Below are 72,089 nucleotides of genomic sequence, written 5' to 3'. Positions count from 1 at the left end.
TAATATGAACTCTAGGTGAAAAAAAATACTTTTTGAAAGGGTACAACCCCAGTGAAAGCTGGGGTATACATTTTGACCATATTTTCTGACAGTGTACCATAGATATTCACATAAGTGTGAATCAGTACATTGTAAAAAGTAAAAGTTTGATCAATTAAAAAAATGTTACGTTTAAAAAAAAAAATTCTCACTAAGTGAAACATTTATATACTTTTAATAGTGTACTCGATTCTTAAACTTTAAAAGAAACTTTTTTTTTGAACAGTGTTAACCTTTGTTTGCTCAAAATTTGGGTTCCAGAGCTTTATGTTTTATATATTATATGTAGTGCTGGGCAAAGATTAATCACAATTGATCGCATAAAAAATAACAGCAATTTTTTTGCACAATACATGTGTGTACTGTGTGTAATTATTATGTATATTTTAACCACACACCCATACATATATTCATTTAAAAAAATATATCATTTTTTATTTTATTTATAAGTAATATATATATAATATATATATATATATATATATATATATATATATATATATATATATATATTACATATAAATAAAATAAAAAAAATTATATATAAATAAATATATGAATATATATATGATATATGAATTATTTATTATTTATTATATATTACATATAAATAAAATAAAAAAATGATATAATTACATACATATCATGTTACATACATGATATACACGCAGCACACACTCATATATTATGCCAACAATCTCTTTTATTTTGTATGCGATTAATCGCGATTAATCTTTGCCCAGCACTAATGGCATTCACAGTAAGGGTGTTTTTAAAAACTTGCCAATATTTCTCTATGGGTCTAAAAATATTTAATTTAGTTTTCTTTTTTTGGGGGGAAAACAAACACATAAACACAAAGTTATTTTCTCTACCACCAAAAGTATTAAATACATTTTAAGAATACTCGCATGATCACTGAAACATACCAGTGATCCTATACTGTAGCTCAGTTAGTAGACACATTGCGTTAAAAATGCAAAGGTCACGGGTTTTATCCCAGGGAACAAAAGATTTATAAATTGAACGTTACTTTGAATAAAAGTGTCTGCCAAATTCATAAATGTAAATGCAATAACAGAAAGGTGTATTGCAGTTTGTTATCTATGCTTTTGACACTGTCGACAACTTTTGTACATAAATCCAATAAACAAACGGGTGTAAAACGAAAGATGCATATTATAATATGCGTCTTTAAGCTGTCAAATCCCTCTCAAAACTATTTTTTAGTTGATGAACTTAACAAATCAGGTCAATCCTTCTGGTTCGATCGCTGGAACCCTGTTAGCAGTGTGTATCAATCAAATACAAACAAACAACCAGACACACAACCTCAAACAAGGATCTCACTGTCCACCCGAACAAAAATTGTGATTTTTACGTGTTGCTCCTAACATTTCCGTTTCTCCGGCATCCCCTCCTCCACCAACCCGGCGCTGAGTTTGTTAAGCTAATCTCCAGTTTAAAGTCGGCCCAGGCGAGCAGCCATAAGGCACCTTCACAGGGGCGCAGTCATAGAGGTACAGCAGGACAAAGACCTTCATGTTCCCCTGACTCTCTCTCAAGGGGGAGGCACTTAGAAAACAGCACAGCAGACCGGCTGTGGCAGACTGGAGCTTAGGGACACATTCAAAATGTTCACTTTAGTTGTAATGTTGGATTGATTTATTTTCCAGTCCTACTTTTGACTTTGTTTTATTACAGCAACAATGACTCGATAGGGTTTTAATGGGGAACGTTGAATAGTACAGTAAGAGATGTTTCACCGAGGTCCTCTACCTGTTGCCCAATGGTGCACGGTTGTTTTTCACTCCTAAATGAGAAACTAGTTCAAACTCGAGAGAGATGCAGGGTGAATAGAGAGAGATGAGAAAGTTTTTTTCTCTTCTTCTTTAGGCCTCACCCCTCCCACCCCACTGACCCCCTGGGGGGTGACTCCACCATCACCATGGCAACCAACGGGCACCATTGTCCCAGGACCCGCCTGCTCAGAACACTGACAAAAAGACTCTCGCAAACAGATGCACCATAACACCCGAAACCACTCGGCAAAGTTTCACATTTTTTTTAACTCTTACTGACTCTTACAGTTTTGATGCAGAATATTGCATATAAATCACCTATTATTTGACTAATGTCATTAACCTGACACAGTTTTTTCTTTTTATGTTTGCTTTTTTAAAAAAACAAACAAACAAACAAGATAAAATATTTAGCATTTACTATAGTAAACCCCACTAAGTTTTCACACCATGTTAATGTATACTATGTGTAATGTTTAAAATCACTATAGTAATTGAATTTTAGTACAGTTTATTATAGTAAGTAAAGCATACTACAGTATTTTTCGTGTAGGCCAATTGATCTCATCAAAATGAGTACATTTATTATGTACGAAGTACGAAGAAAGTTTCATTAAGAGACAATTTAAATTCCTCATGAGTCTAATGTGTTTGGTGAGCACTGTTGAAACAAGGAATCACAAAGGCTTTCCAGCAACTCCCAGCATACCCTGCTCGGGTCCCCAGTTACCATAGTGATTGACACGGAGTAGGAATGCTTCCCTGACAACCTCATTGAGAAAAGAAGAGGCAGAGATGTGAAGTTTCTCTCTCGCTTTCTCCGTGTCCTCTAAAATTGTTTGACAGAAACGCAAACTGAACAAGCATGAACCCCTTACGTTCATACACAGCATCTGCGGCATCGATAAACGATTACCGGACAGCCACCATATCCAAGCACTTTACTATTGAACAGCTTGCATGAATAAACTAATAATAACTGAATATAATCAGCAACCCTTTTGTCTAACCGAAACAACTGAACACGTACAGGTGACGGTTAGCAGACCGAATGACATGAACACTCACAGTTTTTGAGTCCAGCTCGTGCCGGGTCTGGGCCAAAACTTTGTCTACGCCGGCTTGGTCCATGAACGTGACAAATCCGAAACCCCTAGGCAAAAGAGAGATCAAAATTACAACACCTCCACCCATTCTGCGTATACTGACAATACAGCCATTAATAAGAGCCTTTGTAAAGGCTTTGTATGTTTGCTGTGGCTTCCCAGTCAGGTTGGTTGTTCCCTTACCTCGAGCGCTTTGTAACTGGATCCCTCATCACCATGCTCTCCTTCACCTCACCGAACTTACAGAAGTAGTCTTTCAAACCCTCTGAGAAAGGAGGACAATGATAATTATTCAGTATCGAGAAGCTTAAAGAGTGTAAAACCAGAGATTATTTCTCGATGACACCGATATTAAATGGATGACATCAACAACAAATAGATGATGTCAACAAAAGAGATGACCTAAGATGAAGAGTGAGATCATCACTTTTTTTTGTGGTATATAAAATACTTATTACAGGTCACAGTCCATATAGATCTATTATTTAAATACATACTAATCTAATGTTGAGTACAATTATACATTTTCCATGTATTACCTTTCCAGTTAAAGGCTAACATATGATAGAAAGTTTGTAAGGATTTGTAAAGATTATGAACCTAAATGGAAATGTGAATCTATAAAAATGTCAACAACATACTACCTGGCAGAATCATATGACAGGAAGACTATTAAAAGTCTTCATTTTGAACAATACATTGGCGTAATTCAAAACAACAATGTGCCCTACATACTAAGCACAACCTACATCCAGCATGACAGCAGTTGGTGAAACTTAGCTCCATTCACTTAACTAAACCTGTTGTATAGCCTTTGTATAAAGAATCAAGCCAAATTACACAGCAACCAACTGGACTTTTTCTATATGACTACTTGTTTTTGTTTTTATGAGAGGGTTTTAGAGAAACCATTTGATTGGGAAATATTTGCATTAAGTAAATGACAAGTTTGGAGCCTTTGGTTTATATTAATACACTTAATCCAACATGAAAAATACTGTATATTCACAGTAGTATACTATAGTGATTATTACTACAGACAGACCCTGTTAATGCATACTATAGTATTCTGTATAGTATACATATTAAATGAATAAACTGTAGTTAATACTGTAGTATACTTATTAACTGTGGTATAGTTCAAAACACTATAGTGAAGTAGTACATTTACTATTTTAAATACTGAAGTATGTACTTTTTCATGTGGGATTAGTAACGCTACTTATTTGAGGATCTTACTGAAACAGTGCTTATTCTTGACCTGACATTTGGAGAAACTACTGTAAAGTGTAACTCACCTTGAGTAGTTTGCCAACTCAGACCACCTATGAACATTTTGCTGTTGAAAACAAGACAAACGAGAGATCAACAAGTGCGTTTGCATATAAATAACAGACATTTAAGAGTCATCAGGATCTCCAGACATTCAGATAACGGCAGTGATTCTCAAAGGTGCGATGCACACCCACAAACACGCTGTAGGTACTTCTTTGTTAAGTTACTTTACGTTTGAATCGTCTGTTACGCTTTTATATACGAGTTCTGAGATGGGATGAAGAGAGTGAATGAGTTTTACCAGGGATCGTGCGGTGAGTCCGGTGAGGACAGGTTACTCTGACTGCCTTCCGACTCCATTGCGCGCCTGTGTGTCCCGTCCGAGTATGGTGTGAGAAAGGAGGCAGAAAGTGTGGAGAGGGGGATTGGCATGGGGTGAGTTTGAGCTCAAAGCCCAAAGACTCCACCTCTCTCTTGGTCCAGTCCCGGCGTGAAACACACGACCGCTTGAGAACTGACCGGGAGTCAGTCGATTGCCCTCTTCTTCCGTATCGTGACGATCAGATCGACACTGATTTATTGGGGTCACGTTAATAGTTTGATTTAGCAAATATCAGGATGTATTTATAAGTGATGGCGAGTGATATGAAACGAGTGCTTTATCAGTTATATTTTTCTCACCTGTTGATGAAACTGCGAATCACGTTCTTCCTTTTGTGAAACAGAAAGGTTCTTTGAATGTTAAAGGAGCCATTTCACAAGACTTTTTTAAGATGTAAAATAAATCTTTAGTATCCCCAGAGTGCGTATGTGAAGTTTAAGCTCAAAATACCCCACAGATAATTTATTATAGCATTTTAAAATTGGCATTTTGTAGGTGTGAGCAAAAATGAGCCGTTTTTGGGTGTGTCCTTTAAAATGCAAATGAGCTGATCTCTGTACTAAATGGCAGTGCCCTGGTTGGATAGTGCAGATTAAGGGGCGGTATTATCCCCTTCTGACTTCACAAGGGGAGCCAAATTTCAATGACCTATATATGTTTGCAGAGAATAATTTATAAAAAATAAGTTACCAGGTTGATTTTTATCAAAATTTCTATGTTGATAGAAGCACTAGGGACCCAATTGTAGCACTTAAACATGAAAAAAAGTGAGATTTTCATGATATGTCCCCCTTAAAGGTTACATCTTTATTTATAAGAGTGTATGAAACTCTTTTTTTAAGTTGTCCTTTATTCCAATGTTTCCCACTTTTTTTACTTCAAGCTCCCCCATTGTCCACTACCATATTTATATACGTACACATATGTACTCTGGGGACACCAATGATTTGTTTTACATCTTAAAAATGTCTTGTGAACTGTCCCCTTTAAAGGCCCACTCCCCACACTCAATAAAACATTTTACGGCTAAAATGCTGGGTTGTTTTAACCCATGTTTGGGTAAAATATGAGAAACCCAACCACTAGTTTAAATTAACCAAGAACATACACATCTGAAACAACCATGGTTTGAAACAACATAACTTTTTTTAGGTTAGAGCTTGGCATAACATGAAATATTTACATATTAAATATAACAAAGCAGTAAGAAATATTGTGATTTTAAGCTGTTTTAGTCTATTTTAAAGGGATAGTTCATCAAAAATGTAAATAATTTGCTCTTGCAGCTGTTTGCCAGTAACTTATTATAGATTTAAATTAATTTTATTTATTATCAAAAGTTTGTTCAATGAACATTAAACATTGTCTTTGTCTTTACAGAATAAAAACATAAAATAACAGCCTCATGCAATGCATTCTGGGAACCCGAAATCCTCATCAACCTTTTCTGTTTATTTCCTTCAGATATTGGTTCACAGAATGCTTTGCATGAGGCTGTTTTAATTTTATTTTTTAATGATAAAGACTTGTTATTGTTTAATGATTATTTAACTTTGAACAAACTTTTGTTAGTAAATAACATACATTTAAATCTACAGTAAGTTACTGTCAAGCTGGCAATAATACTGTAATTTCTACAGAAATTTTTAACCATGTACCCACTGACTTTCATAGTAGGAAAATACACAGGGAAGTCAATGGATATTGTCAACTGTGTGTTTACCATCATTTATCAAAATATATATTTTTCATGTGTCCAACAGAACTCATACAACATGAGGGTGAGTAAATGATTTTCATTTTTGGGTGAACTGTCCCTTTAACGCTAGTTTTGTCTTGTTTCATATAATTTCAATTCATCTTGAGGCCCCTTTGGAAGTTTGTCGTGTCGCCCAACACTGGTTTATTCTCACGTTTCTTAGTGAGAAACACATCAACACTGACTTGGTGTGCATGCAATGCGAGCAGCTGGCATTGGGGGAACACCTTAAAATCAATACAGATTTATCTGCTTGCGTAGCCTAATTTGACATGTTCGAGAGGTGGTAAAAAGGCCACTGCACATTGCCAAGTGGCCCTCTACAACAGGCCAGATCTTCTGGAGATTTATATGTCATAATAGGATTGTGGGTAAGCGGTGCTGGGCTGCCTGAATTTATGTGCCTGATTTGTCTGCTCCACTCATGCTGCAACTTCTATCCAATTCACACACTTAGGGACCTGGGGTAGACAAATGCAATTAGATGGAAATGTAAACATATGGCACTAACATAGTGAATTTAAGACAATAATCCTTGGTGCTTAGATACTGTTTTTTAGCTGGCCCTCTAATATGATGGGATCATTTCTGTACACAAATGTCTATGAGTGTAAGTTTGGCTCCTTCAATATTCTGCACTTTTTTGTATGCATTTATGGCTCATATTAAATGTAATACATTTACATAATTTAATGGGAGTACACCTAAATTCATTTAATTATTTAATCACCCTGATGTGGTTTTAAGTCTGTCGACCACAAAAGGAGATGTCTGTTACCACACACTTTAAATGTATGAAAAAGTGAAGTGTCAACATGTAAAAAAATATATATATAAAAAAAGATTTTTAAGTTTTTAGAAAGAAAGTGTAATTCAGAACAACATGAGGCTGAATAAATGATTACAAAAAAAAGATTGAAAAAACATTTGAGGTAAAACCACCCTTAGATGCAAATGACCATGACTTTTGTTAGAAGTAGAAATGCTTAAAAATACATAAAATTCTGTTATATTCCAGACCTATTTGGGTAACATACAAATGAAACAACATGTTTCAAGATTTTTTTCCTGGGTTAAAGTATATCTAAGGCTTAGTCAGCATGTTCACTGCTTATTGGCTGAGTCTTAAGTATTTAATTAGTGCCAGCCATAGCTAATCTCTCTGTGTCCCTGTTCAGTACACACACACACATCTACACTAACATGTGACTACATCACCGATCACTACCGGATTACCCAGCTTAACCACATTCTAGTGTACAGAGGACTTTATATGCTATCTACTGTAGACCTGAATTAAACATTGTGCTTTGTTCTTATTAAGCACGTGAAATACTTTATTACAGACTGGGTACTCATTCAGGCTGGGACGTACACTCCTCCACACTTTACAATTCAGTGTTACATCTTAATAGATATAAGGCACACATTTGGTGATGAAACTATAATTGAGAGGGCACTAGAGGGCAGCATTTGACAAACGTTATTGTATATCAGTAGCTGCTGTTGCAAGCTTGACAAAACATGTATTAGCTTTATAAGATAAAGTGGATAAAGTGTGGTAAGAGACAGTAGACAGAGAATAAGAGTTGGAATTATTTTATTAACAATTCAATTATTTACAGTTGAAGAGTGCAGATGATTTATTGGAAGTGATATCTCTCTAAAGGAAAATTTAGGACTTAAATAAACAACTACTAAATTATTTCCTTGTACATGGTAATTGTTTTCACCTTGCAAAACACCTATATTTGCACAAAAATAATTATAATAAACAATTTATTAAAACACTACTATAGTACTGACCTCGATAACATAAAAACGAAAAGCACGAAAAATAGATTAATAGAAAAATAGATTGTTTTGAACACATTAAAGACTTTTATTTTGACAACTTACCTGAAGCCCACTGTATTTTGATTTAGCGGCGGCGGGGTTGTCAGCTGTGTCGTTCCACGTGAGAAGATGTGAAGTACAGAAAAAAACACATCAAAATCAGTGGTAGGCAATCACTGCAGAATATAATAACTTTTACATTTAAATATTAATCCAAAGAAAGTGCACAAAGGTTCAGTAGCATAGACGCAATGCTGAAAAAGGCCAACGCAGACACATTTCAATTTAAAAGCAATTTATTGTCATGTTTGTACCCACAATGTTGCTGAGGTATGGATATTAACAAGGATATAAGTAATTTTTGTTATCTGTCATTGCTTGTACTCAAAGTTATGTATGTATTACAGTGGACAGAGACAAAGCTGGGCCTCCATGAAACCAGATAAGTTATCAGTCAACTACAGAGAATGTTGAGCACAATGGAGTCCATCAGATCACAGGATAATGTGTGCTGTCCTGCCAATACACAAAGTGATGAACAGAAGAGTGGAGAGCCACTACAACATCCTGCTGTGCATCATCTGTGTCACGTGTACAGTAAGTTTTTTTTACTAGAGCTGACAGTAGTAGGGAATATAATGATTAGTAGTACTGATAATTCATCAGATTCATTCAAAGATTTATTGAATATATACTTAAAATACTGTGTTTGTTAACATTTTATTATTATTATTTTAACATGTATTACATATACTAACTTTATAGACATAACAGTAGTTAATAGAAGTATACAATGTTAATATAATACATATAAGAATATAAATATCTATAAATATAATTATTTAATTTATTGTACATTCAAATTGGGGCAGCAAAGTGGCTTAGTTGGTCTGAAGTTCCCAGTTCAAACTTTCCTTAATGTGTGGAGTTTGCATGCTCTCTCTGTGTCCACGTGGGTTTACTCTGGGTACTCCGGTTTCCTCCCACAGTCCAAAAAACATGCAGGTTAGGTGAATTGGAAATGCCAAATTGCTCCCCAACGTGTGTATCGACTTGTGTGGATTAATCAGAGGTTTTCAACCTTTTTTAGGCAGGACCCCTTATTAAATAGAGAGGATAGCTGTGACCCCCCAGTATGTATCAAATTAAGAGTGGATTTACATACTTTATTATAAAAGTTGTTACATTGTAACTGAATTTATTTTATTGTGGGAATGTCAAGCTCTTTATTTTAATCGTTTTAATTTTATCATTAGCATGTTACCTTAAAGGGATAGTTCACCTAATAATGAAAATCTGTCATCATTTAATCACTCTCATGAATTTTTTTATCCATTTGAATAAAAAATAAGATATTTTGATCATAAGTGGTAAGCACACAGTTGACAGTACCCATTGACATCCACTATGAAAGTCTTCAACTGTGTTACTGCTTACTATCATTTATTAAAATATCTTCTTCAGTGTTTTACGGAATAAAGAAACGTATACAGGTTTACAACAACATGAGGGTGAGTAAATGATGACAGAAATTTCATTTTCTGAGCAAACTATCCCTTTAATGTATTGATATGCATAGTTTCATTTTTCCTAAAAAATTTTTTTTAATTCAAGCAGCTATATTTGTGGGACCCTGTCCCTGTCATACCACTACGGACCCCCAAGTGTCACCGGACCCAAGTTAAAGACCCATGGTGTAAGTAGATTAACCGCCATGAATATAGCTATAGATGCTGGAATGGTGCTAAGAATAAATAGGTACACTCAGACTGAAAAATAATTAATTTGACATTGCTCAGATCGCCTAATGATGCCGTTCACCTTGAGATGACAACTGAATTACGGTTCATATTTTTGTAAAACTTTATACGTGTAGTATAAATAGCTGTCTGTTATTATAATTTATAGATGATAACTTTCTGTTTTGAAATACAAGTAATCATTGCAAAAAAAATAGAGCAATAGTGTTTAACAATGTGTAAAAGACCGAAACTTGTTGGCTTTGTGTGATGTGGTATTTTCGCCACTAGGTGTCAGCGCAACTGACTTAAAACAGTTTTGATCAGTTTTGAAGAAAAAAAAACAGATGACTAACTTGTGAGTCTGAACAGTTTTTTGCAACTGGCCATTGATCACCTTGATTTTTTTTTAGTAATGTAGGCTATAGGGTTTTTTTAGGACCTAATGTGCTGAATATGAGTGTTGAGGATATTATGGCTGCGTCCAAATACCCACACTTGCGGTCTTTACACATCACCACTTGACCTCTTACTGTCAGAATCCTGCCGGATCCTGTTGGTATTTAGATCTAGTTTAGCATGGCAGGGTTCTGACAGTACATATGTTCTATGTGGGAAATGTGTGGTTGTAGTATTGGTTTATTCCGACCACGCATTTCCCGGGTCTCGTCACTTTTTCCCCGCTCCCTTACTCGTGATTATTTTCCAGGTGTATGTAATTTACTTTGTCCCTATTTATTGTCCTTGTGTTTGCTGTTCGTTGCACGTTCGTCTTGTCGCATCCTGTCGGTTTCTTGTGAGTAGTTAATAGTTCTAGTCTTGGTCAGTTTTATGTTTTTGAGAAGTTTATTGTTAGTGTTTTGTTCAGTGTCAATTTTGTGTTGTGATTCCCTGTCATGTTTTGCCCCCTCGTGGGTTTTGTTTTTTCTGTTTTTCCCCTATTGTCAATAAATTCCTTTTGTTGTTAAACGTCCGCATCTGGGTTCGTGTTCTGTGTCCCCTAATCCTGACAGAACGAACGTGCCATAAAAGAACCCAGCGGACATGTTCACCGGTACTCGCCTGGCGAGACGGGGAAAGGGTTGCCGCCCCGCATACGAGTCGGGTTACGAGTTTTTTGACCCGCTCGTATGCGGACCCGAGGTCAACACCAGGCGGAACCCGACCCGCTCCCCGCCTCTGTCCCTTCGAGGGAAGCGTGAGAGGAGGATCTCCTGGGAGTCTTCATCTGGGGGGTCCTCCTCCGACTTAAGAGCACCACCACATCCTCTATCTGCTCCGCGACCCCGAAGGAAGAACAGGAGGAAGGGGAGTCTGGTTCAGCCGCCAGAGCATCCAGAACCACAGACGCAGCCGCCAGAGCGCCCAGAGCCGCCGACGCAGCCGCCTGAGCGCCCAGAGCCGCCGACGCAGCCGCCTGAGCGCCCAGAGCCGCCGACGCAGCCGCCTGAGCGCCCAGAGCCGCCGACGCAGCCGCCTGAGCGCCCAGAGCCGCCGACGCAGCCGCCAGAGCGACCCCAGCCGTGTGCGCAGCCGGCGCAACCCCAGCCGTGTGCGCAGCCGGCGCAACCCCAGCCGTGTGCGCAGCCGGCGCAACCCCAGCCGTGTGCGCAGCCGGCGCAACCCCAGCCGTGGCCGCAGCCAGCGCAACCCCAGCCAGGTTTTTCCGCGTTTGGCCAGGACCACTCTTGGACTCAACCGAAGTCCACTCAGACTTTTCCCCCACCCTCCCACCCTGGACCACCCCCTATGAACTCTGTTGTTCCCCCACCCCCCCCTCCCTTGTTTATTATTTTTGTTATCCCACCCTAACCCGTTTGTAATTCTGTCTTGTTTGCCCTTAATGTTATTTGTTATCTTTTCTTGGATGTTCTCTGTCTGTCAGTCGGTCTTGTCCCATGTTTAGTGTTCCCCCTTCGAAGGCGTCTAGTAGCCGCCTTTTGGAGGGGGGCGTACTGTCAGAATCCTGCCGGATCCTGTTGGTATTTAGATCTAGTTTAGCATGGCAGGGTTCTGACAGTACATATGTTCTATGTGGGAAATGTGTGGTTGTAGTATTGGTTTATTCCGACCACGCATTTCCCGGGTCTCGTCACTTTTTCCCCGCTCCCTTACTCGTGATTATTTTCCAGGTGTATGTAATTTACTTTGTCCCTATTTATTGTCCTTGTGTTTGCTGTTCGTTGCACGTTCGTCTTGTCGCATCCTGTCGGTTTCTTGTGAGTAGTTAATAGTTCTAGTCTTGGTCAGTTTTATGTTTTTGAGAAGTTTATTGTTAGTGTTTTGTTCAGTGTCAATTTTGTGTTGTGATTCCCTGTCATGTTTTGCCCCCTCGTGGGTTTTGTTTTTTCTGTTTTTCCCCTATTGTCAATAAATTCCTTTTGTTGTTAAACGTCCGCATCTGGGTTCGTGTTCTGTGTCCCCTAATCCTGACACTTACATGATGTTATCCTGTATTTGGCTCAGATGTTCTAGTGGGCGTGAAGATCCCAATCGTGCATGTAGAATCATTCACCCGATGGGACACAATTAGTAAGTGTAAAAATGTAAATCCGGGTAGTCGCAGCAATTTGCACCAAACATATTTGTTTTTTATTTAGGGTACTTAATATATATATATATATATATATATATATATATTAAATTAAACAATAAATAATATAAAATGAAACCATTAACACTCTGAAATGATAAAAGCTATTATACACACTTCTGAAACTTTCAGAAGCAGAATTTTTTGCACCTGTAAAAAAACCTTCATTTGCATGTAGCTCTATTCAAGTTTATTGTTAATTCAGTAGTCCCTCCGTGATGGTCCACACTTTGATGACATCATGTAGTGCAGACCTTAGGGACCCTTGACGCGAGGTCACCAGGGTGCACCGGAGTCTTATTTTCAGACTTGAGCGTCACGCCGGAAATAGGAAGAGAAGTTGTCAATCAGTGTGAACTCCTCCCATCCGTCATCTGATTGGTCTGATTGCTCTTTCGCAAGGACTTCTGGGTTGGTAAAAGTGCGTGAAGCCTTCTTCGCCGAAGACTGCATCAAGGATGCAAAGGTTGTGCTGATGAGCACACTTCAGAGCGTAAAAAGAACAGATGGGACACCAGTGATGGGAGTAAAGCTTTACAAAGTAACGCGTTACTGTAATTCCACTACTTTTAGCTGTAACGAGCATGTAACGAAGTATTTTTTTAAATCAAGTAGCGCAGTTAGGAATACTGAAATTTACATGAGTTTGTTCCTCGCGTGACTCTATTTTGTAAAAAATTTACACTTGCAGACAAGACATTTCTGATCTAACGTCACAGGACCGTGGTGGGCGGCGCAATGAATCATTAAACTTCATCATGGCTGAAAGTGCATATAGAATGAACATGAATCTAAACGGGACAACATTTGTTTTAAAAATGTGTGCAAGTCATACGTCCATCCGGTCTCATGTTTGAAAATTATCTTTACCAAGCGTTCCCAGTATGACATCAACTTGCATTTGTAGTCCACAAAAGTAATAAATCTGAGAAATGTTTATATGTTCTCAATCCGCGATTGTTGTATCCAGTAAAATATTCACACTGCGCTGTACAACAGTGTTAAAGCGCCATAGTATGTGCAGACCGGGTGTGCCTCAGAAGCCTTGAAAAGTGAAGCCTCTGGCTCTTTGATTGCCCCCTGGTGGCTGGCTGCAGTACAAGTCATAAACCCCGCCCTCTCCATTCAAACGAATGGGACTCTTCTTTAAATAAATTTTTTTTTTACATTTTCAATAAAAGTTTCCCAAAGATGGTTTTGGTCCTTTCAAGTAGTTGTTATCACGCTGATATATGTTCAAGTGTTCATTATTGTGGTAAGTTTAATTTTAGCTTGTAATTTGATGTTATAGAAACGGGGCGTGTCGTTATGTTTGGCGTGGTTGAATTGGTGGAAGTTTGATACCGCGGCTCCGCCTCTGGCTCCATGGACGATTCCTTCTGCGAATGCCTTGGCACCAAACTGACGTTTTTACATAACATGGCGGCGACCGTGGTCGGACATTTTTGACTTCAATTCATTACAATGGAGGAAGGCAACATCGCGGCGTCCATCTTTTTTTACAGTCTATGGTCATGATTCTATTAGAAAAAAGGCTTGTTCGACTTGATGTGGCACCGCAAGAATCGACAGCCGGATGACGTCAAAGTACAGCGAGAGCAATTCGCAAAATCCAGAGATGTATAATAAGAGAGTTACGACACTCACATAGACGTCCGTTGTAAGAATGGAATGCGGAAGTAGCAGCGTGTCATGTAGTGACCCATAGTTCCAAACGCAGCACTGAAGCCCATTCATTTCAATGACACCTGCTGGTAAATCGATTAAATTACGGTTTCTCTTTACATTGTCAATTACCTCAGAATACTTCCAACTGCTGTTCAGACAAGCAACGGCCAGCTGCCTGTAATAAGTTCATCGTTTATATATCAATAAAAACACTCATACTGAACAAGTGAAAGGTATTTAGATTGATTTCAAGTAAAAACTTATTATATTTTTGTCATAGCATAACTAAATAACTTTTATGGGTCACAGACCTAAGTTTTTTTATTGAATTTATCGAAAACTTACCTGAAAACTACAGACTTCGGCAAAGTCAGCTGCATGAATCAGAAGTTCAGAACCGCACATTTTTCCTTGTTCATGGCAAGGCGAGACTGGAGTGGCTTCTAGGGTTAAGGAATATATCGCCATCTGTTGGTTTGGCATGCTCTTGACAGCGCTTCATACCGGGGTTTTGCGTGTTCGAGTTGACGTGAAATTGTTTTTTTTTTACGAAGGAGGGGTCCAACTCTGTTTCTAAAACATCAGTACGTGTGAAATAAGCCAACAATCCCTTATTTTACCTCACTTTCCCGAGTTACTTGGGTATTAACGGGGGCTGGCAACCAGTGTATGTGCACTACTGCCACCTCCTGCTTCGGAATATGGAATAGAGCTTTGCATCCTATTTAGCAGCTGTGTCCTCATTAAAAGCAAAGAAAGCGCTGCTATTTGATCTACTTTTCTATTATGTTAAAACATTTACTTAGCGAATTCCATTTTTCTTATTATCATATTGGGTGAATAATTGGGCACGCACCAAAGAGAAGCGCGGCATCAACCTCCGGTATAGTTGTCCGACCCAAAGCCGACGTAACAGACAAGTTTAATGCGCGGGACATACCGTTGACTGACTGAAGATTTGAGGCTTGTTCGAATTTATGCTGCGCCGCAAGAACCGACAGCCAGATGACGTCAAAGTACCGCGAGAATGATGCAAGAAATCGGCGTTTTAAAGATGATGCGCGTTTGGTAAGTGGCGTCAATTGAACTATTTGGCGTTCCATACGTGTGCTGTCTGTCTGGGTCTTTAATTGTGAAAATTGTGTCAACACATTCCTGAAACGACAAATTTACGTGACACGAGTGATGTTTATTCTGTTATTGAGACATGTGAACTACTTTTTTAGTGTAACAGACATTGTAACACATTTATCTTTATTGTGGATTATAAAAGAGTGTTCATCTTTTCGACATCACGTGGCCCTGCGCATATCAATCAGTGTTTGACGTCAAAGTACCGCGAGATCCATTGAAAATATGAGTCATGATTTTAAATAATGAATTTGACAAGAGAAAAAGGGAACTGTATTTGTATAAAATGTCGTGAATAGTAAATAAAATCTGAAACTAATAATTTCATGCATTTATTTAGCCTATAGGCTACAGTATAGTAGGCCAGTATAGATTAATTCACTAGACATTATTTCTGCTATTTAGAATTAACAGTCACTTTTACTGAATTGTAACAACGATGTCATCCGAGTTCCATGACATTTCTCCATACATCCACTAGGTGACACACTTTTATTACAAAGTTACAGTTGCATGTTATTTCTGTCCATAAGGGTCTCCTGGGAGATACTCAGAGAGTTTCTGAGAGCCTGGCAACAGGTCCTCACAGCCCAATCTTTTACAAACCCCATCTTTTACGAACACACATTGAAAGACCAAATAGGCCTGTTGTCAGACTTATTTTTGTGTGGTTTACACAAATAAGACTTGTATCACACTGCCCTGCAGCTCAATTTGAGTAGCAAAAAGTAATTTTATCTTTTAATTTCATCATGTAATTTTTTATACTTGCTATAATGAAAATAAGATCCTCTTACCTCAAAACTATCCACATTACTGATATTATTTCAATCCAGTTTTTAAGATAAATGGATATATTTTTCTTTATTTGGCTTTCAGGTTTCAACAACTGAAATAAACTTGAATTGTAAGTATAATATTGACTGCCATGCCTATGATATTAATAAAACAGAAACAAAAACAAAACCATATAGCACACATAAATCATAGTGCCTTTGCCAAAGCCAGTTGACCACACATTTCTGAAGAATAATGTTTTTCGTTGTTGATATAAATATACACTTAAAAAAATGGACTTAGTGGGTCTTTGAATTTACACAAAATAAACATGTATGCAACACAAAATATTTATATTCCTTGTGTAAACATCATTTAATCGAGTAGGATTAAAATATTTTGTTTGAATGTTGAATGAACACATTGTCCTCACGTTGATTAAAATTGATTGAATAGGCTTTCTGCCCAGCTGCACTACTTCCTGAACTTCAGCCAGCTCCTTGTTTCCTGTCTTCCATTATTGGACAAACTGATTAATCCAGGTGTGTCTGATTATTGTTGTTGTGACTACTGAGGTCAGGCACACCTGGATTAATCAGTTTGTTTGTGACTACTGAGGTCAGGCACACCTGGATTAATCAGTTTGTTTGTGACTACTGAGGTCAGGCACACCTGGATTAATCAGTTTGTCCAATAATTGCAGACAGGAAACAAGGAGCTGGCTGAGGTTCAGGAAGTAGTGCAGCTGGGCATAAAGCCTATTGAATAATAAAAGCAATAAATAATTGAGTTTGCACACAAAAACGGCCACTCCTGAGCAGAAGGTGGCAGTAAAGCTCAATGAGAAGGACGTCAGTTGCCATAAAAGGAGAATAAATATAATTTGTTTTGGGTGCCAAAAAATTAAGATGCAGCATAGCAGTCAGCCAGAAGAACTTTCTCAGAACTTTCCCACATTATTAAGTAAGTTCAAATATTTATTTATGTTTGCTTGATAGGAGACACATCTTCACTAGATTACTGTTTTTTACAATATGTAGCCATTACAAGGATTTATCGAGTTTTTGTGGTAAAAAATTGTCATACTGGCAACTGGTGGAGTAAGTTAAGGTTACAGTCAGTCAGGCTCATAAAGAAAAACACAGGGTTTATAAAAACGTCACCTGTTGTACGTTATTTCACGTTTGCCAGTTTTATCCGAGTTGAAACTGTTAGCTTTGGGTTAAACGTGGTCATTAATAATGGCACTTTTACTCAGCTGTTCTATTAAGTTACAGTGGAAACGTGTCAGGACAGATAAAACGCTAACCAAAAGTTATTCTGTCCAAGTAACGTTATTTATGTAAGTTAAGTGATTTACCAGATGATATCAATTGAATACATTAATAATGACATTGCGGATTAAACAAACTGTCTGCTTATTCAGATTAACAGACACGCTTTAGTTATTCGTGACTGCGATACCACGAGCAATGTGTGGGTGCATTTAGTTTCAGTTTCGGTTTCACTCGCTCCGTGTCCGACAAAACAATCCACTCGCTCTGTGTCCGTCCAGCAAAACAATCCACATACTCCATTTTCTGATTAAATATCTTCCTTTAATCTTGTTTATCATTGATATCAAACATAAGAAATATACAAACAATATATGAACTTAAAACTGAACTCTTACAGATGCGGTAAAGAAAACTGGGACTCCAATGTATTCTACAGAGCGCACTACCCGCAAGTTTCAGAGTCTCCAAATTCTTAAAGAGACAGCACACAATTTTAACGCATTATATATTTTCAATGTAAACATACAGAATATTTGTCTAAATGGTCTAAATGATATACATAAAGTAAGCTTACATATTAAGATAATTTCTGACAAAAATATTCAATGGCTGAATCTAAAGCAAAATAAGCTCCTACAGTATGTGATTTTTTAGAGTCTTACGTGTAAAATAGCCATCCATATAATAAAATGTACTAAAATAATCCAGTACATAACCAAACTAACAAAAGAGTGATACCCACTGTGGCCCAAAGCCTATCATTTAATCGTTGGTTTACTGTTCAGTACTTTTCATATTTACATTTTAAAAGCAGACATAAAAGTTAAAAGTTACTTTCCCTAGTACTTTCCCTAGCTGTAACGATTAATCGTGCAAATGCACGTTTTCTCAATCAATGAATTTTAATGAAATACGGTGAAATCCCGCCACATCCCAAAGCCAGGGGGCACTCTCGTGCAGGAACTGCCTTTGTGGCACAGAAGAAGTAGGATTACAAACGCTATTCCAGGAAATGTCTGCATGAATATTTTTATCGCCGTTCTTCAGATTGTTTCAGGTATTTTCATGATAATAAAGAATATTTTGAATGATTTTGTTTAACGAGTGTTGCTTTTTTAAATGCACGTTATAAACGACTCCGACTCATAATGATTTTAGATTGATAAGGACTTCCTACTGACCAAATCCGGTAGTACATGCACAAGCTGTGCATGAAACAAATCGAATCGATTTCAGACAGGCATTTTTAATGGGACAAACGATTAATCGTTACAGCCCTATTCCCTTGTAACTAATTACTTTTGAAATACAGTAACTGGTAGAGTAATTCAATAACTTTTAAAAGAAGTAACTAGTAACTGTAACTAATTACTAATTTTCAGTAACTTGACCAACACTGTGGGACACCCTATGGACTCGTAGACTAAGCAAGCATGTGCAATGTAAAGCAACGAGACCGAAAATTCAAAAGCCCTTAACAATAAAGACATTGCAATTTTAAACTACAGTAAATATTGCAATCTCAAAAATAAATAGAGTTTTCTTGGAGTATGTGACCAAAGTGCCTCATGGCTGGAAAACTAAATGTGTTTTTTCGTTTATAAAGACTTGAGGCATATCTACAAACAGGGCAGAGATCAGGGATACGACGCTAATACGACATATTCTGGCATTCACTGCCCCGCCATCAACTACAGTACAGGTATGTGGTTGGTCTGAGCAATCCCTGTTAGTGTAGTGGAGTCAGGTGATTATCATGACATCGTACAAAACCTATTTGTTTTCTTTAGGGAGAGTATAAAGAGAAACTGCTAGAGGGATACAGGTGCATCTGGCCAGTATACTCTGAAGCAGCTGTAGACTATGCATAGGTCTTTAACAGGTTTGAAACCAGTTGACAGTTATGTTTTTATGGCAAATATTTATGGTTGTGTACGTTGCATTGTAATCACTTTGTGTTAAGACAAACAGCTATCCATCAAAATGAAGGCATGGAAAGTTTTATAAACTGTATTAATATTAAATATATTGCTATTGTTTTTTTCAGAATGTCTTTTTTGACTTTGATTTTTTTTTGCTTGCTAGTTGTTTCACCAGTCTTAATGAAAGCTGATCCAGGCATTGCAGTAAGTTTTTTTTAACATCAATAAAAAACACATACTGAAAAACTTCATTTATTTAATCAAAATAAATAAATAAGAAATATACAACACATACATGTATTCAAATGCAAATCTTACATCCCAAAACCACCCATCACCATCAAAAATATGATTATCCACCCATCCTCAGTTTTTAATTTCACCAAATTAAGACTCATGGAAGCTCTAAGGATGATAACATAAAAGGCAGCTGTTTGAAAAATATTGCATGATGAAACACTGGTCTAATCAGTCTTTTTTAGAGATGTCTTCTTTTTGAGCGTTTATGTTAAGAGCAGCCACACTATGTGCCATACTAAATGAATCAGATTTTGTTGGTACAGTGTTGTTGGTAAAGTTAAGCTAGATATAGTCAAGTTTTTACTCATACACAAGGGTCCACGTACAGTGCCCGTGATGCAAATTTCCTCATCAGAATAGTAGGCACGCACTGTACCTGCACTGCTAACCACACATAATTTGTATGTGTAGGTCACACATGCGCATACAGGAAAATGTAGTATGTAGCCGAGAAGATGCATTGCATTGACAGTACACATACGAGTCATATAAACAAGGCTGTGCGTTCGACTGTGCACATATGTTCACGTACAGGTAAAAACAGACTATACTCCCTGCTTAAGTGCTCTAAATGAACTTATCACTGTTTCAACACTAGGATCTGCTTGTTTTGTACTTTATGTGTTTGTACCAAAAGGGCAACCTTCCGATCTCTCCTGATGAAGCCAATAGAGAAGTGATTTAAACTGCAATTCATCGACTGGCCACAAGAGACAGGCTCCAAAAGAGAGTCAGTTCCCATAGACCCCCATGTTAAAATGCCCATCTTTAGAGCAGAAAAAAATATGTTTACAGCCTTGGTCTGTGTAGCTAATTCTGCCCTTCATGACAAATGTGAGGGGCGTGAATATTTTGTAACTCATCCGTTTAAATTATATTAAGCCTGAAAGTTCAGCATAATAAAGGGCGTGGCCACTTGAGTGACGGTTGAACAGCCACTGCTGTTATTAGAGTTGAGCTAGGCGGGCGTGGTTTCAGCAACCTGCCACTTCAGCTTCATCCACGTCCCGCCTCTTTACCCATTTTCGGATATCCATGAGTGATGCGGAATGACTCGCGGCCAAGATGGCGACGGCAGACACCGCCTACTATTGGCTTTAAAAACGATCTTCAGAAACCAATGGGTGACGTCACGGACACTACGTCCATCTTTTTTTTTACAGTCTATGGTTTGTACTCTCTTTGTGTGGGCATTATTGCTGATAAGTAATTTGTAGTTTTAAAGTAATATTTAATTAAAATTCAGAACTACCACTTGTATGGAGTATAAGAGAGTATTACTATTGTCACGCTAAAAGCAAATGTAATATAATGTTATATGCAACTTTTCATCTCTACCATTTTTAAGGGAAAGTAAGGTCCACTTCTGGCTGGGACATGTTTACCGTTAAGACACAATGCAAGTTACGTCAATAATTATGATGCTACAAGTTTGCAAAAATGAAAATGATTTTAAACAACAAAATTGTGTCTGTTCTTCATAGATATGTAGTAAGAAGTCCACTTACTAATGTAACTTGATTTCCTGTTTTTTTTTTTACAATTAATCTAAATTGTTGTTCGTATAGAATTTGTAGATAAGTGATGGCTTTTAATTGTTTTGCATACTAAACTAGCTTCATTCATATTAACTTAATTGGATGTTACCATGAAACTGTAATCCATATAATTCTTCTAACAATGCTTTGACAAAACTATCACAAATGACCGGAGGTCTGTTATTTTACTGTCTTAACCACTTTTAAACTTTAACAGGTTGCTGAAGATAGTTTAGTTGCTTAGATAATGTAGTACGTGGCCAGTTGCATAAACAAAGCCGTAAGGTTAAGACTGCTTTTTAAGAAAGAGTCTGACTTACTGGCAATTAGTAAGGGCTATCTTACTTTTTGGATTTAAATTAGACCAGTCTACCTTTTTAGGTAACAGTTATGATCAGTCTTGAATAAAAAAATACATGACTAAACGTTAAGACCTAGAAGTTTATGCAACCAGCCACTGGTAACTTATTTGCTGAAGTCCTCATTCTTATATAAGGATGTATGAAATTAATATGTATGAATATTTAATGACTAGACTGTGCATAGTGGCGTATGCAGTGTGAATGCATGTGGATTGGTTTGTGAACAGTGCTTTTTCTTTACATCATGAGCTACTGTATATATCCCCCTACACACATTTTGTATAAGCCTGTCTGCCAAGACATTGGTGACAAGCGTTCATATTATAAAAGAGAATGAGTGCAAAAATAGCAATTACAGCATATAAAACATTCACAACTCTTTGTTGCCCTCTATAGTGAGACTGTATAATTGCTTAAGGTTTAGGCAGGAAATGCAAATAGTTTGGATGTGTAAGGGAGGTAAAGCCTTTGGTTGGGTCTGCACAGATTAACAGGAACCTGCTTAGAAGCACACATGAGTAACATCAGATTTTCAATGATGTGAGTTATTAAAGAAGAAAAGGTTTCAGTGGTTTGTACAAGTGATATTTGACTCTTGATGATCCTTCCCTTCTTCCATTTTGTCAAAATCTGCACTCTTGCTTTGAAGATCCAAAGTACATAAATTCTGCTTTGCCATGACCCATTTTGCCATTGTTCTAGTACATTTACGTTTGTTGGACCATAAAGGTGATAAAGGATGCTAAACAATGACCTCATATTGCCGTTGCTACAATCTTCTCAAAGTTCAGGTCAGGGCTGTCCATGTCCATTTCTGTCCTGTTGTCCATTTCAGCCGTCAGCTCCTTCAAGATCTTCTCCAGGTCTTTGTTTTTTCTGTACATCTGCAGATAATTGTACTGCAGCTGCTTTTGGTATCTGATTACTTTATCTTTTTCTTTATTCCATGTTTGTCTCTCCTGCTGGAAGCTATTCATCATCTTATGTTTCTTTTGTTTCTCCTCTTTCAATTCCCCCCTGAGCCGTTCCACCTCCTTTTGTAGAGTATCAATGTCCGATGTGCCACCGTTCTGATTCAGCATTTTACCAGCTCCCGTTCCCTCCTGGGTCCTAATTTTGCCTTGACCAAGGGCAAAGGCCTCCATCCTGGCTTGGCTTAACCTCAGTTGCAGCTGTTGCTCCTCCACTTTGGCTCTCATGGTCATTAGCTGCTGTTGCTCCTCTTTGGCCACGGCAAGGTCCTGCTTCATTCCCTTGATGTCTGTTTCCAGGTTGTTCACCTTTTCACGGAGAAGGTCAGCTTCATTCTTCTTTCTTTGAAACTCGTTTCTGCATACCTTTAAAAAACGAGTTTTATATCAAGATTAATTTTACTGCATAGCATGCTTGGATTTTAATGCTTGGAGGAATAGTTCACCCAAATATAAAATGTACTCATAATTAAGTCACTCTTCAGATATCTGTATGATAAAGTTAAATCTAAATGGATTAAGATCATTTTTGATGGCATACCTCAATCTCAGCACATCGTTGGCGAAGAGCTTCCTCGTGGTCCTTGTTTTTCTGCTCCAGTTCTTCCATTTTGTTTTTGAAGTCCCTGAGAGAAGCTTTAAGGCTGACGATCTCATTCAGTTTGTTGCCGACTTCAGCCTGGGAGTCTCTGAGCTGCTGCTTTAGCAATGAAATCTCACCTGACTTCTGGCACACCTAAAAAATAACATGAAATCACATGTGTTTCTTTAACCATGATCATCCCTTTCATTAATTCTGTTTTTCAACTGTGCATTTTGCCGATGCCGTTCCCCACCAGGGCTATCCATACCCTATGTGGATGCACCAAACTGTCTACATTTTTGTCACCATACCAAATTACAGTCGAAATGACTTACCTCCCACTGTGTCTCTTCTAGCGTGGGTGCTAGATGTTTTTTCTGGGTCTCATATGTACGTAGACGGCTTTCCGCCGTGACTCTGTCATGGTTAAGATGGTCCACCTCTTCCTGTAGACGTTCCTTATCCTGCTGTAGCTGGATCACCTGCAGCTGCAATAACTGCTGGGATTTCAAAGCCCTTTGTGACACCTGCAGGTAACATAAACTAACATTAGGCTCGGCGTAGATACAATTAAGTGTCTCAAAGGTGCAATGTGGGAATTTAGCGGCATTTAGTGGTAAGACTGTGAATATCCAAATTTCGAAACGCATTGAGAAGCTACTGTAGCCACAGGACAAAAATCGTCTGGGACAACGTAGTAACAAAATGCGTTCTATAGAACAGCTACTGTAGACATCGCGAAATGCACAATGAAAATATAGTTATGTATATAAAGTATTGCATTTCTGTCAAGAGATCTTTCTAAAAGTCCCACATTGCACCTTTCAAAGTTGTTTTTTCATCGGTACATGTGTTCCTTTGGAAACTCATGACCTTTTGCATTGCTAACTACCAGTTGAACTACAAGTCCACTATGAGGACTTTATTTACATATTGGCCACATTATACGGTAATCAAATACTTTTACTTTAAATCTGCTTAATCCCGGCCTCATGTCATTCAGAAATACCAGTTCCATCCATTAGGAGTCGATACTAATTTACAAGAAAACATGTCAGACGCACTTAGAGGGTTTTGCATCTGAGCTCATCATATATGTTTCTATTAGTAAATAGTAGCTTACTTGACGGAGCTTCATGGAACAGCGTTGCTTCAGCCCCTCCATCTCCTCGGCGCAGTAGCGTTGCTTCTCCTCAAACAGCTGACATGTGTCTGACTCTTTCTCTTCTAGGCTTGTCTGTAAGTCCGCCAGCTCGCTTTCACGATCCAGAAGTTTCCGCTCCAGCTGCTGTATCAGTGATTCATCCGTGGAAATTGGTGATCGGATGCATCCGCCCGAAGATGTCGGTTCCGGGACCGTAAATCTGTGTTCCATAAGCCCCTCTTGGCTTCCAGAGAAATTGAGCCTTGGTTCGATGGATGAGAGTGTCAACCCCGCAGCAGTTATTTCCCTGTTCAGACCCATTCCAGCCACAGCGTTTTCACTTAGGACTCCAATGGATCTCGTATTAGCCCTATTGGATTCAGTACTTTTGTTTGTGTCACTGTTCCCATTGAGCCAACAGTTTCCACTGATCATATTAGTCCCACTACACATCCAACTGGAGTTTCCATTTACACCTGCTACACAACTCTGTGAGTTCTGAACAGTATCCACCTCATTGACCGGGCCTCCATGGCGCACCGTGTGGCCCGTTGAAGTGCTTAGGTTGTCCATCTGACTGCTGCCACTGGTGCTGTGGGTGGGAAGACTCGACATCGAGTTCCTTCCAGAGTCCGAGTAAGTTCCAAAATTTGTCTCCTGCTTTGGGTCTTGAAGATCTTTGAGTCTGTCTGTGGGACTAATTCTCCTGCCCAGGATAGTACTTAGGCTGTTATGGGTCTCCACAGAGGAACTGCTGTTGCGAGGAAGGACCGGTATGAAGGCAGTGGGACGGATCAAATCCTTCTCGATGCTCTATATGAGATGAGATAAAGAAAGAAAGAAAGAAGAATGTTTTTGTGATTTGAGGCTCAAGCTTATGTTTATGACATAACATTGTCCATCTTAAAATCTATTGATCAAAGCTTTCAAAGTAAATGCATGCTTTTGTGAATGATCGCTCCACGTACAAACTTCTATACGAAGTCTTACTTTCTCATTCCTGTCCTATTTTTCCCAATCATTTCAGCCGACATGTACCAGCACTTTTATACCCTGTTGGTTTAGCATTTAGTATCTGGGTCTCCTTTTCTATAAGGATCCTTCTCAAATGAGGCTGTTGAGGGGGGAGTGGCTTGTATGCAAGTGCCACGCTGCCACTGGACCGATTCTCTAGAGAGATTAAAGCATTCTTACCTCGCCAATCTGGAGGTATAATTAAATGGAGCAGACACTGCTAAGCTCTTAGTGAAAGTGTCAAGGGCTGCCGGGGATTACTTTAAAATCTACTATACTTGACTGCTGTCTGAATTTCGGTGATAATGGTGCATTTTTTTGTGTTTAATCTGAAAAATGTTTTGTGTTTAATGATTTATTGCTTTATAGGGTGTATACCACAGCCACTAATATGCAGGGCTACCGTAGATGCTGAAAAGATCTTTAAGGCGTAGTTCACACAAATATGAAAAATCCCAAATTTTCACACAAATATGAAAAACCCAAATATGAAAATTTCTCATAATTTACTCACACGCCACTCCAGATATATATGACTTTTTTTCTTCAGTTGAACACAAACAAAATTTTTTTTATTTAAAAAATGTCATATTATCTTTATAAGGAGCCAACATGGTGCTTCTAAGATATGGTGCCACACTGATTAATTTGAAGCTCATTGGTTCTTTGATGTGTAGAGATGAAACACACCCTCTGAAACACACCTAGACAACTAGTCACAACACATGCTAGAACCAATGAGATTTAAAATTATCAACATGCCATACTTGAATTTACTGTGTTGATCTGTATGTTTCCATTGAAATGTTAAGTATTGTTTGCAAAATTATCTTAAAATATTGTTTTCTCTCACAATTTTTTTCACTTCATAAGACATCCATCCATCATTAAATTAAACAAAATGACTCCAGTGGGTTAATACACCGATCAGCCATAACATTATGACCACCTGCTTAATATTGTGTAGGTCCCACTTTTGCCACCAAATCAGCCCTGACCCATCGAGGCATGACTCAACTAGACCTGTCTATCAGAACCAGCATTCACTTTTTTAGAAAATTTCAGCTGCAGTAGCTCGTATGTAAGGCCAGCCTAGGACCACTTTCGATAGGTACTGACCAGACTTGGAACACCCCACAAGAACTGCAGTTTTGGAACCATCACAATTTGGCCTTTGTCAAAGTCACTCAGATCCTTATGCTTGCTCATGGGCGGCCAAGGCACATTGATGCACGATGGTCTGATTAAAAAAGACGAGCTACTGTAGCTGAAATTGCTGAAAAAGCTGAAAAATGTTGGTTCTGAGAAATGTCTAGTGGAGTCCATGCCTCAACGGGTTTGGGCTGTTTTGGTGGCAAGAGGGGGATCAACACAATATTAGGCAGGTGGTCATAATGTTATGGCTGATCGGTTTCTATGTATGTCATATATAAAGCTCTTCCATGTTGAGCCTCATATAAGAAAAGAACACAAGGCATTTTAATATAAAGTTATTTGTTTTCAAATGAATAAAGGAAGTCATGCACCTCTGGGAAGGCATCAGGCTGAACCAGTTATGAGAGAATTTGTCATATTTGGGTGAACTAATCCTTTAATCTTGAACTTTATTTTACTTTTTGTATACACTCTCAGAAAAAAGGTACAAGAAGGTACAAAAGTTTTCACTGGGGCGGTACCTCTTCATAAACTACACTTTTGTACCCAAGAGCTGCACATTGGTACTTCAAAGGTTACATTGGTACCTCAAAGTTACATGTCACCACCAAAATTGTAAATATTAGTACCTTTTCAATAGGTTCTTATTAAGGTACGTTTTTCCGAAAGTGTAGGAAAAAAAATAATTCTTTAAATGTTCTGCCTGTCTCTGATACCATTACCTTTTCTAGTTTCCCAGACACTGGCACTAATTCTGGTGGCCCTCTGTTCCTGTCCACCTCAGCTGATGTTTCTTGACTCTCCTCAGCTGGGTTTATGTTACGGACACCAGCTCGGGGTTTGTTGCTGACCTTGATGTAAAAGAAGTCGTCGTTTTTGCCTGAATGATAGTTGGCTTTTGAGTTGTTGTTGGTGCTGCAATGGTCCTGAGAGAAGCCATACTTCAGAATGCCATCTAAGCTACGGCCCGCTTTCTTAGAATGAAGCCCTTTTCTGAGTTTGTGTTCAGAGGCTTTGCAGTGTTTGCTGTGAAGGCTATGGCCTGATATCAGACTGCTGACACTACCCATCTTGGGACATCTGGAGAAAGCAGGTGGCGGTCGTGGTGGCGGCAGGTGTCTTATTACAGATTTTTAATGATGGAGGAAGCTCTGATGGACTCATAGCCTTGTGTGGAGGTCCCTCCTATTCCCATTGGGGAAACCTGGTGAAACATGGATTTTAAAGAATGGAGTGAGAGGTGTCCTATTGGCATTAGAAGAATAGTGAACTGACAAGGTCTGTGTGGAATTTGGCTTGATGTTTACTTTACCTAACGTTCAGGAGGTTAGCAAACATTACTACAAAAAATAGGAACTTGATAACTGTCTTGTTGGCTCTTGGCCCAGGTGGGAGATGCAAGGTGAAGACTCTATTGAGCGCCGGCTTTACACATGTACCAAGAACGCCCTCCTCTTTGTCAAACAATGAAAATTCATTTGCAAACGTTAATGAAATGTGGCTAGGTCAAATGTCTATTCATAGTACTGGGTCAGTAGGTCACCTACCAGTTTGCAAAACCTGCAAATTGCTTTTTTCTCACCAGGATTTCTTAATAATAGCTTTATTTCTAAAAATAAACCCCCACTAAATAAGATCGCTCATGGTGTTTATGATTCCCTACACTGAACAAAATATTTTACGGAGAGGAAAGCTGTCAGTCAACGGAATGGCAGTTCAAAAGAGCCAAAGGTCTTTTATGATTCATATGTGCCTTAAGCATATACACATCCATAATCAACACATCATGCCTTCCATCTGTCTGTTTGAACAGATAAAGCAGATAGCAAAGGGTCTTGCGAACAAAAGACCTGCCGTGATGGTCACACGTGGCTTTGTGCAACTGGCCTAATTATAATGGGTTATTATAAAGGCTTATTAACTAGAAAGAACATGGCAAATATACCAGCTGTTTAATTATTAATATCACATAATCAACTCATAAAAAGTAATATTTAATAAAACATTACTAACCTCTGGGTGTTTAAATATGAACTAATTTCATGCAACTCTTTGTACCCATGCAACTCTTGGCAGTAGGATGATTTTCCAAAATTGTTGATGTTTTATTCTGCATACTTAAATATTCTGCACTACTATTTATCCAAACACATTATCAGAAAACCCAATGGCTATAGTAGACAGTCCTGTGGCAATCCCATCCAATGAAAAGCCAGTCTTTGTTTAACTGAGGCACTCATATTTTCTCATCAAGGCGTGCCAACCAATGATGTAATGCTTACACATTTTTTAGGCTTTAAATGAATGTCTGCGCTTGCCATTATAATAAATGTGCATGTTCTGTCACGCGTAATATACGCAGCTAAAAATTCAATGAAGCGCGATTTAACAAAACTCCCATTAATCATTAGAACACAGAGGGTGTATTTGACTTGCCTTTGCACTTTTCATTATTCATGCTGAACGATATGCAATGTATGCATTTCATATTATTGTGCATTGGTTATTCATACACTTTTCAATTGCACTGAGCTTTTGACACATGCACAGACATCACTTCCAACCATGTGCAGCAGGTAAACAATCCCACTTCTTGGACACCACGTATGGCTGCAAAAACCCCAAATCACTTCTTTTCACTCAAGATTTTCTTACAAAAATATATAAAAGAGGATCGAATGAGACTTACGCTCTAAGCAAATAAATCCACCGACACAGTGTCCTGAATGAAATCCCTTTCGCATGCTCTCCACAGCGATGCACGTGCGAGTCAGTATGTGCTTGTCCTTGAGTAACCCAAGCATTGAATACTACAGACTGCTGTTAGACAGAGACTACCATGCAAAGGGGGCGGGTCTTATTGCCATTCAGCTCCCCAGAGTTTTTCTCCATGTCTTTTTTTTGAATAACTGACATGTAAATGTTGCTTGGAGACGGGACCCCACGGTCCCATGGGACAAGGAGGGGGCAGAGACCATTACACCTCTTTACATAAGACGTGTGCCACTAAAGAGATTAACTCGCTTCTGTTCACAATGGGCTGCGTAGACCCCTCCATTACACACACACTTTCTCTTCCCCCTCTCTCTTATACACCCACACACACATAATATATATAATTCTAATGCAATACACAGATCACATAAACAAAAGTTCAAATTCTCATATTTCTGTTCAATCTTACACTTGCAAATACACATTTATATTTTTATATGTTTTAGTAGGGACATGCCATTCACATCTGTTGTTTTTATACTGAGCTCATTATATCTCCAATCCCCTAACTCTGACTCTCACTTTTAGTGCATTTAATAAACCCTTCTTTTTATAGGGGCCATTAGCTCGTCCCCAAAATGTGATTTCGGGTTTTACTATCACTTTGGGGACGTTTGATGCCCAAATCTTACACACACAAATACACACTCCTATAGCTGACTCTGCCGTCCCCAATCCAAATTGCCCTGCACCCACTCTGAACAAACACCCCTACAGGAGAAGACAGAAGAGCTTGACACGCTCGCTCCGCCCGTGTCTTTGTCCACTGAAGTGTGCCTGCTTTGTGCGAGGTTCACTGAGCTCCGGCCTTTATTTAAGCTGAGTGCTGCATTTACACCATAAAATAAATGACTTGCTAACAACCTCTCAAAAGAAAGCACGTTAACATAATGTGCAGAAAGTTTCTTTTTGTTTTACAGCTGTTTTACGTACGTTCACAAAATCAATATTAAAATGACAAGGCAATTCAATATTCGCCTCCTAAATAGCAGTTATATACATGGCTTATATGGCTTTTCTAATATTTTAATTTAGGTCTAGAGAAACACAAGTACCACTTCAGCTTGAGCTGAGGATTACTTTAAGAACACTTAAATACTTTTAATATAGATTTAAGTATACATTTTGTTTTCAATGTTTTTATATAACATTAATATTATTTTTGTAACTTTAAAAAAATAAAACAGAAATGAATGTTTTTTTTAATTCTCAACTACTGTCTGCATTTTTGTAAAAAATTTAATTTGTCAATCATTTTTACATAATAACTTTTTTTTGTCTATTTTTTAGCTAATTTTAAGCAGAAATTGGCATACGGCAAGCATTGACCCCATTGAAATTTCAATTTTTACACTTTTAAGCACATTTTTTTAAAGGGTAGTTTACCACCTCTGTATAAAATCTACATGTTGGAGTAAACTCAAAATGTCATAAAAACCATTACGCAGCTACTGCTTTTTATCCAGCTTACTGCATCTGTGTTCCGCACGATCAACCAAAGCGCAAATTCAGCACCATCGGGACCCGAACAAAGAGAGTAGACTTTCAAATAATCAATCTGGCTGTGAAACCCTATCCCAGCCCTTAGGATGCACCCTTTGTCCAAAATACCAAGGTTGAAGTTGCTGTGATTTTCTAGTAAATGAGATTTGAACATCCTGATGGGTTATATTTATAACCCATAGCTTAGTTCATGATGTCATATCTCCTCCAAGTATTAATTTCATCGCATCCCAAAAAAAGTATTGTTTTGGGGGTGAACTTTGATTTAGCAGGACGACAGCAGGCGGCACGGTATTGATTCTTTATATTCTCATTGTAAGTGCTTAGTGGATGGATCAATGTAATCAATATGCAAAAACAAGCAGTGGCCCGGCACAATGGAGTGGGACATTTGCAAGTGTGCGAGGAATCAAAGGTCGCCCAGTCTACGGCTGTGTCCCCATGGGACAGAGGACATAGACAGCATTGAATATCTGTCCTTAAATTATATATGTGGATTTAAGTGGTGTAGGAGTTCCCAGAGGAGATCCTGTTTAATATTGTTCCTTGCCATGAAACTGATGGGACGTCAGTTTAATAATGAGATATGCTTGTGTGCATAAAATCAGGCAGTTTTGCGCAGGACACTTTTTTGATTTATGTCAACTTTAGCTGGATAGAGATCAGAGTTGAGATCAGACAAAGCTGATGCCATGTGGCAGTCGACTGTTTTGCACTATTAGGAAAGTTCTTGAGCGATAGGGTAATATGAGATCTGTTTCAAAACTGTAAGCTGTGTACTTTTAACAAAGGAAGCATTCTAGCAGTCATTATACCTCATAAATGACAACCCAGTCTCACCCCATGGCGTCAATATTTGACGCCACTTGACCATGCGTCAACAGTTGACGCGGAGGGTATACCTTTCGCGTCATTTTTTGACGAACTGGGGACTTCAATACTATTAAGTCCGTTGCATTCTCTTTCCTATTTTCTTACCATTTTCGCGTCGGTTTAGGGTTAGATTTACATAACGACATCCCTACCCAAATCTAACCCTAACCCCAACGCCAGGTGACAACTGTTTAATTTCGCGTACCTAATAGTATTGAAGTCCCCAGTTCGTCAAAAAATGACGCGAAAGGTATACCCTCCGCGTCAACTGTTGACGCATGGTCAAGTGGCGTCAAATATTGACGCCATGGGATGAGGATGTGTTGTAAATGACAGACTTGGAACGCTCTACATAGTCTGGTTTTATTCTCACAGAATGTTCTTTAAATATGAAAAAAGGACGTATTTATGAAGAATAGGTTTCTTTTAATTTGTTTATTTGTATTTTTTGGTCATTGGACAATGTGGCAGTGCATTCTGGGATTGCATCATCTATGAACGATATACACAATACTACCTCATCTTGGCAAAATCTTCAAGAAAAGCAGGAATTAAAATGATTAACTTTTGAGAAAAGCTTTTGCTTTGCTTATAGGTTTCAAAACAGAGCATTTTGTTTTAGGACAGTGAATTTTTTTATATTAAGTGGGGCTGAGGTTTTTAAATCTTTCCCTGCCATTGACGAGTTATCTCGTCAATTGAAGGGACACAAGGCAGCATTTTTATGTTAAAAAATCACCTTCGTAAGTCGGTATATGGTTAAATGACTCATTACCGGACGAATGAAGACTCACTTGCCCGCCCCTACGTCTTTAGAATACCCCACTTGCAAGTTCGCTGTATCCGACCCGGCGTCCTTCAGTTTCGCAAAGTCTCAGATATCGCGAGAAGCAGGATCACTTTACGGCAAACAACACAGAGGCAGGCGAGCGAAACACGGCTAGCGATTGTTGCAAATGGCCGGGGTTAGGGTTGGGGGCGAAAACCCTTGACGAAAGATTTCAAGAAAAGAAAAAGAGCTTCAGACCTAATATATATATATATATATATTAGAGTGACCATACGTGCCATTCTTCCCGGACGCATCCTGGCCAGGATTTTGGGTGCGTCTTCCGGAAGTCATATTTGTCGACCGCATAAGTCATAGAGGATTAATATGTATTATTATTACAGAAAAGCAACTGTTACATTTTAAGGTAAGAATGAAACTACGATTGCATGGCTTATGTTTTTAACTGAATGGCGTATGCGGTTAACAAATACGACTTCCGGAAGATGCACCGAAATCCTGGCCAGGACGCGTCCGGGAAGACTAGATAGATAGATAGATAGATAGATAGATAGATAGATGTAGAAGGATAATATTTGTCTAAAGTTATATTAGCAAGGTCTATAAGTTCATCTGGTTGGATAACGTTTTCCCTTTGCTTGTCTATATATATTTATAATTGTATTATTCTCATCCCCACTCTCCCAAAAAATAAAACTCGAAAGCAGTAGTTTGCCTCGTTCATATCGGTCGTTCACGGTAAAAATGCTATTATGCATGACAACACAATAAAAATAAAAAAAATCAGTTGGAAAGGAAATATTACTTACCTAACTTAGACATAACTGGATTGGAAATAAGCTGATAAACTGGGTTGCGAGGGGGGAGGGACAACAGTTTGTTTTTACGACAGTGTGTTTGAAAGCATTTACTTCCAGAGCTCGTAGAGAAATAATACTCAGACTTGCCTGGTGTCCCTTTAACTCTTTCACCGCCATTGACGAGATATCTCGTCAATTAAGAGAAAACGCTTCCCCGCCAATGACGAGATTTTCAGTCTTTCCGCAATACCGCTATTATCCACCAGGTGGCAACTTATACAACCCGGAAGTAGCGCCTCACGTGAAAGAGAAAGAACTCCTTGTATGTTTTAAAGATCGCTCTGCATCTGATCTCTATCAAAAGTCCTTTGCAAAAATGGAATTATCTCAGCTTTTTGCTCAAAATTAGGTGTTTTTGAAGAAACCTACCCATGTTTGAGTGGTGATTACAAGAGAACTAATAAAGGTAGGATGAAACTTTTTTTTGTTTGAATGCAGAGGGTCACTTCTTTCATCTGATATATTGTTTGTTTATATATTTAAAGAAGAACATTTTCTGGAAGGCATTAAACTTTTGTGAAAATCATGAAAAATGCTGGCGCTGGCTGGCAACTTTTTTTAAAAATGCTGGCGGGGAAAGAGTTAAGAGAAAACATTTGCATAAAACGTGTTCCTCATGAGGTTTTATGTTAATCTGCAATACCACGATTATCCACTAGATGACACACTTACCCAATTTATAAAAAACTGAAGCAAAAAGTTATTTACAAATTTTAAACTCTGCGTATGTTTTGATAGTCGTTCTGAATCTGATCTCTAACAAAATTCCACAGATTTTTCCACATTTTTTTTACCCATTTTAGAGTTTATAAGCAAAGAAAAAAATACAGATAGCATGAAACCTTTTTTTTCCCGTTTTGTTTGTTTGTTTTTGTTTGTTTGTTAGTTTATTGTGTGTTTGAAAGCATAGGGTCTGTTCTTGCATTTGAGATATTGTTATGTTTATATATATATATATAGGCCTATATTTTAAAATTTCCTGGAAGGAATTTGCTGGCGGGCAACTTTAAAAAAATGGCTGGCGGAGAATGAGTTAATAACCAAATTATTTATTGATGTTGGTAACAGCTTATTGAAACAGACTCCTTTGTTAAAAGCTCCTACAAAACATGATACCATTTTAAAGTAAATCAGGTCAATTAAATTAATCTGAGTGTTTTATTTCCATCTCTATGCTTTTTCCCACCAGAATAATTCATCAACTTTATTGTTTATGAACTACTTTTAATGTTAGTATAATAACTAACCCTCTGCCCTCACATCTTTTGAGCTTATTTTTAAGATTCTGGCCTTTGTAACTCCCCCACTTGATGCTCTTGAGATGGAGTCACCATTGTGATCGGGTATAGCAGTAGGGCACGTGATTTACAGTTGGATGGGGAATAGATAATGCAGACTTCAGAGGCCAGGGTTTTGGCGCTTTATGCCCTTCACTGCTGTTTCATTGTTCATAGAGACAGATGAGAACGATATGACCTAATCATACAGTCAATGAGCTGAGCTCCGTAGGGGCCGTGACAGAGGGGCCACGTGCGTATATGGGAGGGGCCCGCAGCTAATAGACGCTTGGATGTTATCGAGGTGGAAAGTCGAGCTGCTTTAATTGACCATGAAAGACCTTTGTTATAGACAGTGGGTGTCTTTTCAGTTTCTGTATGTGTTCTACTTACTTGTCACCCTATGCGGGACATAGACGCTCTACGTGAAGTGTGGCTAAGCAGACGCTGTCCGACGCATGGCCAATCCATTACTGCATGCGTGCACTGAGACCCAGTTAGGACTGTTGTACTGTAGGAGATTTACTGCTGTCTAAACAAAGCATACAGTACTGAACTTCACCACACCTGGAAGTGCCAGATGGCACCCACAAACTTGCATCTGCACTATTTATTTCGGCATTGAAATCTGCTATGATGCTGTATGATGTTTCTTTAAAAATAATCTGAAAAACTGCAGTATATACACTTTTTTGCTGATATCACAGTTAAAGAATCTGCAGACTTGTATAAGTTTACATAAACACATTTTATTGTATAACTATTTTAAAAGAATATGTTATATAAAAAGAGCTCAGATGCAAAAAAAAAAAAAGGTGTGTCTGACCTGTTTTCTTGTAAATGAGCATTTTTATCAGGCTCTTATGTTTAGGTTCAGTAATTCACTTTAAAGGTCACGTTCTTCCTAATCCCATTTTTTAAACCCTAGTTATTGTGTAATGTTGCTATAATAGCATAAATAATACCTGTAAAATGATAAAGCTCAAAGTTCGCTGCCAGGCGATATATTTTCTTAACAGAATTCCCCTTTCAAAGCCTACAGCAAACGGCCGGTTTGGACTACAGCCCTCTACTTCCTGCTTTAATGACGTCAGTAGAACAATTTTTTGACTGAACTCCGCCCACAGGAATACATCAGTCGCCAGCTAAGCTAACAATAAGCTAAGCTGCTGTTGAAACACAACACACTAAACAAACTACACAATCAGAACGCAATACGCATTTCTGAAAGAGGCACTTCATAGAACAGTGAAAACAGCGTTATACAGATAAATTATACAGTAAATTATGTGAAAAATACTGCATTTTTTACACATAAAACATGAACACATGTTATATTTACGCACTGTAACCACAATCAAAGTTTCAAAAACACAGAAACAATGGGACCTTTAATGACAATGAAAAGGTTATTAGGTTATGTCAGTAATTGAAATGCTCTTTCTCTGCAAAACCCTATAAGTTCATACAAAAAATCTCTACTTCTAAAATAGTTTCCAGTCATTTCAACAAAGATAATCAATTAAATTGAACAAAGATTTTTTTTGAAGGGTCAAATTATTATTTTGTGTTTACTGAATGAAATAAGCATAATCATTTAGCTAACAAATATTATTTTGTTGACTGGACTTTACTGGATTAGACTGTCCAACTGGTTTACCCAACTTGCATGAGTAATCTGAACAAACAATAAAAAAACAATGGTCTGAATGGTACCCAGCATGCATTGCGACATGTTAACTTGTTTGGTTAATATTTATTTAAAAGATGACTGTTTTAAGGTTTGCTGGCTTTATTTATGTTGTTAATGGTATATGTTGTATTTAGAGTTATTTTGAAAGAATGATGTTCGTTCATTGTTACCATAATTGAGAACTTTGTGTTCAGTGTAGAGGGCGGCACAGTGGGTTAGCGCATCATTGTTGCCTCTCAACAAAAAGGTCTCTGGTTCAAGCAAGGGCTAAGTCAGACAAAGACTTTGTTCAGGAGACCTTTCTGTGTACACTCCCACAGTTCAAAACATGCAGGTTAGTGGAATTGGATATACTAAATTGCCCTTTATCCAACTTGTGTGTGGATAACTTTATGGATAGATGCTGGAATGGTGTTCATACTGTTGTAATCTTAGTTGAGAGGACTTAAAGGGATAGTTCAGCCAAAAATGATATTAAACCCATGATTTACTCACCCTTAAGCTGTCCGAGATGACATTTTCAGTTATTTTAGAAAATATTTTAGATCTTTCAGTTAATCAAATGTAAAGTTACGGGGTTTTGTTACTTTCGGTAACGCCACCATCTTAGTCACGTCCGCATTCAAGATGAGGGCGTACACAGTTTATGGAGGGTTCTGTGCTGCTGCTCTGTGCCCCCGCCCTCCGAATTTGTCATACGTCACTAAGAAAAGTGCGTACACTACGCTGATACTCTCTCCTGAATACAGAGTAGTCTAAGATGGCGGCGTTACTTATTTTCGTTTATAAAGTTTTAAACATGGATATTTCTTAGGGATGTGCATTTATGTCATTTTTTCATTTCGATTAATCCATAGGTCTGAAGAACGAGTACTCGATTAACTGGGGGGCGGGGCAATCAAAGGGGCGGGGTGTACACGTCATGTTGAAAATTGAAATATTTTATTAAAAACACTCAAATAAAACTAAATTTTGAAGAAACTATGACAGAACAATAAACACATACTAGATTTTTAATTAATTAAATGTTTTTAACAGAAACCTCTAACGGGAAAAGCTGCGTGATGAAGTGAAACAAAAAGGTTAATAAACACAAACCGCTTTCTATATGACGCACTCTGCATAATATTAAGCCTTTATACAACATAAATGTACAACGTGCATATATCTTCATAAAATGCAAGTTATCTAAAAAAAAAAAGAAGAGTTAACTCCCTTTGTGGATGTGCATCATAAACAGCGCACTTTTAAACACGTCCAGTTAAAGCCGGGCTTCATGACATTAAGCAGCTTTAAGTCTTTTGCTATCATTTTAGCGATTAGCTGTGTCGTGTCGTCCTCTTACCTCAGTCAAGATGTAATGTTAATGTTCGTATGGCTCTCTGGTATCTCTTTTGATGTTTAAATATGAGATGATAATCCATTGAACTTTTGACGGCGCTGTACATTTTGCACCTAACTGACTGTATTTCCGAAAATCACGCATCCTTTTAAAACATAGTGCCTCAGTGATGTGAGTTGTGGCTGGCTTCACGGAATTGGCGGGCTGCCGCGTATTGCGTGGATCGGCGGGTTGCTGCGGCGCGGTCGCGCGAATTATCTGTTTGTTTTTGAATCACGCATGGTAATGTTACTGATGTCATACGCCGGTCTGCGTAGCTCTACACGACGTCAAACACGCATCTCCAGACCCAGTCTTTACTACACAGGCACTTAATGCGAACCAGACATCCAAATGTAAATAAAACCCACGATCATCCTTTTCGTGATCGATCATCGATGCCACGTTCGAGTACTCGAGCAATCGAGTACTCATGCCCATCGCTAATATTTCTACAACAATGCGGCACAGATTACCCTCAGAAGGCCTTTGTTTACATCCTGGAGCCGTTTGGATTTAATTTGTGAAGGATGGATGCAATTTTTTTGGACTTGAAGGAAGTGGACCCCGTAACTTTACATTTAATTAACTGAAAGATCTAAAACATTTTCTAAAATAACTAAAAATGTGTTTGTCTGAAAAACTATGGATATATGCATCCTGGACAGCTTGAGGGTGAGTAAATCGTGGGTTTAATATCATTTTTGGCCGAACTATCCCTTTAAGTCAGTACTTGAGTACGGGAGACCGGGGTTGGTTGTCACAATTTTTACTCATGCATGAATTGCTCTTCTTCAAAAAAATCTTTCAGCCGTAATTCCTACATGAAATGAAAACGTGGGGTCTTGGCTTTAAATGTGAATACTTTTTACTTTTAGAATGTATTGTAACAGGAAGTAATTAACCATCAAAGACACTCTGACACAATGTAACAACCCATCACAGGGTTGGTTTTCACAGGGTATGTGGTTGGTTGTCCCTATAGAGCAGGAGTGGGGAACCCTGGGTCCTGGAGGGCCACTGTCCTGCACGGTTTAGTTCCAACCCTAACCAAACACACCTGAATTTAATTTTCAAGTAATACTGAAGACTTGAGTTAGATTTTTCAGGTGTGTTTAATTAGGGTTGGAACTAAACCCTGCAGGACAGTGGCCCTCCAGGACCAGGGTTCCCCACCCCTGCTATAGAGGTTCAATAGGATTTCAGTGATAAATTGGGATCTAAAAAAATTATGCTTAACTTTTTTAGTTTTTTAAGCTAGAAACTGCAAATAAGATTTAATATGAATACCACCTCTATGATAGTTGTCATCAATGCCCCTATGTTTAAACAATGGGATTAAAGTGGGTGATCAGTTACTTGAATTGTCTACTGTGTTAAGAAATAAAATGAAATATTTTTTAGTGCTAAAACCTCTTTATTATCGTTTCATTATGTAAGTTGCCTAACAGCAAACAAAAACAAACATACAGACAAACAGTTTTAAAAGGTCTACATGTCCAATACTCACATGTGACAACCAACCCCGCAAGCTGTGAGACAACCATTCCCAACTGACTTCTTGACAAACAAGCAAAAGACAGCTAGCTGCAATGGCTTTAACTTGATAGCTAAAAGATGACTCAAAATATAGCTACTACTTTTGGCTTTTTAATGAGTGTTTTGTTTTTGAATAACTAATATCCTACAAGCACTCAACACAAAAACAACACCAACATGAAAATTTACTCTGACTCCTGAAAAAAAATTGTCAATGTTTTGTGTCTGCTCAGCAAAGTTACAAGTGCATATGAGTAAGCTATCAAAGGCTAACAGATTGATATAAAAATTGTACCACAGCACCATGTAGTGTGTCTTGAATAAGCATGTGACAACCAACCCGTGAGACAACCAGCCGCGGTCTCCCCTAAACTCAGAAATTTGCTTATGGCAAGTTGGCATTACTCAGTAAATTCAGTTAGGTGAACTACATCACCCAAGAGTTGAGTAATTAGTTTTCTTATTTGTTTGATAAACATAAATATTTATGTTGTGACTACTTGTGATGTTAACGCAATTTTTTTAAGTTGGTGGACCTTGGTCTTGTTACAGTAGTTGAGTTTACTGAACAATGCGCTTGCGATAAGTTGCCTTAAAATTTTAAGTTTACTCAACGTTTTTTTGCATATCTTATTACACTTCTAAAGAGTAGTCCTGTCCACATTTTCTGTAGCTGGTTTGAATATAATGAATAAACTGCAAGTCAGTCTGAATGTCTCATGGGATAATGTTGTTTCACAACCACACAATTTTTGTTTATCATAAGATCTTTACATCACTAACTAGACAACTCCAAGTAGTCTGTATGAGTGCATAGGATAATCACCTGAACTGATTATAACCTAATCAACCAGAATGAATTTGACACAAATGTATGTGACTATCTATGTATGCACTGTAACAGCTTGGCTGTACTCCTGAGCTGCAGAGGGTTGCAGGCAGTCTTTCTACTTTTTCAAACTAAAGTACAAATGTGGGTGTCTCTTAACCTTCTCTCAAAAGCGTTCATCCGTATAGGGGTCTGTTTTTTGTACTGATCTCCATCTGTTATATTTCATTTTTTAACTCTCTCATCTGAAGATGCTGCCTCTGTAAGCTGCTCAGAGCAATTATTTGTGCATTGTTTATTAACGGACTTTGGCTTAATTTTCCTCCTGACTCTTTCTGAAGCGAAAATTTCACAATTTTAGTCTGTGTGTGTGCGACTGTTTGTGTCATCAGGCAGTGGAGGTATAATGAAGTCTTATAGATCCATTCATCATCTAGTCAGGGTGTCTTAATTGGTGGTATATTGTGTGCAGCTGCTTAGGGTCTGCAGGGGGAAGTCTTGTTAGCCGTTTCTATCTTTCCTTGTCGGCCAGCAGATGTGATCTTATCATTCCTAAATCAAGGAAAACTGAACGTAATGACCATCTGGATCTAAGCCTGTCACTATATCCTAAAGGAGGGTTTCCCCCTGTTCATTTTCTCCCATTAGCCAGCAAATTGTGTGTAATCAGTAACTGGTTTTAAAGACAACAGGACTGTTTGCCATAGTTCTCCATTAATGTATCCCATGATGCACCAGTTAAAGGGATAGTTGACCCAAAAATGAAAATTTATTCACCTTCATGTATTTCTAGACCTTTATGAATTTATTTTTTTCTATTGATCACAAAAGAAAAAAGATAAATGATGGTAACCACACAGCTGCCGTAACCATTGACTTCCATAGTAGGAAAACAAATACTATGGAAGAATTTTGATAAATGATAATAAAGATATTTTGATAAAATGGTAAGCACAGAGTTGACTGTTCCTACACTGTCAGAAATAAAGGTACAAAACTAGGGCTGGGGCTGTACCCTTAGTCAGTGGTTCTCAAACTGGGGGCCACGAGATGGTGCCAGGGGGCCCCAGTTTTATGACATTTTATAAAATACATACATTTATCAGGAATTCTGTGTAATTAAACCTAAAAAAAATCACTACTTTGTATAATTTAATATGTTTTTTTATTAAAATGTTGAGTTTTAGAACTTTTTTTGTCATTAATTTTCTTTTGGGGGGGGCACAGAGGAATGCACCGGACACAAGGGGGGCCGCATGCTGAAAAAGTTTGAGAACCACGGCCCTAAGTTTCCGTTTGGTACTTTTACATGAATAAAAAACAGAATACAATTTTGGGTAGATTACCGTACCTTTAGGACCTACATTGTCAGAAAAAAGTCAAAATATGTACCCTAGCTGTCAGTGGGGCAGCACCCTTTAAAAAGGTAATTGTATGGACCATTAGGTACAGATATGTAAACATTTAGTATCAATATGTACCTTAGAAATACTTATATGTATTTTTGAGGTACTAATAAGCTCTCTTTGGTCCCAGTACCTCTGAGGTGCTAAAATAAAATCCAAAGGTGCAAAGCTGTACTTTTTGAAAGGGTACAGCCCCAGTGACAGAAAAGGTACAGTTTTGTACCTTTATTTCTGACAGTGTATTGAATTCCTACTATGGAAGTCAATGGTTTCCACCAGCTGTGTGCTTACCATTATTTCTCAAAATATCTTTTTGTGTTCATTAGAAAAATGAAATTCATACAGGTCTAAAATAACATAAGGGTGGGTATTATGACAGAATATTCATTTTTTTGGGTGAACTATCCCTGACTGCAGTTACGTCTCATTTGGAAGGCTGCCTCCTCCAGAGTTTGTGTTTGTGGTTTGCATACGCCATCAAGATCGTCTCATTTAAAAAACATTATAAAATTAACATTTATTCATCATAGGGTGTAAGCACTGTAATTTCTTTCTTTAAAATGTGAGGGTTTCTTTTCTAAAATAAGACAACCTCGATGATGTATGCATCTGACAGATGCAACCTTCGCAGGACACATTTTTGGCATAATTTTGGCAACTTCTACAAAGTTGGTTTCAGTCATCAATGACTGTGGACTAACCTCACAACTTAAAAGTTACATTTACGGTACAGAAAGTCCATTGGGAATGAATACTTTCATTCTAAAATGCCGATGCATTCAACTTACAGCTATAAATCACCATGGAAACAATAAATGACTAAATTTCAGGCCATTACTAATGGTTTTAAATTCCGGGCATTACTTTCTTCACTTTACACCCTAGAAGTGCACTTATCTCACACAGGATGGGCAGAATTGAGATCTGAGTTCCTAAGTAGTTAAAGTGCAGGAAAGGTACAGTAGTTTACAGAAACATTTAAAGCAGGATATTTGTATAAGTTTTTGAATCAGACTTGTGCACAAGAGAGTGACACACATACATTGGCATCTTATTGGTCACATTTTTCAAACTTAAGCTCTCAGTCAAAATGAGCTCACATATTGGGCGTCACATCATAAGGAGTAAATGCACTCTTCAAATAGGGGGGAAGGCATTACGGTGATGTACAGTAGTGAATAATTCAAAAGGAAGGACATCTCCACCTCCACCATCAATCAGAGTCTACTCCAACACCCTCTCACTACTTTCTGATCTACTGTTTTATGCACGGGGACCACTTAGACCGCTTAAGGGAGGAAAGGCACAAGGGAGAAATATATAACAGCCAGGATCCATTCACCTGCTTTCACTGGGAAGCTTTTGTGAAAAATCTCACACTCCTCCCTTTAGTTTTGATAACTTCACGCCTAATAATTTGAGACTTAACAGATTTTTTTATCCCATGGTGTTTGCAATTTCACCACCACAAAAATTTTATTATTGTTTAGGGCTGTAACAATTAATCACTAAGATTAATTCAACAGATTGTTTTGGGCTTGGATAAATGTGTGTTTTCTCAATGAATGAATGTTAAAGCTCGCGTTCTGTCTGTGATTTTGAAGCTTTGATTTTGTTTATAGTTTGCAATATAACATGTATTCATGTTTCACGTATAAAAAAATGTGGTATTTTTTACACAATTTACTTATCTGTATAGCGCTGTTTTCACTGTCCTAAAAACTGATGTCTTCCTTCTTCTTTGAAGTCCCTCCTTCAGAAATACGTATCGAGTTCTGATTGTGTAGTTTGTTTAGTGTGTTGTGATTAGATGGCAGCTTAGCTTAGTAGAGCCATTTGAGCCAAAGCTGGTGACTGAAGTATTCATGAGGGCAGAGTTTAGTCAACGAACCGTTTTACTGACGTCATTAAAGCAGGAAATAGAGGGTTGTAGTCCAAACCGGCCGTTCGCTGTAGGCTTTGAGAGAGGAATTCTATTGAAGAAAATATATCGCCTGGCAGTGAACTTTGAACTTTATCATTTTACAGGTACTATTTATGCTATTATAGCAACATTACACACTAACTAGGATTTAAAAAATGGGATCAGGAAGAACGTGACCTTTAATGAATTACGGCACATCCAAAAGCCAGAGGGCGCTCTCGTGCAGAAACTCCAATTGTGCCACAGAAGAAGTATTACAAACACTATTCCAGGAAATGTCTATAAAAATATTTATATTGCCGTTCTTCAAATTGTTTCAGGTATTTTCATGATAATAAAGAATATTTGTAATGATTTAGTTTAACAAGTTTTGGTTTTTAGAATGCATCAGACATGGGGACTTGTGACTTGGTGACTTGGACTTGAGTCGACTTGAGTCGCTATTTTTGTGACTTGTAACTTGACTTGACAAAAAATAAAATACTTAAGCTTGACTCGGACTTGGAAGTTAAAGACTCGGGACTTGACTTGATTTGAGACACGATGACTTGAATGACATGAGTGTTAATCACATCATGTTTTCAGTTCGAAAATAAAATATATAAATGATTTAAAAAAATAAAGTTGACCCAGCTGGAGCGCAGGCTGAGAAACTTCGTTTCATGACTGAATCATGAATGACTTCGTGATTCAGTCGTTGTCATGACTGAATCACGACACTATCATCAGTCATGCCCTCTCGTACCTTACGCACGCCCACTTAGATCAGATATCAACATGTCAGCCGGAGGGGTAGCGGGGGTCATCGCTTTCAGCTTCAACAAGATGGCAAAAGACGAACAGTGCATTGCAAGACATGCAACTTTAAAATCACGGGCAGCCAGACGACAACCTCCAATTTCTTCCATCATTTGAAGAGCCATTCTGCCCAGTAAGGGCTTGTCAATTTGTTAATATCAGGTTAGTTGGTAGTTAGCTTATGTTATAATAGCTAAAGTAGCCATTAACCCTCATCATGTCGTTTTGGGGACAAATGTGGGCAAATAATTTTGATTTATTTTTTAAAAATACTTCCCTTGAGCGGTACGAGACTTGGCTACTGTTTCTAAGTTTGCCACCTGAACACACACACACACAGAGAAAATGACTGGATTCTACAATGTTAGGGCCGGTTCACATATCACATCTTTTGCGCACTCAAGTTAGTTTTTTCCAAATGTAGGCGCGCGAACGGAAGAGATTACAATTTTGTTTGATTCCATGATGTATTTTACTGAACATGAGTATTTCTTTATATCTTTATATTCTATATATCTTTATTAAGATCAGATTCTGCAGGTAAAATTACAATAATAAGGTGACTTGACTTGGACTTGACTTGACCTACTACAGGACTTGACTTGACTTGACTTGACATAGCCTGTGACTCGACTTGACTTGACTTGCCCAAGAAAAAAAATACTTGGGACTTACTTGAGACTTGAAGGTTCAGACTTGAGACTTACTTGAGACTTGCACATGTGTGACTTGGTCCCATCTCTGGAATGCATGTTATAAACGACTCAGACTCATAATGATTTTAGATTGATAAGGACTTCCTACTGACCAAAACGCCATAGTACCCACATAGGCTGCGCATAAAACAAAGAATCGCAGCCTTGCGATTCAGAATCGATTTCAGACTGGTCTTTTAAACGGGACACGCGATTTATTTTTAAAATATATATTTACGATAAATATCTTCATGGAACATGATGTTTACTTAATTTCCTAATGTTTTTGGTATTAAAACAATCAATAATTTATGTATTTTTGGCTATTAATATACCTGTGCTACTTATGACTGGTTTTGTGGTACATTTAAGAAAAATGTTTATACTGTATTTTAGCCTCTCATCAATGATATTGCAATAATAATAATACAATATTGCAATGCACAGTGATATGTTAATTTCAAGATTAATAATAAGGAATTATAACAAGATGTTATAAGATGAATTTAAAGACGATCAACGTTTCTTTCCATTATCACATTGCTGCTTTGCTTGGAAGTGATCGGATGTCGTTCAGCATCTAGACTCTTGTCTCTGATTGATCTCTGTTGTCTGGCTCCTGGTACTGTCAGAGGTTCTTTGAAAGCTTAGAAGTCTCTGGAATCAGTCCAAAAGCTGTTTTAGAGCCCAGTGTATCTGGGAAATACACTCGCCTTGTCATTTTTATGAAATATTCAGTTATGCTGTCCTCTCTGTGCAAGCTCAAACAGTTATTAAGCAATAGCACGATACCAAATGTTCAAGCTGGTGACCCTTATGAACTTAAGATGACCAATCTGAACAACAGTTAGTTTTATCATCACTCACTGATGAAAAACAATGTACAGGTGCAGAAACGACAGAAATTCACCATAATGGAAAATCTAACTTTGGATATACAAAACTACATTTAATAAATTAGTACAAATAAGTAAGTCCACTTTGAAGTCATCTAATACAACTTTGTTTGGTCAGAGGCAACTGTGCTGTCAGCAATTGCCACAGATGTAGAAACAACAAAAATACAGACCGCGGATATAAAGTCCAAACCAACCATTGTTTACAACACAACACAGACCTCACCGAACGACGGTTTAGAGGACAAGTTATTCTTATTCAATGTAAAAAAAGCATTTGTTGGTTCAACTTAAAAAAAGTTACCTGGTTGCCTTAAAGTTTTGAGTTAATTCAACTAAAAAATCCTAGTTAACTTATTTTTTTAATTGTTAACTTATATTAACTCATATTTATAAGTAGAACTAACAAAAAAATTAACACAACCAGGTAACTTTCTACCAACTTTTTTACAGTGATAATGGTAATTAACCCAAATTACTGTGTTTAAGAGGCTAATGATACAGATAAACACATTTGATTCTTCTATTAAATGATTCACTAAATGACAGCTTGTTATAAGAGCTAGTTATCCACGCCCAGACCAAATTTCTCACCCACACAAGATTTCGTAAGCACACAATTTGTGGAGGCCGGAATGAACATGTTCCTCTCTTCAAAGGATTACCTCCACACAAATCAAATCCCAGCTTTAAATACTCTAAGTTGCCAAAGTAAAAAATAGCATTTATGAGATCATGTTATGTATGAACTGTCTGTTTTATAGTGGCATATAATGTTGTTGACAACAGCATAAGCAGGAAGGAACGTGCACCATATTGAGTTATTGATCTTTTCTGCACTGAGAGGAAGAAAAACAGGTGTTTACAAGACAAACTGCTTGGCTCTGGGATTCTGCTGAATGTGGTTGGCATGTGGACAGGGGAGTGAAACTTCTTGGACTTAAACCAGAAATCCCTGATTTTAACAAACTGTAAAATGACTGACTGTTTGTTAAAGAGACAGTTCACCCAAAAATAATTGAGTCTTTTATTCACTTACCCTGTTTAAAAAGAGATCAAAACAACTTCAGGTATTACAAAAGTAATTTATTTTAACTGTATGTTATATTCCAAGTCTTAAGCCGCATTCAAATTAAGCGAATAGCAGTAGCAGAGCAATGTAATCTCATTGATTTCAATGGAAGATTGGCGACCTCTGGCGACACGAGCGACAGTGACCGTTGGCGACTGGATGGGGTGTGTCCAGTCGCGCAACAAATTTAAGAAATGTATAACTTTCTGCAAATCATGAGGGACTTACAGGAGCGACTACCAATGAGAACAAAATAGCAGAGTTCACGTCACCACCTCTCGTCAGAGACTGGAATAGGATTCTGTTTTCTTTCTTCATGTCTCGTCCTCGACCCCGAAGACAATGAGACAAACAGACCCAGTTCCGGTAAATATGAAAGTCGGCACACCTCTGATCTACTCTGGCTGACCTTCAACGTGATGCCCAGCTGATGCCTGACCAACGACCACCAGCAGAACCCGCTTAACCTCCGCCTAATCTCCTTATCCGTTTCAATGTGTATATATATATATATATAAATATATATATATCCCAAGGGTTTTTCCCTCCTAGAACTTTTTTTACTTCCCTGGCTAAGCCTGGGGTTTTTTCTCCTAGGGAGTTTTTCAACCCGGGGAGGCGGCAGCCTTCTTGGGCTTAACTTAGCACCCTCTTCTTTACGTCATATTAGTAATACGCACGCTTATAATGTTGATTCATAGCCGCAGCAAATTTAGCTGCTTGTGCTATCGTTCATTGTGTTGTGCTATCTGTCGTTTTTCTGTGCTTTTCACTGCTTCTATTAATGTAAAGCTGCTTTGAAACAATCACCAATTGTGAAAAGCGCTATATAAATAAAATTGAATTGAATTGAATGTTACTCATTTGTTTATGAAAACCAGATATAGAAACGCCTCTTTAGAAAGACACGAGCGACACACAGCGACAAAGTCGCTTATAATGTGAATGTACCTTTAGATAGAGTGGTGGCCACATATTAGATTTTACATCAAATATGGCACCGTTGCTCACATTCGGTGCCATTTAGGTTCAGTGCTGTACCAACATAACATTTTTTTTGTAGTCAATTTTAGCGCTTCGTAGTGAAAAGATTTTCAATAGGTACGTTTACACGCAACCAAATAATCTGTTTGTAATCGTATTGATGACGCAGTCAGGTTGAAAAGCCTTCATGCAAACACCTTAATCAATACGATTGAGGTCGATCGGATGCAAATTTCAATCAAATTGAAAGGGGTGGTGTAGTCCGATCTGTGATCTGATCATCAGGAGAAAAGTATGCATGCAAACGTGTGAATAGTAGTATTTTCTCAATCAGATGCAAAAATACCTTGTGCACATGCGTGCTTAAGTTTAAGTCTTTTACTTCTTATTTACGTATCACATGATTCTCATCACAGAAACATGCAATAGCAAGGCAATGGCAGAACACATTATTAAAAGGACACCTAATATGCAAATTCTTTTGGGAATAATGTGTTTTGGCAGTGTGAGAACACAGCCACTGGATGATGAAAAAAATCCATGTTTTTGAATCCTCATTAAACCAAAGCAGATTCATTAGACATGCCGTTTTGATTCTCTTATTATCAATGTGAGGTCACATTGATAAAGCCCCGCCCACTTAAAGTCCACCCTCAGCGAGTTGTACTCTGTCCCCTCTCAGATTGTATTAATCAAATCTATTTTAACTGAATGTGCTCACTGTCTGTTTGTAAGGAAGTAAGGAGCTGTACAGACATTAAAACCGCACGTTTATGCTCCCAGCCAAATAGGGGCATTTTGGACATGCACTTATATATTATCTGTGGGGTATTTTGAGCTAAACACACCTGAGACTTATATTTTATCTTGTGAAAGGCCACAATAGGTGCCCTTTAAGTTAATGGGGTCATGCGCTGTACATTATGCAGCGTTTATGTCTTTTATAACATTACATAAAGGAATAAAATAGTGTAGTGTCTTTCGAAATGTGTGTTTTCTTCGACTATATCTAAAAACTTCTTAAGAACAACTTTTTTCAACTCAACTTTGACTTTGTTCATTAGATGAAGCATGAACACGAAGAGAGATGCTGTGCACTGCATTGCCAAGTCTTTTGAGTACTTGATATTATAAATGACCATCTGCTTGTGTTACTGTATGTGAAAACCTGTTGTGACATTCTGCCCAACACCTGCTTTTGTTTTCCACAGAAGAAAGTAATAGGTGTTTGGAACCATATGATGAGTAAACGATGACTTTTTCATGTTTTTTTGTGAACTATCCCTTTAACACAACATGACAAACTTATCCTGACTGCTTGAAGCCAAACGCCAACTGTTCCTCCCACATGCAAAGACAGTGAAAAGAATCAAAAACAAGGAAACAGGAAGCTTAGTTTAACGGTTAGGATAACTTGATCACAGCCCAGCTGGTTATGTACAGTATGTGTGTACAACAAGCCATGTAAAAATAAGTGTGTGCATCTTTGCACCATGCGCAAACCCACCCTCTCAAACATACAGTATTGGTTAAATTTGATAATATAAATAATAATATGTTTTTCTAAGACTAAATAAATATCCTGTGTTACCTCATGTATTTATGTGCGCATGTTTCTGAACTTGTCTTGGCATGTATGGTAAAAACAGTCTTTGTGTTTGCATTGTTGTTCAGTGTTATCCCAGTCTAGAGATTCTTTGAAATGTTGGAGACAGGATGAGACATGCTTTTTAACTTTTTTGTGACGTTGTCGCAATCACAGGCTGAGTGCCTTCAAACCTTAACATTTTGACACATTGAAAAGATAAACTGCAACCAACTGGTTAATGAAGTCTTTGCGTATGTTTTAACATGCAGGTTTGGTGTGTAATAAAATAAAAACATAATTTAGACAGATTATAAATTAACGTACAATTTTTCAAAAGGCGGTTAACTGAGACATAAATAATTCTGTTATGCAAAGTATATGCACTCCTAACATAATGCATTACTGTTCCTGTGTCTACTGTGATTAATATGTGTGAAGCCGTGACATACCGTATAATATCATTGCACTTCACATTCCACATGATTCTGTGTGTTGAGTTATCTCATGAAGTTAAATACTATTACAAATAATGCTAAATATTGTGTGTGTAACAAACAGTATGCATGCATTCATTTAAGTAAAACACTGATATTTTTAATCTATCTGCTCTTATAAAGGAACAACATATATTTGAATCCAATATAAATCTGCAACAAATCTGAAATGAAGGGAGACTTACCATTTTTTAAGTTTCCTCTGTGTGTCTTTGCTGTGTATATGTGTCCAGGGTCTGCTCATGTGGAGAAATGTGAAGAACATGAGCTTCTTCAATGTCTTCTGGCATGTTCTTTCCTTCTTCTGTGCTGTGGGTTGAGTCTCTTCTGACTGCCATGATGTGGGTGTTTTGTATAACCCTCCCTCTCATTTTTCTATTACATGTAATGCCTCGCTGTTTCGACGCCGGTCCTGCTTCAGACATATCAGTTCCCAGTTGTTTCCAAGAACTACACAAGCCTGTTTTCGCTTGAATTTCTGAACTGAATCTTTTCGACATTTATGGAACTGTTAAATAATGATCCCCCATCCCACCTACCTAACACACACACATGCACGCACGCACACACACACACACACACACACACACACACACACACACACACACACACACACACACACACCTGCTGCATTGACTTATTTCCTAGCATGCCATCTATGAGTGATTCCTCATAAAACCAGGAGCACTTGTTATACTTAAAGGGATACTTTAGCCAAATATAAAAATTACCGCATGATTTACTCACCATCAAGCCATCCGAGATACATATCCATCATTTTTCAGACGAACACATGGAGTTATTTTGGTGAATGTCCTTGCTCTTCCAAGCTTTATAACAGTAGAAAACAGGAATCTTTTGACTTTAAACCCCCAAAAAGTGCATTCATCCTTCACACAAGTAATCCACATGGCTACAAGTGGTTAATACATGGTCTTCTGCTGGTAAACGATGTGATTTTGTAAGAAAAATATCCATATTTTAAACTTTATAAGCTATAATTACTAGCTTCTGGTAACGGTGCCATCTTGGACTTACGTGAGTCACGAGAGAAAAATAAATTCAAATGTATTCAGCTGAAATATATGGACATATGTTTCCTGGATGGCTTGACGGTGATTATATCATGTGGTAATTTTGATATTTGGCTGGAATATCGGTTTACCCTCTCGACGCGCACTAGTTCGTGGGCGGGATGACGTCAGTATTTTTAACGCTGCTAACAATATCTTTTTTATAGCCTACTGTCTACAAACATTCATAATATTAACATTACTATACATCGTTTAAAAGGTCTACGGGTTTAGCATCAGTGTATGGTCTCCGTTTTTAGATACAGATGCTCTAGCATCATAAATGTAATATTTTGTCACAGAAGTCCAGATGACAACATGCAAAATATGAACTGGATTTCTTACCTTTGTGTTGATATAACGATCGCAAGTTGAATCCAGTCTGTTTCTGTCTAATAGAATACATCCAATGACCATTTTTGCCCACAAATGTGTATAATCCATAAAATATAGAGATATAGTCTGTTATTTACATCAGATTTCGCATGAACATCTTGTAATAGAATATAATATACAATCTGAGGACTATTTACAATGTAACACTGTATATGAGATTACACTTTAGGTTTAGGTAAACAAGTAAACCCGCAGTCAAACTTTGTTTTATAATACATAATATCCAAACATCGCTCGTTCCTCTAATGACTTCATGGAAAATAATGATAGACAGAACAAGTAGCCAATAAGATAACAAATCCAACAATTTTTGTGTGACGTTTTATTTCCTGATGAGGAAACTGCATTTTATACACTAACATAAGGATAAATAATAAGAACGAACATGTATGCATGTAAACGAAATACTTTTATTTTGGGGCTGACTGGCACTTAGAAAAGGCACTAGTCTTACAAAAACCCTTGCAAGAACCTCATTTTTGGGCCTATTAACCTAAAAAGTGAGACATAACTGCATTTCTAGGTTTCACACACATATTTATCATTAAGTTTTTTAGTAACAAATGAGATGCTATGCAAAAAAAGTTTTATTCCAAAGTACTTCAATTTCAAACTTAATTTTTAACTTAAAATAATTTTGAAACCTGGAAAATGAAGCTCAAAGTTCCTTCTCTCTAGTGATACCATAGTTATGCTTATACTCTTAATGGTTTAGGAAAAACAACCATTTTAGCGAAAGTAGTTTTTTTTATGTTTTGGGCTAGAGTGGGGGTGTTTTTCAAGAAGTTTAGTCATGTTTAGTCTACAGTGGTGGTCCGAAGCTGCATCTGTAGTGGCGTTTACGTGCATTTACACGTGTTTGAAGCTGCTAATGCATAAATGAGATGGCTTTCAAATTTAGAATAATGTATATAGAAATATTAAATGAATGGAAATGCATTTATAAATGTACACTGGCTAATGGTACTCCAAAAATAAAAGGTTTGCAGGTCGGCTGTCTTTTATGCAGCATTGTATCTTCTAACCATGGCCAGATCAGCCTTAACTCAGCTGTGTATAGATGCCTTATTTTCCTGTTTGTTGTGAATTTTTACGTGAGCTACATGACAATTGAACTGAAAATGTGTGCCTCTGAAACACGGGAATCTCGGCAGAATCCTTTTTGGGTGAAATTACATCTGCTGTACATGAGAGCCGTGATGGTCAGGAGCAATATTACACTGCTCGCTTCCCATGGGCCCTATAATGGGGCCATTACGGCCCTTAATTCCAGTGCCATTTATTTTAACGGTGACTTCAACGTCCATATAATTCAAATGTATTAATATAACCATGAACAATTATGAAGAAAAATTAACATGGCGTCGAACTTGACATTTGTGTAAATGGATGAATAAAATCAGAAGTCTGATTCACCTGACGCCATATTTCTTGCAGCCTGTGCCGCACTTTCCGCTTGCACAGTTTTGTTTGTTTTCGACCTTTGACGTCAAAAGCAAAAGATATGCGAAGTACTTCCTCCCTTTCGAATTTTGATGAACTGATATGTCAGTGTGGTCAGCTTTGTTTTACTATTTGCATTTAGCGGTGTTTTCACCTGCTGTCTGTGAATATTTCTGAGCAGATCAGTGACCCTGCGAGCGTCTAGAATACTCTATTCTAAGCCTTGCCTCTCCATTTATATATTATATTGTGAATTACAAAAAAACATGCACATTCCCATACGGAAATGTAATATATGTGAATATATGAAATATCCCTATATGAAATATATGGTAATATAAAGTAGAAACATATATGTACATATATGTACAACCATATATGACACCTATTCGAAAATGGAACAATTTCATATATTGACATATATGTCTATCCCATACAAATATATGTCTATGTGTGCAAAAAACATACATAGACATATATGTCATCTATATAATTATTTATATATGTGACATACATGACTTCACATATATGTCTAATATATGTTGCATACATATACTTATCATATATCATAAAATAATTAAATTTGAAACGTGGTTTTTATTTTTCGCATGTTTCAGACCACAGGTAGGACGTACAACCCATTCACACAACTTAACACACAAACACAATTTATTATTTGTAATGTACCTGATGAGTCCAGTCGGGCCTCGAACCCGGGTCCTCACGTTGAAAGTCGTCCGCGCTATCCACTGATCCACCCAGCAGTTGGATGGGAGGGGCTAACAACTTAAGCTATTTGTTTGTTACTGAAGTAGGCGCTGTTTAGCTTGTTTTTTACAGTGTTCGTTTTATTATTCCTCCTGTTTTTATTTTATGCAGGGGTACACAGTGCAAATTTAACCCTTGTGCATTGTTCAAATTTAATACATCCACTAAATTAAACATCTGTAAAAATGTATCAGATTATTTTTTCACTTTTTTGCATAAATTTGTTAGTCAGTTCTGATCAAAACTACCAAATTTTTACAAAATTTCCATGATTTTAACTCTTTAATTGTCAAGTTCATAAGTGGATTTGGGGAAAATCTAAATGACAAATTTTCAATACAAAAAGTGATTGTAGACTGGATTTTTTTAACCTTTTTCGCAGTCTTGGGCATGTCAAATATAAAGTAAAAACATTGGCTTTTGATTATTGTTTTCTTCCTCATTTATTGTTAGTGGCTGTTTTTGCCCCATTGACTTCCATTATAACCACATTTTTTGATTGCAGAGCAATGACACCTTGTTATCATGCATTTTTGAATGTTGGTGGTTTTTCCTTTTGCAAAGAGGTCAAATTTGTCATTTTTACTGTTGATCACCATGTGGCACCATTAACCCTTTAGTAGACCTGTGCTGTGCAGAGCTTAATTTCTAGCTTGTACATTGAGTAATATGGGGGCGGTTTCCCGGACAGGGATTATCTTAATCAAGGACTAGGCCTTAGTTTAATTAGGAAATATAACTAGTTTTAACAAACATGCCTTACTAAAAACATTACCTGTATGCATTTTGAGGCAAAACAAAGGGCCCTGACGTATTTTAAGATATGTCAGTGCAAGTTGTTTTCAGTTTGGACAGCTCTTAAAAATGTTTTAGTCTAGGACTAGTCTAATCCCTGTCCGGGAAACCGCCCCCATGGAGTATAACTCCATAATAAAAGTATAGTATTGTGCCAAATGCATGCAGTTTGAAACTAGGCAGGGTTATAATGTTATGACCCTAATAATTTTTAAACAATATATTTACAGACCTATATAGGCTATGTTGTTTTAGAAATCTAGACATAAAACATATTGATATCATATGGTTGGAGCATACAGTATCATGTTAAAATCCATCTTATATGGTTGTAAAATACAAACCCATATAAGAATTCATACATATACATATTTTAAATATATGTATTTAAATACATTTTAATATGAGTATTCCATACAGGTTTAAAACATATATCTTCATATATCAAGAGTATCTTTATATGTGATATTAATATATGTATTTATATACATTTTAATATGAGTATTTCATATAGGTTTAAAACATATATCTTCATATATCAAGAGTATCTATATATGTGATATTAATATATGTATTTATATACATTTTAATATGAGTATTTCATATAGGTTTAAAACATATATCTTCATATATCAAGAGTATCTATATATGTGATATTAATATATGTATTTATATACATTTTAATATGAGTATTTCATATAGGTTTAAAAAATATATCTCATATATCAAGATTATTTATATATGTGATATTCATATATGTATTTATATACATTTTAATATGAGTATTTCATATAGGTTTAAAACATATATCTTCATATATCAAGAGTATCTATATATGTGATATTAATATATGTATTTATATACATTTTAATATGAGTATTTCATATATGTTTTAAACCTATATATTCATATATCCAGAGGATCTATATATGTGATATTAATATATTGCATATATATGTAACATATATGCCAAGATCGGTTTTGATATAGGGACATATATGTCATATATTACATTTCCGTATGGGTTTCATTGCTACTGAACAAGAATGAATTAGTTATGTGGGAATTGAATGCATTTGTTGCACATTAAGAGATGTAATGGTGCGTTCTGCTGTTAAGTGGCAGGATGTGACAACTTCATTGTATTTAACAGATGCAGATCACCACTCACGTGATGTTATTTATTCATTTTTCGATGTGTGCTTTGATAAAACTGTCAAGTGTTGTGTTTTCACTCCTTCTCTTATCGTTCCCTCCATACTCCGTTTTTGCTCATAGCTTGTGGTTATGCAACAGAGCGACTGAATTAATGATCAGTGTTGATAGAAATGAAGTTTAGTTTCTATTTTCTGCAGTGTTAATCTAAGAAGACAGAACATGTGCATGCTTGTGCATTCATACTCTAATGATTAAATGCTTTGGTAACTGAATCCCAGCCCATATTGTGGCACTGTTAAAACATTGCTTAAGCATGTTAACAACCAACCCAGTTGCATAAAAGCATAGGTTAAATTACAACCTAATGGGTTGGGTTTGTCCCTTTTTGACCAAACGCTGGGTTTAAAATAACTCAGCATTTTTAGATTCTAAAAACACATTATTGCTGCTTCTTTGCTACTTTGTGGAGTCAAATCTCTTTAAATAGGCAAATTAACAAATTGTATAAATACCTCATAAATGAATAAGGGGTTCAGTGGCGTCCGGTGACTTCTTTTTTTTAAAGGGCGCATGATTTTGACGCGTGTGCAGCAGGCACTTATTTTGAAAAAACACGTGATGCACATGGTTTACATGATGCAACAAACACATATTTTGAAAACACGAGCAACACACGACACTCCGAAAACTTATTTTGAATTTGCACCCCTCGGATGAGCAGTCACGAGCCGCCACTGGAGGGTGGTGCATTGTTGGTTTGGGGATTATGTGCATTGGTAGACCAGCTTGACACAGACACATCTTAGGCATAGCCGGTGACAACTTAATAGTGGGATCTGTCTTTATTTTTGCTGTTCTGGGTGAAAATTATACACTACAGTACTCCTTCAAAGGGATAGTTTACCCAAAATTTAAATTCTGTCATAATTTTTTCACTCTCAAATTGTACAAATTTCTTTTTTGCAATGAACACAAAGATTTAATAATAACATGTTAACCAAATAAATAATTATATAAAATTGCACACTATTTAAAATTTCATGCTACTTTAAATGCATGAATAATCGTAAAGAACGTTTTCAGTTAAAGCAGGGGTGTCAAACTCATTTTAGGCTGAGGGCCGGATGGTAAATAACGCCATGAAGTGCGGGCCGGATAATTTTTTTAAACCTTAGTGTGCTGATAATTGTGTTAAAATTAACTAAACAAATCAATTAATTAGTTTGTTTAGCAAGAAAACCAGAGAAACACACAGCTCTGTGAAAACTACATTTCATAAGGTCACACTCATACTGTATATTATACACACAAATTTACATCTGAACAAAACCCACTGGCCTTCTTTTGCCTTAATGCCAAAATTATTTATAAACCATTCACTTTTCTTTGGAATATATTTGTAATGAGAACAGTCATTTAGAAAATGCTAGATGGGGCAGTGGCCCAAACCAAAAATGGCACTGTGGGGGGTGGTACTATTATTATGGTTTTAATAAAGTATTATAAATATTATGTGTTATATTACTAGCATCAACTTAGACAAGTGATTATAATGGGAAATATAATAAGAATTAAAGTGTGACAATCTGCTAAATATTCAATATGATTTACCTGCTGGCTTGATGGAGCTTTGAATGCAATGTTGAACTGCTGCTTAAAGCCTCTCTTTCCGTTCTCTGTCGTTATTTTGTGAAGGCATAGGTGTTTTTTGTATTTTTTGTCTACAAAGTGTGCCAACAACAGCAAATTTAGTGTTTATATTAACTTAGATCTGATCGGGAACAGTAAATCGATTAGACAAGCATTGTAACGTTAATAAGAATGTGGATATTTTGTTTTTGTTAGCTTGCTAAGTTGTTAGCACTTTTAGAACACTGACAGCAAATAATTACCGGAAGAAATACATAAACATACTTACAAATTACTAATTATGCGGTTTAACAACTGATATAATGTAATGAATCTACCTGTTAATGCAACGAACTTCGGAAACTGTCGTCTTTGCTCTCCAGGCAGAGAGTGGGCACAGAGATGCTGCGGAGCGGGCGGGAAAACACGGAGTGGATTACCAGAATCGGTGGATCTTTAGCGGAGCGGTAACAATAAAACGGCAAGATTTTTGGGCACCGTGTTTACTCTATGTTCCGCGTTTTGCTGCTTTCCGCAAGTCTCTCATATTAAAAACGAACTAGACACCCGCCTAAAAGGGCTTTTAAAATATGTATTTAATATTTAATAATACTGTATAAATCATCACGCGGGCCGGATTGGACACCTTTGCGGGCCGTATCCGGCCCGCGGGCCGCATGTTTGACACCCCTGAGTTAAAGTGCACCTATTTCATTGCTAAAAACAACATTATTTTGTGTATTTGGTATAATACAATGTGTTTGCGTGGATTTTTCCACATGCCATTCATTTTTGTTGCTCTAGATTTCCCTCTTCCTGAAACGCACTGATTTTGTACAAAACTCATTGATTTGAAAAGCTCTGTGTCCCTGATTGGCCAGCTTATCTGTACGTTGTGATTGGCCGTAATGCCTCTGACGTCAGCCGGAAATGTGACGCTCCTTACCATGTTTGAAGGATTCTGTCGCAATACAATACTAACAGGAGTTAACTGCAGGAAGTGGGTCCGAAGTGAAAGAAATTATGATAATGACTGTCGTGTCCACGTCAACAAGCCCAGGAAGTGAACTGTTGCCTACAATTGGTGTGTTTGTTGAAGTCCAAGAAAAGACAATTACATTGGAAACGATAACTTGCGTCATCGTTTACCTTGGGCTATGTACATTTTGCATATCTTTAACATGTACTAATACACACTTACACATCAAAGGAAATGTAAAAACTTGAATCGGATAATAGTTGCTCTTTAACAATTGAGTATGAAACATAGCTTCAGTTGTACTTCTACATGCTGTTTTTGTCACAATGTCTCGGTCTGGTTCAGTACCTTTATTGAATCAATAGTTTACAGCTGACCTCAGCTGTCAATCCACTTACAAAACCCCTAAGGGACAGTTTTGTTCTCAGCAGTAAGCAACGTGTACATTAATATTTTTTGCAAAGGTTTAATCAGTTCATGGTTAGGTAAAAATGTGTGAGAAACTTTTAAAAACCACAGTCATGTAGGAACTTGTAACAGCAATGAAGAAGGGGAATGCTTAACTTTCTCTTATTGTCATTTTGTGTATAATATTTTTTACCTATTTACAGTATATGAAAGTATATGATAAATTATGTTACACAAGTCTTTTACTCTGAAATTTTTAGACAAGACAGTAAATCAAAGCAGATGTCCACGTTCAGAAGTACATGTACCATAGTCATTGCCACACATTAGCTCAACTCAAACCCATCTGTTCTCTCTCACATGTGCCCATCACAGTGTCGGGTGAGAGAGGGACATGACCCCTGGTCACTTCTACTCAATGCTCCTGACCACATCCTTTTGCTCAAGCAACCCAAAGGGGAGGCACGCTGAGCCAAAGGCTTCATCAGGTCAAATAACTGCTGATCTGGAACCAGTGTGACTCTCCTGGAGACAGATTCTAAAAGCACTGCCAAATTCAATTAAAGTGTGTGCTGTCAGACTGACTTTGAGACGGCTCATTCACTGCAAGCTGTGAGATGATCAACAGTGATCATTGATCAAAGATCCAGACAGAGCATGCGAGCTGACATTGAGAGTTATACTGTTCTTTTAATAAAGTGATTTTACACATCCTTTACAAATGTAATAACCTGCATCAATCAATCTTCTGCTAAAGTAATATGTTGGAACATAATTAGGCTGCATTAAAGTAGGTCTGGACCATATACCGTAGATTGTTTCTTATTTGCCTTAGATATGACCCATAGGATTGTTTAATGATTTAGGGCCCCTATGACAGCATGCGACACAATAGAAACCTTTCCTCTAAAGGTCTTGACACACCGGGACGTTTTTCGTGCGCGTTTATCGTCGGCATTTAACGTGACGTTTTTTTGCTTTCACACCCAGACGATTTTTACTGGCGCTGAGCCGAGTGAGGTGCAAATTCACCCCTGGACGTTAGATGGCGCTTAATACAAAACAGATTTATGCCGGTACACAAGGGGGCGCAGCGAAACTTTATGCTTCTGTTCTGACACTCACTTGTCACACAGAAGAAGAAAGCCACACGCTAGTCAATAACAAGTCATATGCTTGCTTTTAACAAAACATGGATATTACTAGTAGCAGCTCGATTTCTAACAGCAGCAACTATACAAAGACTACTTCAACTCACCATCAGGACTCACCATCAGCTACTTGACAGTATGATCATGTGAAACGTGATCTTCTCAGATAAAAGCAAACTGTGCATTCGTGTTATAGTCATTATAATTGCCATTTTGAAAACGGTGTGTTTATAATATATATATATTCTTTGTACAAACAATATCTCCGTGAACTTAAATACATTTGTTAAATCAAATCTATTTGATCAAATAATTCGATTCTATTATCAGCACTCTCCACATAAAATTAACTATTTTGATAGAACACGTTATATCAAAATTAAAGCTCTTTCACAAAATATAAGGTAATGGGTGATCCGATGTGTGTATTTTTAACTAATCTTTTACAAGCACTTTCTCTTGTTAACAATTTTCTCACATTTCCTCCCAAATGTATTGTATTTTGTGATTTGGCTAAAGAAGTAGGTATGTAGTTATTACAATAAAAGGTCAACAATACTGATGTACAAATATATGCATAGTGTCAAAATGGCACGTTATTTACAATTCGTTTTTTAATCAAACATTTATTTTTGTGAATGAACTGCAGTTTGCAATAACAATCAGAGACATGACAGTAACATCAAATAAAACAGGAGTCAGAAATGTTGGTCCAGAAAAGTCACAATGACTTTAGTGCAACTGAACGGTAGTGCAAATCAACATTTAGAAATTAGACATTTTCAAATGAATTTCTTAAATGTATAATCACTTAAAATACATAAGTAAAATGGTATATAATAAAAATTAATTTGTGTGAACAAGAACTGGCAGAGCTGTAGAGCAAAAAAGTCACAATGATAGAAGTCTAAGTGAACTGTAGTGCAAATGAGGAACTCCGACACCTTCATAAACCTCCACAGCCTCGATGCTTCCTTGTGTGTTTACCTGTTCCACGTGCTCCGCAAGACCATTTTGTGCTTGAGCGCCACCAAGTCGTGTTTTACTGGAACTTCAGCAGCACCAGGCACGTGAACAAAAGCGCCAATCTCATTGGTCGGCCAACTTTTAACGCGCCGCGTCAAACCAAAAAAACGTGTCCCACGCGTTTTTCTGAAAATGACACATTTGCGCCTCGCGCTTTTCGCGTGGGTGTGCGCACTCACATTGGCGCTCGTTCTTGAGTCACGAGACGTTAAACGTCGACGATAAACGCGCACGAAAAACGTCCCGGTGTGTAAAGACCTTAATGCGCCTTAAGAGTTTAATCTGCATGAAAATCTCTGATTCCTGTAGCTCAGTGGTAGAGCATTGTGTTAACAGGGTAAAGATCATGGGTTTGGTCCCAAGGAGCACAGATAACTATACCTTGAATGCCCTTTAAGTTGCTTTGAATAAAAGCTTAAAATGTATTAATGCAATTATAAATTTAGCAATTTAAATATTGGAGAAATGGTAAGGGATCATGTAAAAAGTTCACACTTTACGTTTAAATAAACGCGCATTTTGATTGGTATAGCAATTGTTAAACTTAGCATAGGTGTAGGCATAGATGAAGAATTGTGTTTGTGCTTGGGGGGCACCTACAGGCAAACAAGGGTACTGCAATACTTTAAGATTAGCGAGAGAGTGCGCTTCACGTTTTTTTTTAATTTGGTTCAAATTAATTAAAAGTTTTTTAGCCTCTGTTACTCTTTCTACCCATTAAAATGTTAAGATTATACAAATCAAAAATTAATTATCATATTTCTATTTCATCAATTGCTCAGATTAAATCATAACTGGCTTTGGTCTGGGAGGGGCGGGACCCCCCTGCTTCCCACCCCAACCAATGCCTGTGACTGTAGGTTGTAATAAAAAGCAATAAAGCTGACAGTTTCAAATTTACATTACAAAGCTCAGTCTTAAACTATGCTTTAAATGTAAATATATAAAACATGATTTTTCACCATGGCAACCTTGCATGCAATGTGAGACAACACTTGAAGTGTAATAAACAACTTGGATAAAGAAATGAAAAAGTTTAGATCTAGACTGAATCATCTGTAGTGATTGTGCTTTCTACTGAATGTAGTTTGGGCTTGAGGCACTAGGACCTGATCTGGATCTATATTGATTTTCTCTCTTCCCCCAGGACAGATGAGGTATTGAGTTCAGCTGAGGAGAGATCAGACAAAGGGCATGGATGAGACTCAGGAAGCAGTCACGACTTGCTTGACTGATTACTGCACTCTATATTTACATTGTTTTAGGCTGACTTCTCCAAATCTCTAGTGTTAAGAGGCCAAGAAGCAGTGACTTGATTCCTCTTCTGAGTTTCTAAATCCTAAGTACCTGTAACTTACTGACTTCTTTCAGTTCTTATAAGTTGTTTATTACAAAATACGTTCTTTAAAAAACAACTACAACAATTTATAGTCAAACTGGAGTAAATAATGAAACATTATGTTATTATGAAGATTTTGGGGCAACTGTACTGTTTCTTTTCCCTGAATTATAATAAGACACTGCCCCCTTGGGGTCAGAGTGTTAACAGCACTGGCATTCAAAAGTATGTAGTGCATAATAATACAGCATACATAATAGAATCTAATGGGTTTCCGCTTGGCATCAAAGACAACACAGTTCAATGCATCTTAAAAAGCAGCAAGTCTTATTTTTATTAAGTAAGATGAATTGTTGCAATAATATTTAGTAAATATTAAGTTAGTCATCTTTTTTATATGTGTTTTTATATTAGCAACACTAATATAATGCTAGGAGAGTCAGGCTTGTAAACTGAGAGTTGCCGGTTCGAGTCTTACGGCTGGCAGGTTGCGATTTAGGTGCCCTTGACCAAAGCACCTGGGGCAGTGCTCCCCAGGCCCTGCTGTGATAGCTGCCCACTGCTCCTGGTGTGTGTGTGTGTGTGTGTGTGTGTGTGTGTGTGTGTGTGAGTGTGTGTGTGTGTGTGTGTGTGTGTGTGTGTGTGTGTGTGTGTGTTCACTACTCACCAGATGGTGCAGAGGTCAAATTCCAAGTTACCATATATTGGTCACTCAGACATATGCCAAAAACATAAATATAAACCATTCAGAAAGTAACAGAAATCAAAAAATGTTTCATTAGCAACAGCTATTTACATATTTATTTAATGTGTTTTGTATGTGTTAATGTACAGAAACACTAAAGATAATGGCTGCATCGAAACCGTAAACTTTTTGACTATATTGTAGACGAAAGTAGTATGCTTGAAATCACAGTGCTCATTAAAGAGTACACTGTAAAAAATACTTTGTTGTCTTAAAATTTTTTGTTGAATCTACTCAGATTTACAAGTCATTTCAACTTACTATTATTTATCTTGACTAGAGATGAGTTGTTATATCTACAGGTGAGTTGTTATAACTTAAAAAATTAAGTTGACTTTTCTCAACTATATTTTATAGACGGTTTCATCGGACGCACGTGATACACGTCTGGATCCGAACCTTACTTCCGGTTTCGTTTTTTTAATGGTCTGACTAGTTACTAAACTGATCTCTTGAATGAATGCCTCGTCGAAAATAACAAATGGTTTGGTTTCCTAGGTAATCTATGTGTTGTTTTTTTGCTTGTTATATAAATAAACTACGTTTAAAGAACTTTGTTGTTATTTATTCTTAGCGGAGTTTACCGGAAATTACGTGCGGACCGCGACAGCTGCTTGTTTATGTTGTTACTGCTGAAACGGTCTATAAGTTGTAAAAACTCATCTTTGTTGACAAGACTTGTAAATCTGAGTTGATTCAACAAAATTTTTTAAAGCAGCAAATTATTTTTTACAGTGTAAGCAAACAGTACCCAGATGACATACTTCATCCGGCTGGACACTTTACTATCCCATGAGGCCACGGGAGTAGATTTGTTAATGGAAATGACGCAATGCAACTGATGCTGGTACGTCACATGACAACTTGGTGATTAATGTAAGAATTTCATTCATACTATACTGTTGAGTAGTAGTTCTCAAACCTTTTTTTTTTTGCCCCCCCAAGGACATATATGACAATCTGTGCCTCCCCCATCTTGGCATTGTAATGTTTAAAAAAATAATAGGAATTTGTGTAAAATTTAGACTTAAAACATCTCCGATCACACGCTGTAGAACATATTTTTTTAAACTCATTAAGTATTTACTTATTCAATATAAGTACCTACTTCAGAGAGTATGCAATTTGGGACGCAGCGGGTGTGTGTGACATTGATGCCGATTTGGTGCACCTTTTAAAGAATGAGGGTCAATGACATAATCAAGCTTATTTAAAAAATACATGGAGAAAAACATTTCACTGCAACACTTAAATAGCTTAAATCAAAGCACATTTATTCACCCTTATTTATATTACAATCACTGGTCAAATCTTCAGGGAGTCATCTTAGAGTGATTAATGAGTTTTATTGTAGATTGTGATGAGGTTAATAGCAGAGTGTCTCTAGTGCCGAAAAATAGATGCACTCTGATGAGTGGCCAAACATCTTCAGTAAATGAAAATAAACAGGTTTATGTTCCAGATTAAACAAGACATTGTCTGATGATGAGAAAAGAGAAGGCCATATAAATCATCAAGAGACTTAATTAGTGAAACTTAAAGATTCATAATGCAAATTAGGATAGGAAAAATAATGCTAAGAAATCTAACACATAATATGCAAAATCTAAACAAGCAATCTATGTTATATAACAAGAAATTCCTTATTCAACTTAAAATTTTAAGCTTAATCAACTTGATTTTATAATTCATTTAAACTTTCTTGACTTGTTAGGACTTGCTATATATTATCAAAATTAAAACTGAATTAGCTTAATTTAATTTTTATAATTTATAACAACTCCTTACTAGTCAAGAAAGTTAAAATACATTTTTTTAATCAACTTGAATTTACAATTAAAATGCACCAAGGAATTTTTACAATGTGGCATGACAATTCATTAACCCCTTACACAGCTTGCTTGCTTTATAGGAATAAATAGATGTGTGGAGGATGCAATATCCACATATACGAATTGCATTGAAGAATAGACTTCAGGAGGTTGACTTTATGGTTATTTTCATTACATATCATAAAATAATTCAGTGAATTTATTGTATTTGAGAGTTTGCAAATAAATGTTTTAATAAAACTGTGGCTATATTAAAGGATTTTAGTGTTTCACGTGTCGATATCGCAGCAGATATTTTAGCCTTACTAAAATTGAAATGGCCACTAAGAGGTGCTGTTGATCTTTATTTTTTTTTAGGTTTGGACACATCTAAATAAGAAAAGCACATCAGTGCATGTCAGCGGAGTAGGCAAAGGCCTTTAAAATGTTACCTGCCTTTTTTGTTAAAAGCCTAACTGTGTTACAGACACTCTAGATTAAACTTCAAATGCAGCTCAATTAGATGATGCCATCTAAAGCTCTACCCATGAAAAAGGAGTTATTTCCGACAATGAAAGCCACATTATTTGTCAAATCACATTCTGCATTTTGCATCTTAAAAAAATCATGTTTGCAGAGTCTTAAATCCTCAAAACTGGCAAAAATATATTGTAATCTCTCAACAGACACATTATGTCTCTATACAACACTGGCACTACACAAGCCCACAAGCTCGGTCCTGACCAGCACTACACCCACATTATCTTATTTACTACTGACGTCATTGCAGTCAATAATAATAATGATGATAATAAAAGCACATGCAGTCTGGAGAGATTAGGACCGGCCACAGACACACAATCAGCACCTTAGACATAAATGTCAGCAAGATGAAACGAAACGTTTTCCAGTTGTAAAGAAAAACGCTTACTGTGACCAAACAAGGCTCGAGTAACAGTGCTTATGATGTAACAGCGAAAATTCAGATTCTGCGCTCGACTGATCTAAGGACAGCCCTGTAAAGGGCATTATGGGAGCTCTGTCGTATGTGCTGTTAGAAAATGTAACTGTGTGAACCACTATCAAACAACACATTTATAAATACAGCTGTCGTGTGTTCTGTGGATGCACTGATTTTGGAAATGTTTGATTGGTTGTAAATCGAAAAGCATTTAAAGGTTTCCAAAATGGTCTTTGTCTGGCTGTGTGGTTTCACGGGGAAACTTTAACACCCAAAAAAAACATCTGTTATATTTTGATTATCAGTGCCAAAATCACCTACTCTTTACACCACAATGGGGTGGTATTGCATGTATGTTGTATCTCATATGAATAATACATTATTATGCCACTCTGATTTTAGCCCGTTCTGCCTAATGTGTTATTCCTTATAACGCTAACTGTAATTTTTATTATCTTTGCTCTCCTGAGCACTTCAGAAAGGTTTTATATATCATTGGCAGACCCCTTCCCCGCAAGCGTGCCATTGTGGTTCGCGTTTGAGAAGCAAACTTATCTAGCTGAATGAAATGAGCTGGCGGTAAGAGAGGGAATAGTGAATGTTTATCTTTGAGAGAGACTCCCACCAGGGATGTTATGCAGACGGGGAACTCGATGAGCTAAACTAAGCCGGGTTGCTGATGAAGTTTATGCGGTTTCAGCACGAATCGTACTTTTTATCTGTTTTTGTGCCTTTGCATTGAACTCTTCCACAAATTAATCTCAATAAGCACCTTATAAACCATTACGGGCTAAATTAGATTTTTTCTTTGCAACTGCGATTAGACCTTTTCTGGCAAAACGGGAAGTAAATAATCTCGTTTCATTTTCTTAATGTTTATAGAAATTGTAGTGTCACTGCATTTATTAAGACTAACTGTTCAACACTGTTATCTAACAATGTTTGTCTTTAATTTATTGGAAATGTGTTTTTATAACTTGAGAACAACTTGTCCCAAACTGCAGTACTGTAGCTTTCACCTAGTGGCAGTTTACAACTGGCAGCCCTGTTACACATTCTGCATTGTTTATTTTTATTGTCTGTCTGAATTTGAATAATATGTGGGTTTTAAACATCTTAAGAGAGATTACAAATTATAGGAAAGGGATATATTCCATGCTCACACAGCACATTTGTTTTAATCTACAAACCAACATGCATTTGGCAGAAACTTTTATCCAAAGTGACTTACAGTGCATTACAACTAAGGTATACATTTTTTTTATTTGTGGGTTGAAGTTTGAGTTGATTAGACATACAGTAAAGTAGCAATCACAATTTTGTTAAGGATAACCCCAAAAAGTTATTTCTATTATGGTCCTTGCTATACTGTGACAATGGGTGTATTTGGCATACCCTTCAGGCAATTTATTTTCATAAAACAACAATCAACACTAATACACAAACCATAAAATACAAAAACAAGATACAGCTCCTCTAAAATATTCTCTACATTTCTGCTAAATCCCACATAATCCTTTATAACCTTCATATCCAAGGGCAATTTATTCCATTCTTGTGTGCCTACACAAACGCCCTCTGGCCATACGAAGTCTTAAATCTACCAAAGTTAAGATCCATAACACTCTGTCTGGTACAATAACCATGCCTTTATTTAACCAGAGAAATAAAGCAGTTAAAATATACTGAAGCTTTATTTTTAATTATTTTTACAGGGGTGCGAACCCATGACCATTTGCACTTCTAAAGCAGTACTTTACTAGCCTGGGTGCCAGCCGATCTTAGCCCCGCCCACAACATTTTGAGAACGGGCAGATCGGTCTGGGGTTTCTGCGTTGAGGAGCTGCTATGCTAGACCCAAAGCTGGTCGAACCAATCAAATTGTTAGGGCGGGCTTTATACGATGATGGACAGATAATCAACAGTAACGTAATGAACCGCGTCACCAAAGAGCGCGTGTGTTGAATGACTGCCGCTGTAGAGTTCAGATGTGTGGATTCTGACATTGAGTCTGTTCTAAAAGATATCGACAGAGCATTGACTTTTAAAGAGGAACAGAGAAACGCGAGCAAGGTATTTGTTGATGTTTTTGCCGTCCTTCCTACGGGATTCGGCAAAAGTTGGTCGCAACTGAAATGGGTAACGTTATCACGGCGATGCAACTCTGCGTGCATGACGAGATGGATATAATTGAAGCCCAGAATCGTGGTTGCTGAATAAGTGGAGGGACATGCTAGGCTCCAATATTTTCAAGCGAACGTAATGGGTATCGTCGTGGATGAAGTTCACCTAACATACAAATGGTAAGAGATAGTCTTACTGTATGACTTAGTAAATACTTAATGTTGTGATATAAACGAAATGTTGTAAACATAGTAGGTGTTGATGTACATTCGCTAACTCAGACTTAGTATAATCACAATGTTAGTGTCATTGTAGCAAAATAACTAGCAGTTCGGTCAGGCTGCAAAAGACGCCTCACACCCCGTTGCTCTGATTGGTCATAGGTCTATCCAATTGAGTGCAGAGGCATTTTTCGGTTGAGACACACCTCATAACTATAGCTCAATTGAGCGGTATCAGACTCAAATTCTAACTAGAATTGAGTATGACAACGTCAGGCTAGTACTTTATCACTGAGCTATAAATTTTTTCCCCACCAGCGTTGCCAGCCAACGCCAGTGTTTTTAATGATTTTTACAAAAGTTTAATGTGTTCCAGAAAATGTTCTTCTTTAAATGTATAAACATAAAATATATCAAATGAAAAAAGAGACCCCCTGAAAAAACCTGTTTCAGCCTACCTTGATTATTTTTCTTTTATCACCTCTCAAATATGGGAATGTTTCTTCAAAAACACTAAATCTGGGATTATGGATTGCTGGAAATGTTCGTCAGGGAAGCGTTTTCTCTTAATTGACGAGATAACTCGTCAATTTCTTAACTCGTTCCCCGCCAGGCTTTTTTAAAAAGTTGCCCGCCAGCATTTTGTGATTTTTACAAAAGTGTCACAAAATGCCTTCCAGAAAATTTTTCTTCTAAAAATATATATAAACATACAAATATATCAAATGAAAGAACAGACCCCCTGCTTTCAAACAAATAATAATAAACAAACAAACAAAACGAGAAAAAAAAAAGTTTCATCCTATCTATATTTTTTCTTTTTTAGCAAAAAGGTGAAATTATTGCATTTTTGTGATGGAAATTTGTTAGAGATCAGATTTAGAAAGATTATCAAAGCATACAGGTAAAAAATTTAGCGTGTTTAAAATGAATTAAAAAAAATTATAAATTGGGTAAGTTCTAGTGGATAATCACAGTATTACAGATAAACATAAAAACTTATCAGGAGCATGCTTTTTCATGCAAATGTTTTCTCTTTATTGACGAGAAAACTCGTCAATGGTGGGGAAAGAGTTAAACTACAGTATTACAGCGTGCTCTGACTTCGTAGTTTAGTTTTATGCGTTTTCACCCAAACTTTTTGAAATATAAGGGTTTTTGACCTTCATCATATCATGAAAATCTTTCCATCAGTACTTCCATAAACCTATAAAATGTGAAAAAGAAAAACCCAGTAACTTAGTTTTGGTAAACCTTTCTCTGCAAGTATGTGAAAAAATAGGTCATTAAAATTTGGCTCCCAATCTGATGTCAAAAGGGGATCTTATTACAATAATACCGAGAGAGAGAGAGAGAGAGAGAGAGAGAGAGAGAGAGAGAGAGAGAGAGAGAGAGAGAGAGAGAGAGAGAGAGAGAGAGAGATTGTGTTTAAATTTTAACAAACCACCATCATGGCAATCAGTGTTTACATTTTGTCAGCTCATTTGCATTTAAAAGGACACACCCAAAAACAGCAAAGTTTTGCCTACACACCTACATAGTGGCAGTTTTAACATGCTATAAAAAATTCTCTATGGTATTTTGAGTTAAAACTTTGCATACTGAACATACTTTGGGGACACCAAAAAATTTATTTTACGTCTTAAAAAAGTCTTGTGAAATGTCCCACTTTAAGTAAGGAATAATTGACGACGGGCCGTTGACTTAAATAATGCACGCTCAGGGTGTTAATGCGGCATGACGCGAAGTCATGAATAATTTTTTTATAATTTAAGGACCGGAGTCAATTATTTCACTTATACCACGGTTATTACTGTACAAATATTGCCCTGGTGCCTATTTTTAAGACATTTTACAAGTTAGGCGTGTGGTTTAAAAAAAATCATTAACACCCATGGAACATTTCTCAGCCAATCAGAATACATCATTAAACAGCCCCATGGTATAAGACTATAAATTATATATTATATACTCACAAATGTTTTCCCATGTGTAGCAAAACTGTTGCTTGCCTCAACTGATTGGCAGTTTCCAGAATCAACAGCCCTCTTACCCATTCTGCATTTTGTAATATCAGGGTTTTTAACCTTCATAAGTTGGATTACAATTTATAGAAAAAGGATATATTCCAAACTTTTATGGAAGTTTATGTGTAGCACGCTTTTTAAACTACAATCCAATATGTCCCAATCTACAGTATAGCAGCTTTGCCCCTACTGAGTGGCAGTTTACACAATTGGTAACCCTGTTACCCACAGTGTTTCCCATACATTGATTTATTTGTGGTGGCCCACCCAGCCCCGCCGCTCCCATAACGCGCATCACGCGCTGTGCGTAGGGCACCAGGTGCTGAGAGGGCACCAAAATAATAGCCTAATGAAAAAAAATTATAATGCTGATATTATTTCATTAGCCTATAGAAATATTATTAGGCACTTTTTATCCATGTATATGTTACAAAAAAGGGGGAACGAGATAATGTAATTGCTCTAGTATAGAAAGTATGCCCCCCAGACTTTGATGGTCCGTGCAGGTTGATCGCGCGGGCGCCTGACCAGGGCCGGCGTCATGGGGGGGCATTCGCGGGCAGTGCCCCCCCGAACAGGTTGTTGTGCCCCCCCTACAAAGTTTTTATTCATTTAATATATATCAAGAATAATTAAAATAAATTAAACATTGAATGTTTCATGACTTGTAATGTAATCAAATGATGAAAATATAGTTGATATATGTTTTCTTTAATTAAAATAGACCAGTTTCTCTGATTGGATGTATTGCCGCGTCTCACCCGTCTTACGTCTTTAGCATATTTGTGACTTGATACTAGCAACGTGTTTTTTCGCGGCATTTTATGGATTGTGTAAAATATGAATATTAGAACATTTAGAACGAATCAGCACCGCCTGCTTCATCTGACTTCATGTAACACAGACTGGCTCAAACTCAGAGATTAGAGGTCGAGGTGGAATTTACAAATCTACAGGACACTGTTTTAAGGAAGTTTAATGTTCTTACACGCCGTCTTCAGCTATTTTAAAGGTAAGTTAGCGTTGTTTTAAATTACGTAAGCTTAAATGTGAAGTGCGGCTATAGACCGTTAACAGCATTACGACGTGATTATGGTAAAGCGGCTTTTTTAAAGCCAGGACGCGGTGTGCGCTGTGCCCATTCATTTCAATGGCTTGCGCCGCGCGAGGGCGGTTTGTTGTTGCGTCGAGTGAAGCGCGAGCGCACCGGAGCTCAGCTTGCGCTCACACCGCGGTCAAAGTTCAGTAGTTTTGCGCATAGTTTGTGGTCTTTTGCACTTTATACGGGAAATGAGCTGACAGTCTGTACCAGTTGTATGAGTGTGTGCTTGCTGTATTTATTAATTGTTTCTGCAAGTTATTGTTGCTATTGCGTGCCCCCCGTTGGAAGCCGAGTGCCCCCCTGTTAGTTATGGTCTGGCGCCGGCTCTGCGCCTGACGAAGTTTGACAGAGACTGTTTCTCAATCCGAAGGCTGCAGCCTCCAGAGGTCGCATTTCCAGGCTGCATACGTCATCAAAACATTTTTATTTCGTAATATTAACAATTATAAAATTGACTATTATTCTTAATTCATCGTAAAATGTTGTAATATGCTTATGACTTGCTAATGTTTACATTTACATTTACATTTAGTCATTTAGCAGACGCTTTTGTCCAAAGCGACTTACAAGTGAGGTAAACAATAGAAGCAATTATGGCAACATAAGACAGCAATACATAAGTGCACTGGAAATAGTCTCATCAAGTCCAACACAATATACATAGCCAAGGGTATGTTAGTAGTTTTTTTTTTTTTTTTTTTTTTTTTTTTTTTTAGATAAAGAGGAAGGTAGATAGAGAAAGAGATAAAGAGAAGGGTAACTAAATAAAGATAGTAAATCTGTAATTAGGAAGTTAGGTAATGGTGGAAGAGATGGGTTTTTAGCCGAGTCTTAAAGACAGCTACAGTGTCAGCTGATCGTGTCACGACCGGCAGATCATTCCACAGTTGTGGGACAGTTCCTGAGAAGGTATGCGTTAGTGTTTTCTTCCCTTTTTGAGATGGTACCACAAGTCGTCGCTCGGTGGCAGAGCGCAGTGATCGAGAGGGTACATAAGGCTCTATAAGCAAGCGAAGGTAAGGGGGTGCTGACCCAGTGGTGGTTTTAAAGGCCAGGAGCAGAGCCTTAAATTTGATGCGGGCTGCTATAGGAAGCCAGTGTAACTTGACAAAGAGAGGAGTGACGTGCGCCCTCTTTGGCTCATTGAAGACCACTCTTGCCGCTGCGTTCTGAATCATCTGTA

General features: G+C 37.4%; 2 protein-coding genes across 5 annotated transcripts in view; both read right to left on the bottom strand.

Moving 5' to 3' along the window:
- msi1b (musashi RNA binding protein 1b) overlaps window positions 1–4,669 on the bottom strand; it is a 14,110-nt gene extending 9,441 nt beyond the window's left edge. The window contains exons 1-4 of one of the 3 annotated variants that reach the window (XM_065260125.2): window positions 4,524–4,669; window positions 4,246–4,286; window positions 3,131–3,212; window positions 2,910–2,994 (exon numbers count right to left, since the gene is read on the bottom strand). In XM_065260125.2, the coding sequence (XP_065116197.1) occupies window positions 2,910–2,994; window positions 3,131–3,212; window positions 4,246–4,286; window positions 4,524–4,654 (339 nt within the window). In that variant the 5' untranslated portion in view covers window positions 4,655–4,669. Of the gene's footprint in view, window positions 1–1,420; window positions 1,926–2,909; window positions 2,995–3,130; window positions 3,213–4,245; window positions 4,287–4,523 lie in introns of those variants that run through there. The other 2 variants (XM_065260124.2, XM_065260126.2) reach the window with 2 other exon arrangements.
- A 14,873-nt stretch (window positions 4,670–19,542) lies between these two features.
- Window positions 19,543–50,250, bottom strand: lzts1 (leucine zipper, putative tumor suppressor 1). Of its 2 annotated transcripts, none has more exons than XM_065247394.2 (6): window positions 49,936–50,250; window positions 27,096–27,577; window positions 24,184–25,017; window positions 23,396–23,587; window positions 23,019–23,213; window positions 19,543–22,843 (listed from the first exon to the last, which is right to left on the bottom strand). In XM_065247394.2, the coding sequence occupies exons 2-6, from the start codon at window positions 27,441–27,443 to the stop codon at window positions 22,262–22,264; spliced, it is 2,151 nt and encodes a 716-aa protein (XP_065103466.1). In that variant the 5' UTR covers window positions 27,444–27,577; window positions 49,936–50,250; the 3' UTR covers window positions 19,543–22,261. The 2 variants fall into 2 exon arrangements, with proteins under 2 accessions (XP_065103466.1, XP_065103467.1); XM_065247395.1 differs by lacking the exon at window positions 49,936–50,250 and adding an exon at window positions 29,063–29,165.
- Window positions 50,251–72,089: the final 21,839 nt, after the last annotated feature.

This window comes from Paramisgurnus dabryanus, chromosome 11 (assembly GCF_030506205.2).
Source record: "Paramisgurnus dabryanus chromosome 11, PD_genome_1.1, whole genome shotgun sequence".
Taxonomy (NCBI): Eukaryota; Metazoa; Chordata; class Actinopteri; order Cypriniformes; family Cobitidae; genus Paramisgurnus; species Paramisgurnus dabryanus.
This window is presented reverse-complemented; position numbering and strand designations above follow the sequence as displayed.

Coding starts and splice junctions, on each gene's coding strand:
- lzts1 (XM_065247394.2), bottom strand. CDS start 27,443: ATGGGTAGTGTCAGCAGTCTGATATCAGGCCATAGCCTTCACAGCAAA. Junction 23,588..24,183: donor GTTCCATGAAGCTCCGTCAA/GTAAGCTACTAT, acceptor TGTTACCTGCAG/GTGTCACAAAGGGCTTTGAA. Junction 22,844..23,018: donor AACGATGTGCTGAGATTGAG/GTATGCCATCAA, acceptor CGTTTTTTAAAG/GTATGCAGAAACGAGTTTCA.